Source organism: Uranotaenia lowii, chromosome 2 (assembly GCF_029784155.1).
Source record: "Uranotaenia lowii strain MFRU-FL chromosome 2, ASM2978415v1, whole genome shotgun sequence".
Lineage (NCBI taxonomy): Eukaryota > Metazoa > Arthropoda > Insecta > Diptera > Culicidae > Uranotaenia > Uranotaenia lowii.
The window spans coordinates 237288898-237360986 of NC_073692.1; the positions used below are offsets into that span (position 1 = coordinate 237288898).

The 72089-nt window shown below is 38.6% G+C and overlaps 1 protein-coding gene across 3 annotated transcripts; it reads right to left on the bottom strand.

Annotated features, from left to right (window-relative positions):
- Positions 1–8950: 8950 nt before the first annotated feature.
- LOC129746518 (cytochrome b5-related protein-like) lies at positions 8951–45667 on the bottom strand. 3 transcript variants are annotated; one of them, XM_055740193.1, is made up of 7 exons: positions 45490–45667; positions 31784–32040; positions 10474–10785; positions 10026–10417; positions 9774–9968; positions 9496–9717; positions 8951–9433 (listed from the first exon to the last, which is right to left on the bottom strand). In XM_055740193.1, the coding sequence occupies exons 3-7, from the start codon at positions 10759–10761 to the stop codon at positions 9133–9135; spliced, it is 1398 nt and encodes a 465-aa protein (XP_055596168.1). In that variant the 5' UTR covers positions 10762–10785; positions 31784–32040; positions 45490–45667; the 3' UTR covers positions 8951–9132. The 3 variants fall into 3 exon arrangements, with proteins under 3 accessions (XP_055596168.1, XP_055596169.1, XP_055596170.1); XM_055740194.1 differs by lacking the exon at positions 31784–32040; XM_055740195.1 differs by lacking the exons at positions 31784–32040; positions 45490–45667 and adding an exon at positions 38950–39250.
- Positions 45668–72089: the final 26422 nt, after the last annotated feature.

Here is a 72089-nt window from a genome sequence, read left to right on the forward strand (position 1 = left end):
TTATATCTTCTAAGTAAGCACTCAGATTGAGTACTCTCAATACTTGCTCTCGGTGGGTTCTGATTGGGCAAAATACCCCAATGGTAACAAGGTTTGAGATTTCGATTCAGTTGGGTTTTTTTATTTGTATGTGCATTGTGCACTTAGGTTTATAGTTTGATGTCGACGTCGCCGTCACCTAAGTTGATGTTGTTATTATCAATTTCGAAGTTGAGGTTTATGATTTCACATTTTCGGCTTTCATTCAGCTGTACTCGACAAAGTTCTCAGAGTCTTACTAAGGAGTGTATTCGAAAAATATGCAACATTTTGTTTTGTGAATAACTTTTTTATGCATGGATGGATATTGATAAAATTTTCAGTGGAACAGTCTAGTAACGTAATATTTACATGTGCAGATTTTTGTGATGTTTTGCCGAGTGGTTTTTGAGATAGCGTCCAATGAAGAACTCATTCGAATTTTATTTTTGGGCATCACGTGCGCCGTCTATAATGTATACTATGGACCACCCTTTTTTTCCAATTCAAGGCTATTTTCGGATATTCAAGGCCCCCCAAGCGGAAAAAACCGTTACGAAATACTCACGAATGCTGATTTTTTTTATAGAAACTAAGAACTTTTCCTAGTAGGTTAACCTTCGAATTCTCAAATTTTTCCACTCCTTGGGGGTGTTGGTTCAATGAAAGAATTAATCACTTTTTTTCATTTAAATATTTATTAAGGCCTTAAACTTCTTAAAGTATTTATGTGCCAGGAAATCCAATTAACAATAATTAAAATAAAGGAAAGGGGAAAGGAAGTGAGAAAAGGAAGGAAGAAAAAATCACTTCTTTATGTCGATGCGTGATCGACTTCGTGATGATCGAGTTCCTCCTGGAGGAATACAATTGGGCTCAGTAACTACCTCAACATTACTCGCTCCTTCACGGGTTGAAGGCGTGGGAGGTGGGGTCTGAGCGATGGGATTTCGTTTCCTGGGGGCGATTCTAGATCCACATTTTGTTTCGGCTTTGAAACTTCAGTTGATGGTCGTTGAGGTGGTCTGATGTTTTCCAATCTCGTACGTTTGCTTCTGCTGCGGTTGCTTCTGCTCCTGTTGTTTCTGATGGTGCGTTGGTAGAATTTCGTTTCGGTTTTGATCATTCAGTTGGGATGTGTTTTGCTTAGCTACGTTTGCGTAGCTCGAGCGGCTGGTGTTTGTTTGGATAATTCTTCGGGCTGTAGAAATCGGTAAATTTTGGGTCTGTGCTGATTTTTATCGCCGCTGTCTCTGCCACCCATAAAGGGCAGCATCTATCGATGGGTCCGTGCTTTCCTGAGCAATTCTTTATTGTTTATAAAAAACCATCTGACGTAAATGTCTTAATGGTTTACTCAATCTAGGTCTATCTGAACATACATTCAAAGTTTTCTAATTAGTTAGTTCTTAATTGGTCTCTTATGCTGGATTCGATCAAGCGTTTGAAGGTTGCAGTTGAGACATTAAAGTCAAAGAGAGCATGGTTGCGTAAGAAGCTTACTTGTGCAGAACGCAGGGGGTCATTGCTACCATGGCGCGTATTTCTTGATTCCAGTGATAGCCAGTCACGATTTCGCGGGGTTCTTTCTGGAGCATAAATATGACAGCGCGAGAGTATCCAAGAACAATCGATTTCGTTTTTGAGAATTTTCGCCACAAACAGTGATTGGCCAATATCATGGCGATTCGACATCGTGTGGAGGCCAAGCAAAGCGCAGCGTTGTGGATAAGGTGGCAGATTTCGAGAACTATCCCACGGTAGATCACGCAGAGCATAACGTACGAATTTTCGTTGAACCGCTTCGAAACGCGCCACCCATGTATTTAGTTTTGAATGGCCACCACACCAGATTTGCAGATTCTAATATTGAACGAACCAGGCAGCAACATAGAGCTCGTAGACAAACAGGATCTGTAAATTATTTACTCAGACGTATGACAAACCCCAGCATTCGGTTGGCCTTTTCGAGTGTAGCACAGTAGTGTTCCTTCAATGTCATATGATCATCCAAAACAACGCCAAGGTCCTTTATTTGTTTAACACGTTGTAGAAGTTCGCCCTGGATATTATAGTCGTACAAAAAGGAAGTTCTTGCGTCCAAATGTTATGTTACAGCACTTAGAAACGCTTAAGGCCAGTAGGTTGACAGCACACCAGTTCACTACTGTATCGAAAAATTGCTGTAGTTTCTGACAATCTGCCAAACTGTTAACGTGCAGAAAATTTTTCAAATCGTCCGCGTACATAAGTACTCCGCATCCAAAAAGCACCATGTTAATATAACAGGGTGAACAATAAAGGGCCCAAATTACTTCCTTGTGGTACTCCTGAAGTCGGAATGAAATCTGAAGATTCAGATGTTCCGATTTTGATTGTATCCAATTTACCCGAAAACTATTGCCCAAAATTACTTTTCCCCAGAATGACAAATACCCGAAATCAAACCCCAGAATGACCCATTTCCCAGAAAAATTTTCTCCAGAATGCACCATTTACCAGAAATTTTTTTCCCAGAATGGAACATTTCCCAGATTTTTTTTCCCCAGAATGGAACATTTCCCAGAATGACACAAATCCCAGGTTATTTCCTCTTGTATTTTTTTTTTTATTTTTGTGCTGTTTAATCTAATGAATTCTAAATTTCAAATGCTTCGAAATTAAATTTTTCAAAATGGTTTATCAAATGAAACCAATGCACAGTGGGGATTTTTGATAAAAAAAGGTACCTAATTCTGTGACGATCGCCTAAACTGTTCTATATTTTGGGAAACTATCATTTCTTATGCAAAAAAACACAAGGAATGGAATGGTCTACACCGCTTTCTGATAAAATGACTCTTAACTTGACTTTTGCCCGATTTCCCCTATTTTTTTGGGTGTAAAGTTATAATTCCGATTGTAGCCATCTACCTTGCTACCAAAAAGTCATACAAACCATACTTATTTATGTAAAAATGTCAGTTGAATCGATTGGTGTACTCCACTTTTTGTTTTTACTACGACAAGTGGCTCGTTTTTCCTCTTTTCCCCTAAATTTAAGATTTTTTCAAAGAAATGCAGTCAAACAAAGTGTAATCCAACAATTTTTCATCATAAATGATCATTTTTGGTAGATTTATTCATATTCTAACTAATCGCGTCACTTTTTTGTACTAGAATGAATATAAATGGCTAAATAACCCCAACCTCCCCTAGCTTTTTTAAATTTATGCATAAATGTCACTGTAACAATCGAGCGATTCACATACCAAATGCAAAAACCAAGTGATTTAGTGTAAAATTTGTCGCTGAATCGAGTGGTGTACACCGCTTAGTGCTCAGCTTACGAGAATGGCCGCAATCACCCCGATTTCCCCTAAAATCGAGCGATATGTGGAAAAAAATCATTATAACAAATGACAATGTATCATAAAATGCACAAAAATGATTGAAATAGGTGTAAAACTTATTGCTGAATCGAATGATGTACACCGCTTAGCGTTCAGTTGACGAGAAGAGCCACAATCACCCCGATTTCCACTAAATTCATTAAATTTCTTTGAAAAATACATTGTTACAAACGAGAGTTTAATTTAACAGATACAAAAAACATTGAATCGGTTGTGAAACTTATTGCTGAATCAAATGATGTACACCGCTGAGCGTGAAGTTGACGAGAAAAGTAACAACCACCCCAATTTCCCCTAAATTCATATAATTTCTTCGAGAAAAAATTGTAACAAACGAGTGAATTTGAGTATTACTGTCGAATCGATGAGAAGAGCCTCATCATGTTAAAACCAATAATAATTATCAATTCAACAAAATATTTTTCAAATTTAGGGGAAAAGGGGGTGATCCAGTCTTTTTTCTTCATATTAACGTTCAGCAGTGTACATCTTTCTGTTCAACAATTAATTTTTCACATAGTTCAGTTATTTCTGTGCACTTTCTTATGCATTCTCGAAAGTTACATGATTTTTTTTCTTAAATTGCAAGTATTTAGGGGAAATTGAGTCAAATAGGGCTTTATGTATCAACAGAATTTAAGCGGTGTCCATTATTTTATTCAACAGTTAGTTTCGCATTAGATTTAATGTGTGTGTACCTTTTTCGATGCTTGCTCATTTGTTACTACGATTTTTTGGTTAATATTGTATGAGTTTATGAATGAATTTAAAATAAATTGGGGAAAATGAGACTTTTCTTGTCAACTCAGTGCTAAGCGGTGTTCTTCATTCGATTCAGCGATAAGTTATCCACCTAATTCAATGTTTTTCTCATATGTTCATTTGCATTTTCGTTTGTTACTATGTTTTTTCCAAGAAACTGCATAAATTTAGGGGAAATTGGGGTGGTTGTGACTCTTCTCGTCAACTTCACGCTTAGCGGTGTACATCATTTGATTCAGCAATAAGTTTTACACCCGATTTAATGTTTTTTGTATCTGTTAAATTAAACTTTCGTTTGTAACAATGTATTTTTCAAAGAAATTTAATGAATTTAGGGGAAATCAGAGTGATTGAGGCTCTTCTCGTCAACTGAACGCTAAGCGGTGTACATCATTCGATTCAGCAATAAGTTTTACACCTGTTTCAATCATTTTTGTGCATTTTATGATACATTGTCATTTGTTATAATGATTTTTTTTCCACATATCGCTCGATTTTAGGGGAAATCGGGGTGATTGCGGCCATTCTCGTAAGCTGAGCACTAAGCGGTGTACACCACTCGATTCAGCGACAAATTTTACACTAAATCACTTGGTTTTTGCATTTGGTATGTGAATCGCTCGATTGTTACAGTGAAATTTATGCATAAATTTAAAAAAGCTAGGGGAGGTGGGGGTTATTTAGCCATTTATATTCATTCTAGTACAGAAAAGTGACGCGATTAGCTAGAATATGAATAAATCTACCAAAAATGATCATTCATGATGAAAAATTGTTGGATTACACTTTGTTTGACTGCATTTCTTTGAAAAAATTCTTAAATTTAGGGGAAAAGAGGTAAAATGAGCCACTTGTCGTAGTAAAAACAAAAATTGGAGTACACCAATCGATTCAGCTGACATTTTTACATAAATAAGTATGGTTTGTATGACTTTTTGGTAGCAAGGTAGATGGCTACAATCGGAATTATAACTTTACACCCAAAAAAATAGGGGAAATCGGGCAAAATGAGACGTTAAGAGTCATTTTATCAGAAAGCGGTGTAGACCATTCGAATTCTCGTGTTTTTTTACATAAAGAATGGTTGTTTTTTCATGCAAGGCGTTCTTGCCTGAATTGGGTACCGTTTTTGGCTCGAAAATCCCCACTGTGCAATGGTTTGAAAGTTTTCAACTAAAATCGTTTCAGAACCGATATTATGTTTTGTGGTTTGGGTACTTGAAAACCGTTTTGGTATCCGACTCCTCACGCTGCGCGTTCGAATTTTAAAGAAATATTGTCCTTCACGCTGTCGCGTGGCGGACGGGGCTAAAGGATCATCCCTAGCTTTCACGCAGACCTAGGAAGCCCCGACAGCAATAGCTAAACCAATGTAATGGGGCCGCCGCTTCCGACGGCGGGTCGGCATCGTTGACAATCCTCTCTAGGAGCTTCGAGCAGGCAGCTAGTGATGTGACACCACGATAATTGCGAACCTGTTGTTTATCACCCTTTTTGAAGACTGGGCTCATGAAAGATGTCGTTGATATTGTTGTAAGGACAGATTGAAAATATAAGTCAGGGGCTTAACAAGTATAGTGCAACACTTTTTCAAAACGCACGCAGGTATTCCATCCTGTCCGGCTGAGGTAGAGTACTTTAAGTTTTTGATAGCCTCTATAACCATATCCTCTCTAACAACAAACACGTCGAGATTCAACACATCGATGGGCAATCGTGTCACGGCTGCGCTAATTTGTTCTTCTGTTGGCGATTGAATTGAAAATATACTGGAAAAATACTTTGCAAAAAGGATACATTTGTCAGCGGATGATTTTGCAATTCTGTTATCTAAATGTAACTCCGCAGGTAGACCAGATTCTTTCTTTTGGATTTATCAAAATTCCAAAACTTTTTTGGTTTCCGACGAAGCTCACTTTGAGTCCGATTCACATAGCGGCGATAGCATAAAGGGTGATACGGTCAAAATTTGGTCAAGGGAAAACGCGTGTAAATCGATGAAATCGTTTTTTTTTTAAATCAAATTAAATTTCTTTTTCAAGTTTAATTAGAATAAAATTCAGGAAAAATATTCAGTTCAGGTTTCCGTTTTTCCAAATCCGAATTGCCGGGCCTTACGCTTAACCCCTGCCATCAGATTTTGTACAGCCACCTTGTCCACATTCTTCGCCGCAGAAAGCCAGTTTGCCTTGAACTGCTGCACGTCCTTAGCAGTTTTTTTGGTCTTCTTTAGGTTCCGCTTGACAATAGCCCAGTATTTCTCTATTGGCAGGGGCTCTGGCGTGTTGGAAGGGTTCTTGTCCTTGGGAACCACCTGCATGTTGTTCGCGGCGTACCACTCCATGGCCTTTTTACCGTAATAGCAAGATGCCAAATCCGGCCAAAATAGTACGGAACAACCGTGTTTCTTCAGGAAAGGCGTTAATTCAAACATTTTTTCTCGTAAATTTCTTGGTTAATAGTTCCGGAAGCTATGAAAATGCAGCTCTTCAAGCCACAGGTACAGATGGCTTGCCAAACCATATATTTATTCGCGAATTTTAAGAGTTTCATGTGCTTGAAAATATCTGTTACCTTTCCCCTTCCATTTGCCGTATAAAACTCCTGTCCCAGAAGCTGCTTGTAGTCGGCTTTGACGTAGGTTTCGTCGTCCATTACCACGCAGTCGAGCTTCGTCAGCATCGTCGTGTACAGCCTCCGGGATCGCGCTTTGGCCGTCGTGTTTTGTTTATCATCGCGATTTGGAGTCACCAAGGATGGAAAAATTCGTTCACCAGCATGAACGCTAATGATTCTCAATCAGCGCTCCGTTCACGATGATAGCATCGGCGATGCGAGCGTGAACAGACGACCGCTGATTGGTCGGATTGGCAATCCGAATGAATGAACTTTTAAATACGTTCGGGTGAACGAACCGATGGCCGAAACGTTCGCCGCAGTTTACTGGATCGTTTTTTATTTTCACCACGACGTTCGTTGGGTGAATTGATTCGCAAATGATTGTCGAAACACAATCGCCAAACGATTTCACGATTGCATTCGCGAATGTTTCTGTAACCGGTAAAGGATTGCACCATCAGGTGCTTGTTTTTCGGCTAATTTTGTGCGCGTTTTAGCCCCCGCGCTCGCTGACGGTTTGTTTTCTCATGATTTTATTTTAATTTATGTTCGAATAAGAAAATTCAGCACTTTTGAACATTGCGTAGATAACTAAACTGACAAAGGGGGGTTTGAAAATGTTTACTCTTGTTTACGAAGCCTAGGGATTTAGCTTTTGGCTACTGGGACATTTTTTTTAACCAAAATTGCCAAATAATCATTTAATTATGTTGAGATTGCAAGAATACAGAATACAAAATTATTACTTTTATATACGTCACATAAAAGTTAAAAAATCCCACACATAAATATTGTAAGCCGACATAGCACTCAAATATCTGCCTACATCTAGGCGATTACGTGCTTGTCTACTTGAAGGCGTTTTGTTTTGTTCGAATTGGTTTTCGGAAGGAAATAAAAAATTGTGAGGTATCGGCTCGAAATTTTTTTTAAATTTTTATTGTTAATTGAAATAACTATAAAAATGCTAAGCCTAATACGTATGTTTCGCGTTCGTATCCCATTGGGACATAAAAGCGAATTCCGCACCGGAAAATCAGCAGCTAAGACGACGTTTATTCGACTGAAACAATATCGACGGCTTTGATCGACACCAGGCCGACGTCCTTGCCTCCTATTTTCAAACCCCCCATTGTCAGTTTAGTTTTCTACGCAATGTGCAAAAGTCCACACTTTTACTAATTATATGTAGAATGTTCCTATTCGAACATAAATTCAAATAACATCATGAGAAAACAAATCATCAGCGAGCGCGGGGGCTAAAACACGCACAAAATTAGCCGAAAAACAAGCACCTGATGGCGCAATCCTTCACCGGTTACGGAAACATTCGCGAATGCAATCTTACAATCGTTTGGCGATTGTGTTTCGACAATCATTTGTGAACGTCGTGGTGAAAATAAAAAACGATCCAATTGAACGCAGCGAATGTTTTGGGCTTCGTTTCGTTTACCCGAACGTATTAAAAGTTCATTCATTCGGGATTGCAATCGTTAGTGTTCATTCTGGTGTGTGAACTTTTTCCTTTCCCGATTGCTTCGATTGGCAGTTAGAATTGAATGAGTTCACCACGGATTGCAGATTGAATGTACTTCGATCCGATTTTTTCCATGCTTGGGAGTCACTACCTTCTTGTAAGTCGATAGTCCGGCTCGTTTTTTAGCTCGATGCACGGTTGTTGACGGAACACCCAGCTTATTTGCGGCATCTCGGAGAGGGAGGTTAGGGTTTCGCTTGAAACTACCTGCAACTCTCTTTATCGTCTCAGCGGCTTCCGGTTTTCGATTTCCCCCCGATCCAGACTTCCTGGCTGTCGACAAACGTTCCCCAAACACTTTAATTACATTTGTAACGGTTGATTTGGCAACTTTTAGCGATTTTGCCAGCTTTGCGTGCGAGTAGTTCGGATTTTCGCGATGCGCGAGCAAAATTTTGATACGCTGCTCTTTTTCCTTGGGCGGCATTTTGACAACTGAAGAGTGAATTCCAAAATCAAAATAGGAACAACATTCTACACACACACCTTCAAAATGAGGGGTGTTCAGGTTTTTTAAAGGCAAAATTGAAAGAAATACGTCAAGTTGGTATTGACCAAATTTTGACCGTATCACCCTTAAAACCGTCACATTCAGCCACAGCCTACCAAGTCCAAATAATTACATGACATAAAAGTTTCCGAATGACTTGTTTTGGTAATTTTATTGACACGCCTCTTTTCTTCACAAGAAATTACGCAACAGATTTAGAGGAAAGCAAAAAAAAAACACTTCTATCCAATATAAATCATGTATTATAAATACCTAGTTTAAATGCATTGTTCCTCCCTGTAATAAAAAAATATTCAATTTGAGATCTGACTTATCGCTTCCCTTATCAGTGATTTCTGTTCTACGCGAGCCAACTGCTGATGCTGACCAATTATCATCTGCCACCAGGAAATTTCTCGATATTGCACCTCGAACTCACGACACGTTTCCAAAAATACCGGATACAATGCCGGTAGAATTCCGTGGTCCAACGTTGGAAACAGGTGATGCAGACTGTGATCCCCGAAACTGGTCAGGGCCTTGAACTGCGAGCCTTTAACGTCCGATCGATCGATAATGGCCGCCATCTGATACACGCCAAAGTCCACTTCCGGTCTAAAATATTTGGATTTTGATCAATGAATTTGCACGAATGTTAGCTTTAGAAATGAACTTACGGAATTCGATCGCCCCAATGTACGATATCCGGATGATGGTGAGCTGCATTCAGGCCGATGGCTCCGAAGCACAAACTGGCTATCATAACGATGAACAGCCACATATTTAGAACGGCAACCAAACTTTCGAAACTAAACACGTACATTGCTGATGGCAGTAGGAGAGTAATCAAATCGTCGACGTGGAAATAGTTCTTCCCAGTCGAAGCTGTCTCGGTAAATCTGAAAAAAAAATATTCATAAATTTTAACTCTACATAATGACAAATGTTGAATTACCTTTTAATGAACTCGCTTATGCTCATTGCCATATAAATAAACGGTCCATAAAACCACGATCCAAAGCGCTGGAGAACATTTTTCCGAGAGCTTCGAGGAAGCCAGCATAGAAAAGGCTCGAAAAAGGATATTTCCAAATCCAGAATAGAGTTTGGAAACATATGGTGTGACAATGCGTGAGATACTCTCCATTCACTGCAGATACAATTTTTAAATTGAACTTCGTTTTAACTTTTTCAGACAACAACTCACCGATAACTGAAGAATGTCAAATTCAACATCAGCATCCTCCAATTGTCTCTTCGATGGAGGAAATTGTGGGAACAAATCATCGTCCAAGCTATAAAAAGTCCACTCAGCGTGGCCAGCCCGTAACTACTGAAATTGATAGCCATCACAGCTAATGTAAACGAACTTGCCAGCAGTGTGTCGAAAATCAATTTCGATCGCCTAGCAGGTTTAGTATCGATTGTGCTCAACTTTTGACGGACCCGTTTTTTTAGCGTCCTGTAAAATCCATTTTCCGCGAAAGTTAACCGGATGTTCCGAGGGCTCTGCGCCGGCCGAACTTTGAACTTCGCTAGCCATTGCTCTGGACGTGCGCTGATGTGATGCGTTTCGAATGCTTCCGTTATGTCAGTTCCCTAGAATGAAGAGATCTTTAAGCCTTTTTGTATGCAATATTTTATAATTATATAACCTTTGTCAACCGAATCCATTCGGCTCCCCCGGGATGTTGCCCCGCGAAGGACTCCAAATCGTACAACGTATCGTGAACCCGCCACAAGCCCTCGGCTCCATCGTCTAGCCGTTTACTGTCCAACCATCGGTTTACCGTTTTGAGTGTCCGTCGCTGGAAGTCTGGATACTTCCGGGTTAGTGACGTGATTGTCTGTGGTTCTGAATCCGATCCCGGGTTTGAGGGTCTAAGCAACTTTCTCGTCCCTATCGAACTGCTCTCCGAGTGCCGTGATGTTAAGTTCACCATGTTCACATCTGTAAGCAGTTAAGGCTGAAAAAGATAAAGACTGCTTATCAAATAATGTTTTTCCAATGTAGGGGTTAGAAAGAATTATATAAAGAACAATTATAAACATTAATAATTTTAAACTAAATTCAAGCCATTTTCGCAGAGAATTAGAACTAGTTTAAATTAGGTGAATTCGAGACAAATAAAAATAATCAAACGCTTTTTTTGCCGGGTTCCTACCACTGCGACCAGTTGTTAGATCTTTTGTGGTTTGTTCCCTATTTACTGTAGCTTATCAAGATAGATCACTCTGATTAATTACAGTAGTGTAACTTTCTTGTTGATCAGCATTTTCCCAATTTGGAAAAACAACAACAATGAAGTTAACAACCTTATTGGAACCTAATGAAAATAAATCAGAAGGATCTAAAATTCCTTTACCGAGTAGATTAGGTTTGTCACTTTTGTTAATGTTGATGGGAACACAAAGATTCTTATATTAAACAGGCTGCATTCCAATTTATGAGCACGCTTGATTATGTATCGTCAACTTTTTCTAAACGTTAATATTATTCCGTGATGGTCAGAAAAGGTAAGGGGACATGTTTCAAATTTTGCAACGCGTTTAGAAAAATCAGAGTCAACGTAGAATCTGTCCAGCCTCGAGGCAGAAGATAATCTATAAAATGTGTAACGGTGATCATTTTGACCAACATCTTTCAATTTAAAGAGATTTACAAAATCTCGTAAGCCATTGCAAAACTGATTAGAATGACCTCTGCTATCTTTAGCATCTAAAACACAATTGAAGTCCCCTCCCACAAGAGTCCATTTAGCATTAAACTTATTCAAATGTGGAACAATTGTTTCTCTAAACAAAACTTCTCTTTCTTTTTTTCCTTGAGATCCTGAGTGGGCGTAAACATTTATTATATTTATATTATCCAAATAATCGAACAAATTCTCCCAGTGGGATCTAGTAAAGGTTCAGCAAAATCAAGAGTTTTTCTTACCAATATTGCAGTTCCTACATTGTCTTGGCTCCTATTCACATAAGCATGAAAACTCGGAAGAAACCCAAAATCATTGAAAGCGACTTCTTGTAGCAGAATAACATCCAAATCATTAAGTATTATGAACTCTTTGAGTAATTGCTTTTTAACATTTATCGTGATTGAATTTAAGTTGATGGAAGCTATCTTTCTTGTAAAGATCATGTTGCATTGAATCAATCACGAAATGGAACAACACAGAACATCAAATACCAAAAACCGTCACCAAACACAAAACATAAACACATAGTCAGCTCATTTCCCACCCAAGTCATCATACAAAAAACGTCTGCGGGAGTTTGGATCATCTCACTTGTTAGACTTCACCTTCTCATCATCTACCCGACTGCGTGATCTGGTTCTCGCAACCGATCTCTCCATATTATTACCTCTTTCTTGTGATGCTTTCGCAATAATCTGCAAAGGGTTTATCGAATCAACACCATCTGCTTTATACAACTTCTTCCTACTTCGCTCGATAGTACGGAATCCTCTCGCATCACCATCCGTATCCGAAGTCGACCTCTCTGCGCTGAGTAATGGCCGCTTACCGAGTTTCTCTCCAACCTTCTCCGTATTCGATGTTTCCATCTCTTCGTCACTCGTTTCAGATCCCATCTCTTGCTCATGTTCCGCTTCGTTCCGGGGTACTGCGATGCTAGATTCATCTCTCGATGACTTGAGCACCTCCATGTTCAACTGTAGCTTTTCCGATTTTTCTTCCACACGTTTATTCGTAAGATTCCCAATTGTTTTCACTGCATTAGCGTACGAGATCGATTCTAGTTTTTTCTGGTTTTCACTGGTTTCAACAACATTGTTAGCACTACTTGCACTTGGTCCACTACTTTTGGTCTGTTTTTTTGGACAATTGACCTTCAAATGCCCTTCTTCCTTACAAATGAAGCATTTAAACTTCAATCCTTCATAATATATGCGTCCCCTACGGTTCATGAAATACAATGTCGACGGTATATCCTTCTTGATGTCCATATATACACCCCGTACACCAGTAAACAGATTCAGCTCCAACTCTGGGGGAAACTTTTCTCGCACCGAACGTTTCACGTTTCCATATTTACCGAGACCTAAGGAAATTTCCAAATCTGAAATTTCAGGTGGCAGATCAAAAATTCTCACATAACGCAGGCATCCACCTGCTACCGACATTTGAACTTGTACGGTGATTCCATTCGAGTAACGGAATTCCTGGTTCTCAGGGTTTTGAAGGAGGGCCTCCTTCATATCTTGTTCTGTTTTGAACTTGATACAGACACAACGTTCATCCGATATTTTGTAGATAGACTCCATTTTGTTTTTATCTGCGTCGAATTCCTTGACAAAACGAGCCATCTCCACAAGCGTGGGACCAGCCGCATTCTCCGGGAACCGAAATACCAGCGTATTTTTCACAACTCCGTCAGACATTTCCAGGCCTTGAAAATTCAAGGAAATATGATCGAAGAACAAAAGGGGGGCAAATCCCCACTAGTGACCGCGTGGTTTGAGTTAGTTCACAATAACGTTTGCTCGTCTTGTAACAGTATTCTGTACACCGTTTATTCGAATCACCTCAGTGTATATGAGCGGTGTCTTGGATAAATCTTTTAGTACAACTTGATCAACTGTGGCATTCTTTCTACCTTTCCCACTTACTCTTAGGTTCGACCGAAATCCATTGTGTGAGTTTGGCGGCTTATCCAAGGGATTGGTAAAGCCACGAGGAGCTGACTCAAGCCTCTTTGTTCGTTGGGCTTCATCGAGAGCAGTTGAAGTTTTGTGCACGCAGCAGAATTTAAGTGTTTTCGTTTACGTTCGATACAAATGGTAGGCTGCGGTGAAATACCACATGGTGGAATAGTTTGTAACTTTTTATTACAGTATTTCCAGCCTTTAATTACTGTCGCTAAATGTATCATCGGTGCATGCGATGAATAGCGGGTTTGAAAGTGAGTGATAAGTAATTTTGTTAAACAAAAACGAAACACTAAATTATATCCATTTTCGTATTAGAACTGCTCTAGCAATACCAAATTAAAGCTTAAGAAACGAAGAGATCTATCCGTTATATCAAAGAAGATCATCAGGTATGACCATTGTCCGTTTTGTCCGTTTTTCGTGTGATACATAACCTAATCGTACACGTGTGTGTAGATTAAACCTTCACACGAAGGTTTTTTTCTGTAGATTCTACAGTTCCGTCGTCTCGGCCAGTCGGTTCCGAATCCAGCCTCTAGAACCGAGTCTGGCCAGTGGGAGAAAACAACGTTTGGGCCGAGTGATCGGCAATAGCGTGGTCAAGGTCATCCAGGCAGCTTGCACGTCCGTAGGAGGTACCAGCAACCACCTCCGAGCCAAGGGACCCCGGTCGGTTAGTGGTCGAAGACGCGAGCCATCCGGCTAGCGTAAAAGCTGTGCTCACCAGCCGAATCAAGCCGTAGGAACTCCCGTTAGGGTTCCGAGCCAAGGGTTTCCGACACTTCCGGGTCGGCATTGCATGCTGTCATCCGTCCGTAGGGGCACCAGTCTCTGCCCTGAGCCAGTGGACACGGCTACCGTGGATTCCCCATCGGGTTCTCCGATCGGCGATCCGAATCTAGCTCACAGATTAGGCCAGGTCAGTAGGAGCTCACATCCGAGCTCTGAGTCAACCAGACCAAGCCTCGGTAGTCGCTGAAGCCGTTCGTCTGTGGTTCGACCACAAACATTGTCACCATCGAAACGGAACCGTGGACAACAATCCGACTACGTCGGCAACAAATAAGGTCAGATCTTCTCTAGACTATAAGATATATAAACATTATTATATGAAACATTAACAGTTTAGTTCGACCAAATATTTATAATATGGTTTGCAAACCCAGGGTAAATAGCCTCAGGTTACACTTACGGATATAATATTGTGTTCATGTTATGTTTTGATTGAGAGCTACCGAATATAAAGCTAAAATGGTATTTTGTGAGCATTTTGATTAGTGAGCGAAGCTCATTCGGGCAAAGTAAGTTTTGGGTTGGTTCGTCTCGTATTGCAAATTCTTCACTTTGCGTTTTGGGTTTCGCTTAAGAGTATTTATCCTTTTCCGTCCGCTTGACCCGCCCTGAGAGAAAGTTTTACTAGCTGGGCATCCAACACGCCGTCTCACATCGGCGGATGATCTCCGTCGTTGGCGCACAAGTGAGGTGGTCATTAGCAGTGCAGGTTTGCGGGACATTTCGGGTAACAACTTACTCTATACGGGTTACATTCTCCCCCAGAGTAAATGTGATTACATTATTGGCGACCAACGTGTTTAGGCTCACTATCGATCGTTTGAAGTATCGTTCGTTTTTGTATTTAAATTTTCACAATTACTTTTATTAATTGCTCATTAAATTAACCTTATCATGGAAAAACTATACGATTATCACGCAGATGATTTAGATGGAGACGAAATTGTTTACGAACTCGTTCTCCGTGGCTACGAACCACCAACTAATGTTGCAAACCAACGTCGTTTGTTAAGAACACTTCTTAATGAAGATCGCAGAACTGGTAATGTTTACCACTCAACAGTTCCACTTGAAAATCAACAACACCGAATTCAACAAAAACTTATTGAAATTGAAAACTTTCTGAATACTAAAATTTCAAGTAGGTACAGATCAAAACTAATTTGTTTGCGAAACAGAATCAATCGAGCACCCTGTGCAAACGCGAATGTGAAAACTTTGTTAGAAAATCAAACTCTCAATCTTATCTCGAAATTTTTCAAAGAAAATCTTCAACCGGCAAATATCGAAAATATCTCGGAGCGTCTATCTACTGCGGCACCAACCGAACAGCTACCGCAAGCTCAGTCTCGTATGCGATCGCGTTTCGATTTTACAAAACCACCACCACAGATTCCGAGCAGATTATCGTTACCACCTCCCAGTCTTGCTTCTTCACCAAATCAAAACTTGCGAAATAACGCGTCGTTTGACTTTCCTTCCGCAAATAATTTCACGAACGATGTTCGAAAACAGCTACCGTCGCGCAACACGCATTCGTTCCCGAATAATTTTCCGTATGGTTCAGGTGACGTTGCATCAAATTTCCAAACGCGAGAGCCACAACAAGCCGTGTGCGATCAGCGATTCGATAAACACAAATCTTCAGTTCCGTTTGACAAGAATCCACGAAATACTATGGATAACTTTGAAGCTCCGAGAGCGGAAGGACCTTTCCAACCGTATTTCGATGAGAATCCGTTACCGTCTTTACAGAATCTATCATTGAACCAGAACTACAATGCTAACAGATATCAGCACTCAGGGAACTACAGTTTACCTCTCGACGAGCAGGTAATAGAAGAACAAGTTCGCGAGTCTGTAAGAAGTTCAATACAACAAAATCCACCTAACATTCCACCAAACGTGCCGTCAGATTGGTTGAACAACCTGCAAGATTTCATAAAGGATACGATCAAGCAGTCTGTCAGAACCTACATCGATGAATGGAGCCTGCTATCGACGCCAAGAGGACCAAATCCACATCCACCAGCAGCAATGAATGGACACGATCAAGCGGTCAACACATCAATGACGTTTCCACTCAGAAGTAATCACCAACAGATGCCTGTTCCATCCTCACCCGCACCACAACAAATTCAACACCCTCCGATGTCACATTACTACAACCATCTTAGAACCAAAATTGAGAAGTGGGGTATCCAGTTCAACGGGGATCTCCATCCACGTGCACTTTCGGCTTCCGAATTTGTCAGACAGGTTACTATTTTGGCGAAAGCCAATCGAGTCAACGAAGAGGAATTGTTGCAGCAAGCGTATTTATTTTTCGTAGGAGATGCAAGGAAATGGTACTTCACATACTGCGAAAATTTCTTTTCGTGGCAACACTTAATTCATCAGCTACTCACGGATTACGAAAACCCGAACAAGGATTCAGCGATCGAGGAAGAGATGCGAGAGCGCAAACAGCGATCGAATGAACGTTTTAGCGTATATCTTGCAGAGATGGAAAGACTTTCTAAAAGCCTGTCATATCGGATGAACGAAAAGAGGAAACTTAAATTGATTTTCGATAACACTAAAATTTCATACCGTCGTAGACTAGCACTAACCCCGATATCGTCGCTTAAACAATTAGCGGAGCATTGCTACATTTTCGATTCTCTAGAACCATCACTGTATTCCACTAACCAACAACGTCTTCATTCAAATGTACACCAAATCTCCCACGAGACCGAAGAAGATTTGGAACCCGAAGACGATGAAGAAGAAGAAGTCAACGCAATATCTGGACGCATCAACAAGTTTCGTCAATCGAAATTCAGAAACAACTTTCAACCCAACCCGTCAGAAAAGAAAACTCCAGTAGAGCAACAGGAAACACAGGAATCTCCAGAATTAAAATGCTGGAATTGTGAAACAGTAGGACACATAGCCAAATTTTGTTTAGAACCGCGTAAAATTTACTGCTACGCGTGTGGCGAACCGAATTTTACGGCGCGAAATTGTCCCAAACAACACAAGAGTAGTTCCGATTCAAAAAACGAGTGAAAGGAGAAACCGATTGGAACCAGCTTTCTCCTAATGACGAAAATGACGAAGAGGTTCCCAATTACAACTATTTCAATCAAGTGTTTGTAGTTAATTTAAACTTGAACACCTGTCCGCATGTAGAAGTTGAAATTCTTGGTACAAAAATAACAGGTTTACTTGACTCAGGGGCAAGTATTTCAGTAATTAACTCTTTAGATCTTCTCAGGCGATGGAATCTTACGATTCAGAATATCGGTATTAAAGCACAGACAGCCAGTGGCGAAAGATTAAAATGTTTAGGATTTGTTAACTTACCAGTAACTTTCGAGGGCAAGACAGTCGTTATTCCAACAGTAGTTATCCCGGATGTGGCCAAACAACTCATCTGTGGCTATGATTTCTGGCGAGCGTTCGACATTAGACCAATGATGAGCAGCGGAGCAGCCGTAACCCTCACCGAGTCATCATTTAACCAGCAGCAGCAATCGTTCCAGGATCCGAAAAGCCTCAACATGATGTGTTTCAGCCTATCCCTCGACGAAAACCACTTGGGATTAAAAACACAGCCAATCGAGGACGAAAGTTTGAACATTCCGTCACTAGAAGAACCTGAAAATAACGAAATTGGATTAGATTCACTCGAAACAGAGCACCAGTTAAGCGAAAATCAGAAGAACGATCTGTTGGAGATCATCAAAGGTTTCCCGAGGTCATACGATGGAAAAATCGGAAGGACTCATTTGATCCGTCACAAAATCGAGATCCTGCCAGACACCAAACCTAAGAAGATCCCAAACTACAAATATTCTCCTAAAGTCGAAAAGGAAGTGGACAAAGAAATCGAAAGATTGTTGACCATGGATGCGATTGAAGAATGCAGCAGTGAGTTCGTCAACCCTCTTCTTCCGGTCAAAAAGCCGAACGGCAATTGGAGGCTATGTCTGGACGCTAGACGACTCAATCAGATGACCAAACGCGACGAATACCCTTTCCCAAACATGACCAACATTTTAGAGCGCTTGGAAAAGGCAAAGTACTTCACGATCATTGATCTGAAGGACGCCTATCATCAAGTTGTTCTGGATCCTGATTCTCGAGACTTCACAGCTTTTAGGACTCCTAGAGGCCTCTGGAGGTACAAAACTATGCCTTTCGGATTGTTAAACAGCGGAGCCACTCTTTGTAGATTAATGTCCAGAGTTCTAAAGTTTGATTTACAGCCCAAAGTATTTGTTTACTTGGACGATGTAATCGTCACATCAGGAGATTTTGAGGAACAGTTGCGTTTACTTAAAGTCGTTGCACAACGATTACGTGAGGCTAATCTTACGATTAGCATCGAGAAGTCGAAATTTTGCCAAAAATCTGTTAAATACTTGGGCCATATTTTGAGCGAAGAAGGTATTGCACCGGATAGCGCCAAAATCGAACCAATTTTAAACTACCCGGCTCCTAAAAATATTAAGGAGATCCGCAGACTGTTAGGTCTTGCTGGATTCTACCAGCGATATATTCGAAATTACAGCCAAACAGTTACTCCGATATCAGATCTTTTGAGGAAAAATCAAGGCAAATTTCGGTGGACAGAAGCTGCAGATAATGCACTCCGGAATCTTAAATCCGCGCTGACATCACCACCCATCCTTTCTAACCCAGATTTTTCCCTTCCATTCGCAATCGAAACGGATAGTTCAGACTTGGCCGTAGGTGCCGTCTTGACACAAAATTTTAATGGCGAGAGGAAATGCATTGCATTTTTCTCTAAGAAACTTTCCGCCACCCAGAAACGATACAGTGCGACTGAGCGGGAATGTCTAGCGATGCTGATGGCTATCGAAAATTTCAGACACTTCGTGGAAGCAACCCGTTTCACTGTTATCACTGACGCGATGAGTTTGACCTTTCTTAAGTCGATGTCCATTGACAGCAAAAGTCCGAGAATTGCACGGTGGGCACTAAAGATTCAAGGGTACGATATTGACTTCAAGTACACCAAGGGTAAAGACAACGTAAGTGCAGATGCACTTTCAAGAGCAGTTTGCATGATCAAAACATCGTTAACAGATGCAGCTTATGATAACTTAAAAGAGCTTATTACAAAATTTCCCGAAAAATACAAAGATCACAAAGTCGTCGATGATCGAATCTATAAGTTTGTCACGAATGCAGGACGTCCAGATGATCCTACATTTCGCTGGAAATATGTTCCCAGAAGCGCTGAAAGAACTACACTCATTCACAAAGCACACGATCCTGCACACCTAGGTTTTGAAAAAACATTACAGGCACTGAAGGAGAAGTTTCATTGGCCGAGGATTAGCGCTGACGTGATGCGATTTTGCAAGGCATGCATAATTTGCAAACAGTCGAAAACAGACAACACTAATCCCAATCCTCCTTGCGGTAAACAAAAACTATGCGATCGTCCCTGGGAGATGATATCAGTTGACTTCCTTGGACCATTTACTCGGTCCAAAGCCGGAAACGCTTGGGTATTGGTAGTGACTGATATCTTCTCGAAATTCACCATGATTCAAGTCATGCGAGAAGCAAAAACTACACCTGTTATTACGTTTCTAGAAAACAATGTTTTCCTTCTTTTTGGGGTACCAGCTGTGTTGATTTCCGATAATGGTCCGCAGTTTAGAGCAAAACAGTTTGATCAGTTTCTAGCAAACTATAACGTTCAGCACTGGAAACTAGCCGCGTATCACCCAGCTCCAAATCCTACGGAAAGAGCTAACAGGGTAATTACGGCAGCAATAAGAGCATCACTCAACGGAAAAGATCAAAAAGATTGGGACAAAGGCATTCAGCATATTGCATGTGCAATACGAAATGCAGTTCATAGTTCGACGGGATACACTCCATATTTTACGAATTTCGGCAAAAACATGATCAGTTCCGGCGACGAGTACACTCGCATCAGAGAAGCGAATGCAAATCTGGATTATTTCGAGCCTCCTAATCTGGCAAAAGATTTAAAACACCTCTATGAAGCAGTTCGGATCAATCTAAAACGCGCTTACGACAAGTATTCAGCCAGCTACAATACGCGATCTACACGCACAGTATCGTTTGAAAAAGGCGAAAAAGTACTTAAGAAGAACTTTTTCCTTTCTGACAAATCCAAAAACTTTTCAGCCAAATTAGCACCGCGGTACAGCGAAGCTGTTATTCACCAAAAAGTAGGAACCAGCTGCTACGAACTTAAAGATCCTGGCACAGGAAAAACGATTGGAGTTTTCCATACATCCAAGCTGAAGAAGATCTGAAATCACTACGTACTTTCAATATCACAAATCCTTGACCTTAACACAGCGGTCAATCAACCTGCAGCAACGACGAACTGGAGAAATCAGCTGATCAGAAAGTACAATGCATCTGCATTCACACCGTAAAAAAATAACAATAACATAGTATTTTTCGTATCAAGATCCGCTTCTTTGTTTGGTTTGTACCGACAAAATCGGAAAAGGAAAGTTCACCCCTGTCATTCAAAGCAGGATGAACGTGATTCCTTGTCAGAAACAGCAAACGTCAGTTTATTCGAGCAGATTTCGTAACGTTCGGTAACGCGAAAACTGCATGAATCGAGAAGGTAGCGCAGAAGTTCAATCGAGTTTTTTAGTTCAGTGCAATTGGAATCAAAATATATTAAGAAATATCGGTCGTACGGTTTAGTTATAAATCATATAGAGCTATTAGTAATTCTTAACATTCATACGGTAAGCTAGATACACATACATTCCGTTTCAAAAATGAAACATTCGGGTATCGTCATTCTAGTACATGTCCATTCATAAAAACGAACCATTTGCAAGAACCCCTCGCAGAATTTCGGTTCAATGACGTGTGTTCATTCAGAAATAACAGTTACAGTTCAGTGGCAACTTGTCGGCATAATCGACGGTGGACACGAGTATCGTTCGGTTTAATTGAGTTTTTGCCTGGTACCGAGAACGCGCGGTTCGGCCATTGCTGTTCGCAATGATTAATTTTTGCAAAATCGTTTGTTCGTTCGACATATCGGAAGCAAGAGTTAAAAAGAAAGTTTTTCAAATAAGTTTGAAGCTATATTATGTATCGTTGGATCTGCAAAACTAAAATTAGACGTTAATCAAAAACAAAAAGTACCACAATGGAATATGTTTATAAAGTGAAATTATATAAGAAATGCAAAAATATCGAAGTAGCGAAGAATGTTAATATTTAAACTACAAAATTTAGCAGTAAGCTAAGGATAAACAGGAATTTATCCAAGTGGAAAATAGTAAATTTTCAAAAGGTACCGAAAATTTTGGCATATTAGAAAAAATATTGTTTTCTAAGTTCAATTACGTTCGTTTCAGCCATCTTGTTATACCGCATCATGTGTGAAAGTTTGTGCTCGTTAAAAACCATGATCAAATCCATTATTCATGATCGAAAAATCAGAGAAAAATGATTTCTGAAAATCGAGGAAGGTGAACGAAAAGACAACATCTATGAGAAGTGTTGTGTACTAAAACAATATTTTGTTTGTTACAGCCATCTTGGATTGCCACGGCAATCGGAAATTTATTGCGTGTTAGTTATAATCAGAAAAATAAAAATTCAAAAGTCAACGTAGAACCATGAAAAGAATGATGGTATAGCCAATCGTTGGAAAAAGTTCAACAAAAGTGTTGATAAGGTAACGAAACCCTAAAATGAAATTTATTATTTGGTGTTCAATGGTGCAAGTGCACCTTAGTGAAAATTTAGTTCGGTTCCGCCATTTTGAATTCAAAATGCAATTGAAAATTTATTTGTCGTTACTTATTATGAATAAAATACAATTTATTATGCTCTAGAACGAATAATAAGAATATAATTAGCCAATATTGAGTGAAAATTCCAAATCCTTTCACATTTTGCATTTGTTATCGTATCAAAATAAATTGAGATTTAGTTCGTTCCCACCATTTTGAACCGCTTTCACAGGCGAAAATTTTTTGAGCGTTAGTAATCGTAATTAAAAGCAAAATTTATGTTCAAAACAAAAATCTTCAAACAGCAATAGTGGCGTATCATGGTTTGGTCAATATTAGTGTTGAGAAAATTTTAATTAAGTTTTTTTAACTTAATTAAAATTTTCTTGCATTTATTTTGGGGGTAATGTAACAGTATTCTGTACACCGTTTATTCGAATCACCTCAGTGTATATGAGCGGTGTCTTGGATAAATCTTTTAGTACAACTTGATCAACTGTGGCATTCTTTCTACCTTTCCCACTTACTCTTAGGTTCGACCGAAATCCATTGTGTGAGTTTGGCGGCTTATCCAAGGGATTGGTAAAGCCACGAGGAGCTGACTCAAGCCTCTTTGTTCGTTGGGCTTCATCGAGAGCAGTTGAAGTTTTGTGCACGCAGCAGAATTTAAGTGTTTTCGTTTACGTTCGATACAAATGGTAGGCTGCGGTGAAATACCACATGGTGGAATAGTTTGTAACTTTTTATTACAGTATTTCCAGCCTTTAATTACTGTCGCTAAATGTATCATCGGTGCATGCGATGAATAGCGGGTTTGAAAGTGAGTGATAAGTAATTTTGTTAAACAAAAACGAAACACTAAATTATATCCATTTTCGTATTAGAACTGCTCTAGCAATACCAAATTAAAGCTTAAGAAACGAAGAGATCTATCCGTTATATCAAAGAAGATCATCAGGTATGACCATTGTCCGTTTTGTCCGTTTTTCGTGTGATACATAACCTAATCGTACACGTGTGTGTAGATTAAACCTTCACACGAAGGTTTTTTTCTGTAGATTCTACAGTTCCGTCGTCTCGGCCAGTCGGTTCCGAATCCAGCCTCTAGAACCGAGTCTGGCCAGTGGGAGAAAACAACGTTTGGGCCGAGTGATCGGCAATAGCGTGGTCAAGGTCATCCAGGCAGCTTGCACGTCCGTAGGAGGTACCAGCAACCACCTCCGAGCCAAGGGACCCCGGTCGGTTAGTGGTCGAAGACGCGAGCCATCCGGCTAGCGTAAAAGCTGTGCTCACCAGCCGAATCAAGCCGTAGGAACTCCCGTTAGGGTTCCGAGCCAAGGGTTTCCGACACTTCCGGGTCGGCATTGCATGCTGTCATCCGTCCGTAGGGGCACCAGTCTCTGCCCTGAGCCAGTGGACACGGCTACCGTGGATTCCCCATCGGGTTCTCCGATCGGCGATCCGAATCTAGCTCACAGATTAGGCCAGGTCAGTAGGAGCTCACATCCGAGCTCTGAGTCAACCAGACCAAGCCTCGGTAGTCGCTGAAGCCGTTCGTCTGTGGTTCGACCACAAACATTGTCACCATCGAAACGGAACCGTGGACAACAATCCGACTACGTCGGCAACAAATAAGGTCAGATCTTCTCTAGACTATAAGATATATAAACATTATTATATGAAACATTAACAGTTTAGTTCGACCAAATATTTATAATATGGTTTGCAAACCCAGGGTAAATAGCCTCAGGTTACACTTACGGATATAATATTGTGTTCATGTTATGTTTTGATTGAGAGCTACCGAATATAAAGCTAAAATGGTATTTTGTGAGCATTTTGATTAGTGAGCGAAGCTCATTCGGGCAAAGTAAGTTTTGGGTTGGTTCGTCTCGTATTGCAAATTCTTCACTTTGCGTTTTGGGTTTCGCTTAAGAGTATTTATCCTTTTCCGTCCGCTTGACCCGCCCTGAGAGAAAGTTTTACTAGCTGGGCATCCAACACGCCGTCTCACATCGGCGGATGATCTCCGTCGTTGGCGCACAAGTGAGGTGGTCATTAGCAGTGCAGGTTTGCGGGACATTTCGGGTAACAACTTACTCTATACGGGTTACATTCTCCCCCAGAGTAAATGTGATTACAGTCTCTCAAAAACACAACTGCTCACTCAAGCGTCTGATCGTAAACTGTGTAAAACTGGGGCATCATGCAACACTTTTCAACTTCTATGGCTTATGAAAACCTAATGTCCTCCGATGATCATACGTTTGAAAATTTGAATATTTTGATATATTTGTGATGTCATAACGCATAAAGCGCCAATTGCAGTAATTTTTGGTGTTGTTAGAATTTAATTTTACATTTTTTCTGCCATAAATGTTTTTAAAAAAAAAGCATAATGATGCTGCATACATTCAGGGGTAAAAAAAAATTTACTAGCTGAAATCATAGAAAATGTTGTTTGGATGGATGAAATTTTGAAATTAAAAAACGCGTGATTCAAAACAATCATAACAATTCTAGCATATGGAAACGAAATTTAAAGGTGAATCTTTGTTTTGCATTTTGATGCATTTCAGCCCAGACTGATAACTGAATTATAAAAATTATATTTAAAAATTTTGATGATGGTTAAAAATATTTTTACACGAACAGTGTTGGTTTAATATAAAAAAGGAATATGAAGTTTGTAGGTGATATCATTAGGCCAATCCGTCATACAAGGTAATGTTTTTTACGGCTACGAATAATGTAAAAGTATTTACAGTATTGCTCGATTTTTGAAATTTTCTATGAGGATCAAAACTTTTAAAAACTATCCCACGATGTGAGAAACTATATCACCATCATTTCGTTATCATTAAATGATAACTTTATTACATTACATTACATTAAAAAAATGAATAAGTATTGCGGTATACAAATGTTGCATCCAACCCTGCTGTTGCATGTGGCCTCGTTTGACGATACATTTTGGGGGTTATTCAATGTGATTAAATGCATTCAATGGGCAATTTGTATTGAACTAGTAACCAAGATACGATTGAGTCTGTTTTGTAAGCGCCCAACCAATCACTCACTGTTCACAAATTGGTACATACGAGCGTTTTTATACGAAAACATTAGTATAAGTTATACTGTATAACAGCACTAGATATCGAACTCTATCTTTCGAAATCAATTGTTGGAAACAGAAAATAACACTAGTTTACAGCATTTTTGAACTAAGTATACTGAAGATCATTTTTAAAGTAAAATCGAGAGCTGAATCCGAAAGTTGAATTCAAAAAAATCTCAGTAGAACAGTTTTTGGGTTATGCTCCAAAAACTAAATTTTGGAAAAATAAAAAAATAAAAAGTGCTTGAACTTAGATTGAAATATCTTAAACTGCTCAATATGAATTTGAAATCTCTTTTTTGCATATTACAGGCGAATAAATTTGCTATCGATCACTTGAATTTCATTTTTACGTATGATCAAAAGTATTGTTGATATTAGCAACTTTGTGATAGAAAAAATTCTAAAAAACGCATTTTTTTTAGAAAAAAATTTGTTTCAGCGAAAGTTTTAGACTCGATGGTAACATTTAAAAAATCTGATTTTCTAATGACCTTAAATGTCAATTCAAAACTAAGATTTAAAGTGGTTTTATGTCAAAATCGGTTGAAAATAGAAGAAGTTAAGGTTACTTTACCCTAACAGTATTTTTTGCATTTTTGAATAATTCAACGAACTGCAGTGTACTAATTATAGTAAGGAAGATTTAGACATGATAAATCTCACTCGCTTAAAGTCAAATCTTATTCTTAGCTTACCCATAGGTCACATGCCAAATTTCAGAAAGTTCTGACCATAGGGACCATAGGGAAGGGTTGCTGGAGTCTCGAACGTGAATTGGATTTTAAGGTATTTTGCTCGGGAGTAACAAAAAATACAGGTTTTTCATGAAACTCTTTTTTCTTCACAAGCCGATCGTTTTTTATAAACAATTTTCTTCAAGTCTAAATTGGGACAAACATTTCACTCGAAGACTGCAACCCAATTGGACTTGAAACAAAAAAGTTATTGCGGCTATTTTTTATCTCTAGCTTACATAAAACCTTTTTTTTAAGAATAACTTCAGAGTAGTGATACCTGATACCTGAAGTTGAAGACTTAATTTTATTTCATTTATTTATTTAGTGTTCCGTCTCATGACATAACCTGGTGAACAATATTCCTCCAATTCACTTGGTTCATGGCAGACCTTACCTGTCAATAGGTACTCCAGATAAAAAAAACACACAAAATAAGGATTTCTGACGCTACCTAAATTATATTTTTTATGAAAAATAGGTCCATTTCCAATTTTCTCATGTTTTAAACATACCGACACTTTGTATATACCTATTTATACAGCCGGGAGACAAATGACCCCTAACACTTTTTTCGCTAAAACACCCTTGTTTTTCAACTGATTTTTACTAAGTTTAAAGTTTTGGAAAGCGTGTAACGTGACTCAAATTCTCAGACAATATTCACAACAACTTGAAAAAGTAGATAAAAACGTTTAAAAATGCATTTTAAAATTTTTTTTTTCCGAAAGCTGAAAACCAGTCACTGTAGAGGCATAATAAGAAACCCCCTGAGGCAGTATGAGCACCATTAATGAAGGTATAATGAGCGTTTTCTGCCGGGGAATGCGACTCGATGAACTCTGTTCGCCTCTAGTGAACAAATTGAAGTAAAAAAGCGTTTAAAATTGATTAAAATGAAAAATCGAAAATTGTATGATGTTGAAAATTGAGAAACAATGTGTAGATCATATTGCAGTGCGTACATTTCAGATCAAGATGATTTAAAGATCATAAAAACTTATTTGGTGGTGCTCAAAAATTATAATATTTTCGTCACTTGAGAACCTGGCTGATTATTATTTAATATTTCTGTAAAGATCAAAAGGATATTTCTTTTTTTAATGAAAAATTGATACTATAGGTAGTACGAAACAAATCCATATGAAAATTTGTTTAAGAAAATACGTACTTGTGTAGAAAAAAGGAGTGCTTATTATGCCCTGGGTGCTCGTTATGCCCTCATCTCCCTACTCCACAAAAAAAAACACTTAGTGTTTTATAAAACTGAAGTTAGAAGCTATATATTTCACATATGAAAATATTTTTTTTTATTTCTTTAGATCATGGCTTCAAAAAATGTAATGAAATTGAATGATTCAACCGCCAAAGCTGTTCTAGTCACATTAGAATTTGTCATAAAAGAGAATTAGAAAGTTTACGTAATTTGTGACATTTCGTCGTCTTCAGATATAGAAAACACAGAATTTTTGCGGCTATTCAAAGGTAGCTGTTTTAAGAAATATATATCAATCTACATTTTATGAGACTATTCTAACACCTAAATAAATTCGGCTTTGCACTGGATTTTCAGTATGATCACATTTTTCTCGAACTAAATATACGATTCATCAAAATTAGCACAGATCAAACGAGTATGGTTTTAATATCTGTATTTCTATGTATGTGTTTTGATGACTAATTTTGGCATCATGAATCATCAATCAACTCTAGTTTTGATGCTATGGATCGTGGAATCTTCAAAATTTACCTATTTTTACTGAAATCAGTCATTATATGATGAACTACACAAAATCCGATTCAAATCCTTTTATTATCCTTTACTTAATGATCCAGATTTTGCCTAGATATTCTAGTTTCAGAGATATTCTAGTTTTATTGAAAAGAATATAAATAATTCTGACATCACTAAAATCCGTTATGAACTTATTAGTATTGAGGATATGAATTTATTTAACCATTTTGTTGAAATAAAACTTAAGTATTTTTTTTCTATAGAATTATTTTTTCTTTGGAGTCAAAATTACTCTCAGTCTTCTTCTTCTTCTTCTTCTTCTTCTTCTGACACCAACATGGCCAAAACTTGTATGCATCCTGGAAAATGAAAAACTTGCGTTTCACATTTTTCTTTTCAACATGGTATCTGATACATAGAACATGCATTGCAGATACCACTACGGCCAGGAAAACCATGAGATGAAAACGCAAAAGATACAGGAACAAGGGAGGGATGAAGCGTGGAGATCCCTGCCAAACGCTTCTTATAATTATGTAGGGTTAGGTTATAAAGTGCAATGTTTGATGTGTACAGTTAAAATAAGAAAAATAGGATAGATCTCACCCGAAACTTCCTAAGTTTGGCGCTTGTTCTCTATCAGTTTTTTGATTTCACATTCTACGGTCGTTATGTGCAGACGCTTGATGCTCTGATTACATAGTTCTTCGTCCTAGAAAGCTGATTTACAGAAATATAAACACCCCGTGAAAATATGTGAAAAGTGGAAATGTTTTCAATAAATAAAAATAACTATTTCTGGAGAAATACCTGACGATTTGAACTGCAAATTTTTTAAAATTTGGTACAAAGTTAACAAGTTATCACTGTTCATTAAAAAAATGAAAAAAAAAACATCCGAAAAGTATGGAAATAACAATTTGGATCTAGATACATCATCCACTTTCACATTAAAGTTCAATGTAATGAAATAAAGATATACCTTCTTTTGACATCAGTATTCTTTTTTTTATCTTAACATAGTTTTGAGCTTTAATCTCGTTAAAGTACCTAGTAAGATTCAATAATTATTTACCTATAGCCAAATATACTGAAATGCAAGATCGCAAGTTTTACTTTGATTTCGAATTGTGATGCGCCTAAAACAAAAACTTTAAAAATGATTCAAGATCTCAAAGTTATAACCGAATTAACGCACTCAGTTTGCATAGCAATCCATCGTAAAATATCTTTTTCCATATTATGAAAAATGAGCTATAAATTAAAAATACTTAGCTTCGGTTTTCTGCAAATAATTATTTTTTCCCTTGTAGATATTCCAGGAATAAAATCGTTGTTGAAAGCCTTACAAAATTCCTCGAAATTGTCCAGTTGACCAGGGAAAACGCCAAACAAAGCCGGAAACTATGAACCTGCTTCAAACTCACACACATACACTTCCGGTTGTTCACTTAAAGAACTTTCTCGCACTTGTTTCTTGAATAAAAACTATAAATTTATTTAAATTTCCAAATAGAAAATTTTTAGCTCTGAAAAAACGCGTTTGACAGTTTCAACCGACGCCTACTCCTCGTATGTCTTTGGAGTCAAAATTACTCTCAGTCATCGATAAAAATGATCATTGACTCAAAACCTTTATTTTAGGCATCTTCGTAATATTTTACAGTTTTTTTTTAAAAAAGTGCAAAAATTCACTAAATTTTTTATTTATTTGTGAAATGTGATTTTTTTGCCTTGTGCTATCAGTAATTGATACTTCATTTAATGATTATTTATGTTTCTTAAACAATGTTCTATAATTATGGGAATAATGTGCCCTTCAATAAATGTAAAACATTTTTTCGCATTGTTGATTACTGATCGAAAGGAAGGGATTAAATTTTATTTCATTCGTTTCAGATTAAAAAAAGTTAGGATGAAAGCTTGAAATTCAAGAGCAAATCAACGAAAGTAGGGATCCAAAATTTCCAGAGTTCAGAATCCTATTTCATTTTTTAAATCAAAATAAAATTTAGATTTCGAAATAAAATTCTATTATATTCTTTTACTATTTCATTTTTTAAATCAAAATAAAATTCAGATTTCGAAATAAATTTTTTTTACCGAAATTCATAATGAGAAATGAATTTCAGGATAAATTTATACGAACGATATTTCCGCATCATCATTCAGAAAAATATAACAGAATAATAAAAAATATCAGAGTTATAAAATCGGTTTTAAATTCAAAGCAATTTTCATCAGAATCGTTAAACGAATACATAGTTGCAAAATGAAAATCATTACAATTTCGTTGTGAAAAAGCTCAGGAAAAACAGATTATTGAAAAGTTTCTTAAAATGTTCTTCTAATTCAAATGAAGTGTAATATTTTTAAAAACATATCATACAACATACAAACATCATCCTTTAATCAACATTTTCTTGCATGGATAATAATCGATTCGCAGATTGAAGTTGTATGAAAGGATATCGAAATAAATTTTTGATAAAAAAAGGGGTTATAAAAGTTTTAATTTCTTCTCTAATCAGGAATTTTTTCAAAATATTACCTTCAAGTTAGCTCAATGAGATCAAATTGAAGTAGAAGGGGTAGTGTGCATCCCCCCTCTCTCCCCTTTTACTCTTTCAAAATGATCGTTTTCACACTGGATATTAAGGTTTCTTTTATTAGTTGATTTTGAAAATTAGTAAAATCAACCACCCTACCACCTCCCACCCCCCCCCCCCCCCCCCCCCAAAGGGATTTTTTGTAACACCTAAAATTATCAAAATAGTTACTGGGGAAGGGAGTATCAGGCATGATCATTGATTGCAGAATACTTAAACAAAATGTTTTATGTTTCACGTAACTTTAAACAGCATGTTCTTAACGTTTTCAAACATCTTCAAAATTATTGTTTTGGTGCCTAGCAAAGTAGGCTTAAAAATTAATTACTTTCATTTTTGGTAAGACCATATCGCTCTTTTAGATTTTGTTCGAAAACATTTATAATCGAAAGATGAACAATAGTGCTGCATATATACATTTAGAGGACAAATTTATAAACATTGCTAGAAAAAATTTCGCTTCAAAAACAAATGAAATTTTACCTTCACACAATTCCCTAGGCCCTCCCACTGTTCTATTTTTTTCCCTAAAACTTCACCATTTGATGGTTCAAATGGAATTTGTGGTATACAGGCTTCCTTTTTATACCGTACTCGCTCGTTAATCAGACATTTTCTACGAAAATCTGTCACTTAATTCGTGGCTCAGCTCTGTATTCGGACAACTGCGTTCATATTATACTCTAACGATTGACATATTGGAATAAATAGTTTTATTATAATCTTTTCATGTGGAAAACATTTTAAAGTGAATAAAAAATATCTTCAAATCACATTTTGATAAATTTTCTGTAAAATTTTTAGACCGCATTATTAGATCTATTTTCACATTTTTATAGAACATTCTATATTTGTAAGTCTTTCCGGTTTCGGAATATAGCAGAAGAATCTTGTATCCCCAGGGATCAAGTATCCTCATTCTCCTCTATAAATGATATTTAAAATTGATTCCGAATAGAAATAAAAAATGCTTTGAGTTTATGCAATAAACAAAGTATCACATTCCCACCCTGGAATTATAATGACGTTGACACTGAAAATCGGCTACTGAATTCAAAAATAATGTCATAAACTGTTCTTATTGTACTTAAATCCAGAGTTCTAGAATTTTTTTTTATAAGCAAAGAAATTAGACCACAAAGTTATTCACATGTAGCGAAAATATTGTAAGACACAGCTCAAGGTTTCCTAGATTTTCTCGCGAACTAACTTTTTTATCTACATTATGTTTCAAACGTTGATGTTTTGCTTACTGGTTTTTCTCCTCATTCAATTTTACAAAATATTGCCATATTTCTTCAATGAAAACTTATCCTTATTTTCGTTTTTTTTTTTTTCATATGCATATTCTGTTAAGACACAATTTTTCAAACAAAGAAATCCAACTCTTCGTTCCCGTTGCACAATCAGAGGTTGCATCCTGTTTCTTCAAACCAACATCTTGAACCATAAAATCTTCCTCCAACTCAAATAAAAAAAAAAGTTTATCACTATGCTAATTTTGGCAAAATCCAAAACACTACTTTCACTGACCTTTTTTATGCAGCTCCTCCAGTTGCTGGGATGAAACTGAACCGATTGGGGGTTTTGTGCAGATGTTTTAAAAGAACCGAACTGGAACCGAACTCTGGATTTGCGAAAAACCCCGGGTGTCACCCCGAGTTATTATCAGGTATTCTTCTTGTGGGCCAGAAACTGGTTTTTCTGTCTTTGCGTTCGATATAGTTTTAAACTGGCTAGAACCCATTCGGTGCCGGATCGAAAATTGCCAGCCAATTCGATCGATTCACCTAAATTTTGAAGATTTACAACGATCCATTAGCCTTCTTGAATTTCGTTAAGCGCGGAGATAGATTCGCGGCATATCAGAGCATTCCTGTTACAAGAATCTGGATATATTTACTCTTCAATTTAGTTTAGATACTAATTTATTGCAGAATATTGTTGAACCTTGCTGAATTCGGTATTTCAAATTCAAATTTGGAAGAAGAAATGTTGAAATCCGATTCCCCATCAAAAACAAAAAAAAACAATAATTTATTACTATGTTTTAGCACAAGCTATTAAATTAAGCTTTTAAAACTATCAAGAAATGTCTGCCTCATTATGAATAAAGCACCAAGTTTACCCTTTTTGGAGTGATCAGTGCGCTGCAAAACAAACCTGTTTCGATATACATATGCCTATTTTATTGTTGTGGTAGGTCTTATCACCTAACTGGATGCAAAGAAGATGATCGGTAAGCCAAACAGTTTTTATTTCTACCTTTGAAATTGTTGTCTTCGAAACAAAGAATAAAATTTAAAAAAAAAAATTTTCTCTGGTACCGTAATCCGGGGTAAGATTGATCACTTTTTTCGATATACTTCGATTATTTTTTCTGTTAAGGGGAATGTGGCATGTTTTATATTTTAAAACCAGTACTAGACTCCTTTGAACGTAAACATGCATGCAGAAATTTATTAGACTACTAACATTTTGATTTAAAAATCGATTTCGTCTCTGTTCAGAATTTGATGCTTTAGGGTTGACATTGATCAGCCTCTATTCTGACGGTTATAACGAGTTTTCTTGATCATAAAGAATACAAAACACCTTCATAATATTTACATGCGCTAGTTTATCAATTTAACCTTGATTTTTAACGTTTCATTTTAAAAATATTTATAATCGAAAAAATAACTATGATGCTGCCTACATTTAGGGGCAAAAATTATAATAATTGCTAAATAGTTTGAGCTTCAAAATACAAATTAAATTTTACCTTCACACATTCCTCTAGGCTCTCCCACTATATCCATTTTCATTTTTTCTTCAAAGTTAACGATTTGATAGGGTTTCTATCCATTTGTCCAATACGGGCTTATTTTTTAAATATCAAAAATTTATCATTTAATGACTATAAAAATAGCACTATAACCGTTCATATACAAAGAAAAAAAGTTCTTCTTTCACATTAAACAATCCGCTTGCTTCTAAATGCTTTTTGATATCATCAGAACAGCTGTTTGTTTGCGAGCCTTGGAAAAATAGACATTTTAAGATTTAAAAATTAGATTTTTTCTAGAAGAAAAAAATTTTAAATACAAACCAAAATTTGCCTATTTGATAATTAATTAATAGGCTTTAGAACGGAGAAAACGGTATTCCAAAATTCAACCTAAAGACTGAGTTATTGATGATAATGTGGAAAAGTTTATTGTTGGTCAAATTTACCCTGGTTATCAAAGTTACCCTGTTTTACGGCAGTAATTTTCATTTATTTCTAAAGCGTTTAAAGCAAACCTTCGTACGAAGTTCTTCAAAATGTGAAATGCTAGTTTGCTATCAAAATTTAAAAAACCCTTATTCAAGGGAATCTTTACAAGAAATATATTTCTGTACAAAACCGGACTGAAACAAAAAAAAACTTATTGGCAATTTTCCATTATCGTGAATTTTTGTCCAGTTCGTTGATCGATTCGAGGCCTTAACGATATTAAATTTTATTTGATACTAGCTGACCCGGTGTGCTTTGCTACACCTTTCAAAATCGAATGATATTTTAAGAATTTATTCAAATTTTTATTGTTTTGTTGGCATTATTTTAAACCAAATTATAACATAATTCATAAGCAACCGCTTTAAAATGAGAGCTGCAGCTGGAGTTTCGGATTGGAACACAAAAATAATATAAACTAATATTCTGAATCTTGATCTATAAATTTGTGTTAAAGATCTGATAATTTTAATCTGTTTCTTAAAGCTTCGCACTAAATTAATCGTACGCAAACAATCCAACTGATAAAATATGGTTGTATTTGCTTGATATGTTCTAGATATATGCTAAAAACTGATAAGAGAGCCCCCCTTCCTGTCCTTCCCTTCCCCCCCTGCTGAATAGAGATCGTGATCTTTAATAATCATACCCATTTTTTTCGTTCCCAAAAATCATGTTGTATCAAATATTGTTCCATTGGTTGATAAGTTTTTAAGCTTTACAACAAAACTTATATGGAACTCCCTCCTTTCTTCTCCTCTCTACACTGTAAAGCGTGAGGGTCTATAACAATCGTAGAACCATATCTCGTAACCAAGTACCTTTCCATGCCATATTTGTTTCCGTTTGTTGGCTTCGTTAGCATAAATTGAGAACTTTTGCTAACAAAATTGTATTGGGCTCACCTTCCTTCTCCTATGCATGTACCTACTCACTGAAAGGAGGATGGTGTGTCAGATAATCATAGAATCATATCAAAATGATTTTCCATGTTAAGGTTTGTCCATTCCCAGATTTTGTAAAAAAAAAGTTAAAAGTAAGCTTTCCTCTTCCCTTTCTTTATTTCAAATTCTATCATCCCACTGCAAGAAAGGAATTGTTTGACATAAAAAAATTTCTCGTATTGAAATACCATCCCATGACAAATTTGGTTTTATTTGCATTGTAAATTCTTGAGTTATGCATAAATTTGAAAGGAAGTACCATTCCCCTTCCTTTCTTCCCATTGAATTGAGGGGTGAGAACTTAATGTTCATAAAAGTATTTTTTGTACCGTAAAACGGGGTAAGATTGATCACTTTTTTCAATGTTTCTCGATTATTTTTTCTATTGTGGGGAATGTGGCATGTTTTATATTTTTAAAACCAGTACTGGACTTCTATGAACGTAAAACATGGTTGCAGAAATTTATTAGACTATTTTAAATTTGATTTAAAAATCTATGTCGTCTTTGTTTAGAATTTGATGCTTTGGGATAACATTGATCAGTTTCTATTTTGACGGTTTTAACGAGTTCTATTGATCATAAAGGATACAAAACACCTTCATAATATTTACAAATGCTAGTAATTAATAAACTAAGGCAGTTTGTGTGTTAAGGCCGAACAACAATCAAAATCGAAAGATGGACCATGATGCTGCCTAAATTAAGGGGCTAAATTATTCTAACATTACTTTAACTACACTAAAATAAAATTTTGCCTTCATTTCATTTTCTAGGCCCATGCACTATTTCCCTTTTAATTGTTTCCTTCAAACTTTACCATTTGATAGGGTTTCTAGCCTTTTGTCCTAGACTGGCTTACTCTTGGAAAACGTTCCTATTTTTTTTAATTTCAAAAATTTATCTCAAAATACAAAAAAAATAATACTACAACTATAAATTTACTAAGGAAATAAGTTGAACTATCTCATAAATCAACCTGCTGCTTCTAAAAGCTTTGATATCACCAAGAAGGGTGTTTGTTTATGAGCTTTCGAAAAAATAGATATCTCAAAATTTTAAAATAATATTTCTCCTTACATTTAAAATTTTCAAAAACAAACCGAATTTTACCTAATTTGAAACTCAACATGTAGGTTTTTAAACGTAGAACAAAGTTTTAAGATATTTCAACTTTAGACTTAGTTATTGATGACTTTGTGGCAAAATTCCATGTTGTTCAAAGCTACCCCGGTAATCAATGTTACCCCGTTTTACGGTACTCGAATAATTTTTGATACCAAATTTTATTTCATTTGCTCTATTAATTCTCGAGTTATGCAAAAAAAAAATTCTATGGGGGGGCTTCCTTTTCCCCTTTTATATCTATCCGCTGAAAAAGGTGGGGCTTCAACTTATAATAGAAACATTTCTCGTATCCAAATACCCTCACATGCCAAATATGGTTCAATTTGCTCGATCAGCCCTCCAGTTATACTGAAAATTATAAAGGAGACCTCTTCTCCCCCTTTCCACCCACCTTTTCGAAGGAGTGAGGAATACCAAATGTTCATAGAAGCATTTCTCGTACCCAAATATCGTTCCATGCCAAATTTGGTTCCATTTGCTGTTGTAGTTCTGCAGTTATGCAATAAAAATTGTATGAAACTTCCCTCCCTCTTTCCTTTCTCTCCGTTGAAAGAAGGAAGGGGTCTCAAACAATCATTAGAACATCCCTCCCCTTTTCAACTGCAAAAAGGGAGGGGTCTCAAATAATCATTGAAATATTTTTCGTATCCAAATACCTTCCCGTGCCAAATTGGGTTCCAATATCTTGATTAGTTTTCGAGTTATATGGAAAATTGTAAGGTAGCCCCCCTCCCCCCTTCCCATCACCCCACTAAGAGGAGGGAGGGGTACCTTATATCCATTGAAGTATTCCCCGTTCCCGAATACTACCCCCTGCCAAATGTGATACCATTTACTTGATTGGTTCTCGAGTTATGCAAAAAATTGTCTTTTGTTTGGGAGGCCCCTCCCTCCCTTTCTGTTAGAGGGAGGGGTCCCAAACCATAATAGGAACCTTCCCCGGCCTCCAATACCCCCACCTGCCAAGTTTCACGTAAATCGTTTCAGTAGTTTCTGAGTCTATAGGGAACAGACAGAAAGACAGACAGACAGACAGACAGAAATTCATTTTTATATATATAGATATCTAATGCTGCTCAATATTGCCGAAGTCGAGAATATTGCTTGGACCTTTGGCGTGAATACTTATGCCAGCTTCTTCAACCCACCAGAACGCCTAAAAGGCTGCAAGCTGTTAAAAAACTCAGCTGGCAGACGGGCTAGCTAATAGAAAATAAGAAAGAAAGTTACCGACAACTTGGGCATCATGAAACACTTTTCAACTTCAATGGCTTCAATTCCACAGATACAGTGAATCTCCGATTTTGTCACGCCCCGATTTTGTAACTTTATTTGATGTAATGAAAAAAATACTCAGATTTAAACCTTCTCCTTTGGGGATGATTTGATATCGCGTCAATTGACAATATTGTTTCACAACTTGATAACATCGATAGCGATAGTGAAATTGACTTATGAATAACACAATGAAAAGATGTCCATTTTATACAAGAGTTTTTTTATTTTTTTTTTTTTACAATTCGTTTATTTGAAACGGCTCAAACAAATTAGTTTAACGGAGCCGGGAGACCATTGTTTTAATTAACATAGCTTTTTTCACATGGCTTTTTTCACAATGTTGTCTATTTTTCTTTTTTAAGAGTTTTTTTATTCACATTTGAAAATATTTTTATGAAAGTTTAATGGCATTGCGGTGAACTTGATACTATGAAAATTCTTGATAGAAGAATTAAAGATTGAAATTAAATGACGGATAGACAAAGCAGATGCTTAATAGAAGAAAATTGAAAGATGTTGAAAATGAGCCAAGAGCATATTTTATGAAAAGCTTCAAAGGTGCGTTCTAGACCCTTTGTCCCACATCAATTGAATGGCTGAGAGAAGTAATAGCGAGAGGCGCAATTACGTTCACCCATACATCCAACCCGATGGATTGGTAAAGCACGTGCTTCCCAATCGGACAAAAAGTCTAGACCGCATGGCTCTGGTGAAGCTTCCCTTTTGCTGAACCAGTTCAAGCGATGTGTTATTGGTTGTTTCGGATTCCGTTTTTATCGGCAGCGCTACTTATTGTTTTCACGCAAGTACCGTAAACGTCCCTACTTTTGCCAACTATTTAATTTTTTGAACTGTATTTCGAAATATTTACCCCATGCGGTCTAGACTTTTTGTCCGATTGGGAAGCACGTGCTTTACCAATCCATCGGGTTGGATGTATGGGTGAACGTAATTGCGCCTCTCGCTATTACTTCTCTCAGCCATTCAATTGATGTGGGACAAAGGGTCTAGAACGCACCTTTGAAGCTTTTCATAAAATATGCTCTTGGCTCATTTTCAACATCTTTCAATTTTCTTCTATTAAGCATCTGCTTTGTCTATCCGTCATTTAATTTCAATCTTTAATTCTTCTATCAAGAATTTTCATAGTATCAAGTTCACCGCAATGCCATTAAACTTTCATAAAAATAATAATCAACGGTGACTATTCGTTAAAAAGAATAAAATCATTTGGCTTTGGGGGGTTTATATAAGGGGTAAATATTTCGAAATACAGTTCAAAAAATTAAATAGTTGGCAAAAGTAGGGACGTTTACGGTACTTGCGTGAAAACAATAAGTAGCGCTGCCGATAAAAACGGAATCCGAAACAACCAATAACACATCGCTTGAACTGGTTCAGCAAAAGGGAAGCTTCACCAGAGCCATGCGGTCTAGACTTTTTGTCCGATTGGGAAGCACGTGCTTTACCAATCCATCGGGTTGGATGTATGGGTGAACGTAATTGCGCCTCTCGCTATTACTTCTCTCAGCCATTCAATTGATGTGGGACAAAGGGTCTAGAACGCACCTTTGAAGCTTTTCATAAAATATGCTCTTGGCTCATTTTCAACATCTTTCAATTTTCTTCTATTAAGCATCTGCTTTGTCTATCCGTCATTTAATTTCAATCTTTAATTCTTCTATCAAGAATTTTCATAGTATCAAGTTCACCGCAATGCCATTAAACTTTCATAAAAATAATAATCAACGGTGACTATTCGTTAAAAAAAAAAACATTTGAAAATAATAAAGTTGGTAAATACCACCAAAATAATAAATATAGCGATACAACAAATCATTGATATCATCAACAAGCCTGTTTAAGGACCCTTGGAGTCAAAGGGTTATAATTGTGTAAAAGGTTATTTCGAGAAAACACGCTTCAAGTACTTTTCCAATTACCACATATTTTTAGAAAATTTATATTTTTCTTTCGAACGCGATAGTTTGTAAATGAAATTCGAAAAATCTGAAAAAAATGACCCAACAAAGTTTAAAAACTCAGTTGGCATTATAAACTTAAAATCGACCATTTTTGCTCTATACCTACCCCTTTTTTTTGAAGGCCTCAATTGAGCTTTCTTCGAAGCAATTTTCATAATACGCCGAAAGAGGATGACGTCATTTATCGAGAGATCTACAGCATCAGCCCAATAAACTACATATGTTGTTCACAACAGCTACATTCGCAATAAACATAAGTAATGTTCCTTCAGTTGTCAGTTTTGATTTTAGCTTGGAAGTTGTTTGGAACAATTCATTTTTTATGTAGTCTTGTTTTGATACCTTGTTTTATTTATTAGGTCATTGGGATTCAACCACTGGTGATCATTCATTCTTCTTCATAATACCGGTCGAAACAGAGTGTTTTACGAAACCAAATGTTATGCTCTTTAGTTCAAAAAGAGGCTTAATCATTAAGTACCAACTAACAACACAAAAATAAATCACCTTACACTTTTTTAAATGACGCAGTATTTATATTTTCTGATTGATTTCCACAGAATTATTTTAAAAGATAGTGCTTTTTTAAATTACCCGATGCTGTCACTGTCCCTAATTCGTCACCCTAAAATGTATCATTGATAAATTCGGGGATTCAATTTTATCATAACGCTTGTACATCAAAAATTTTCAGGTTGATGGACATCAAATTGATCTAATCAGAAAAATAATTAGTTTCACCAGTTATTTTTAAATGTACATAAACATCATCCTACTTAGAAACATTGATAAGTTGCAAAAAACTTATTTTTAATGGAAAATTAAGTTTAAAATTTATAGTTTCTGATATATTTGTGATGTCATAAAGTATAAAGCACCAATTGCAGTCATTCTAGGTTTTGTTCGAATTAAAATTTACATTTCCCTGTCAAAAAAGTTTTTAAAGAAAAATCATATGGGTGCTGCTTACATTTAGGGGTAAACAATTCTACAAATGATTCTACTATCTGAAATCATAAAAAATAATGTGTGGATGGATGAAATTTTGAAATTAACAAACCAAAAACGCGTGTACTGTTTCCAAGACTGATTGATAAACTTCTCGCTACCCAAGAATCAAAACAAACAACATTCGAAACAGAAAATCTGATTTAGGATAGTGGATTGGTTTCTTCGAAACGTTCGGAACAAAGTAATAATATATTTTTTTGTATTATTTATCAATTCTCTTTATTCCAGCCTTACTCTACCACAGCGTGATGCAAAACAATCAGACTCCAGCATATGGGAACGAAATTTAAAAGGTGAATTTTTGGTTTGCATTTTGATGCATTTTAGCCGAGACTGGTAACTGAATTATAAAAATATTTATTTGAAAAAAAAATGTTGATTATAAGTGAAATCATTAAGCCAATCCGTCATAATGGGTGGAATTTTTTATGGCATCGAAAACTTTAAGCGTTAGTACATGTATTGCATGATTTTTATAATTTTCTATGAGTATCAAAAACTTAAAAAAAAACTATCTCACGATCTCATTGTTAGGATTATGAATCTGGCAACCTAGTTCGTCCCTACTAAGAACGCCTCTACTGTTTTTCTTCACTGTCACTTGTTAACAAAGAGCTGAATACAAACCACGTTTTTCTTGTTAGCTCCGCGTTTTTATTTCCGTCGTAATTCCATCCGAAACCCACTTTAGGTTATGGGCCCAGGACGTTTTCGTTAGTGTTCGATTGTTACGTTGACCGGACAGTAAAAAGTGATCGGAATGGAAGAAGATAGTCGCGTTGATCGGTACTATTTGGCGCTGCAGGATGGCTCCAATTTCCCAGCTTGGAAGTTTAGGATGAGGGTGCTTTTGGAAGAGCAAGACCTCTTCCAGTGTACAGAAGAAGAAGCTACGGATGTAGAAGTACTGCAAGATAATGCAGAAGATCCGCCGGAGATGTGACAACGGAAGAAAGCTGCGCTGGCGGCGCGCTTGAAGAAGGAACGGAGATGCAAGTCGTTCATCATCAGTAGAATCCACTAATCCCAGTTGGAGTATGTCCAGGAGCTGGACACTCCGAAGATGATTTGGGATGCATTGGCGCGGGTTTTGAAAGACGAAGCCTGGCCACCCGGATGCATCTGTTGCGAAAAATGGTGTTGCTCAAGTATGAGAGCGGAACACTGCAAGAACATTTTTAGTGTTTGAAAAGCTGGTGAGAGGGTATCGTGCGACGGGTGCCTTGATGGATGAAGTCGATGCAATCTGTCATTTATTGCTTACGTTGGGATCGTCATTTTCCACAATCGTTACGGCGTTGGAAACCATGCCGGAGGACAAGTTGAGCCTTGAATTTGTGAAATGCAGATTGCTCGACGAAGAAGTGAAAAAGCGAGGGCTAGGTATCGAACAGTGTACCCCTAAAATTGGACGTGCGGCATTTTCGGGTAGTAAGCAGAGTGTGAAGAAACCCATGAAGTGTTTTGCTTGTGATGTTGTCGGCCATAAGATTGCTGAATGCCCGAAGAAGGGGAAAGAGAAGAAGTTTGAGAAAAACTGCTCGAAAGCCCATATTGCTGATCGCAGTGATGGTGTGTGTTTTGTTAGCCAACGTGCTGGAGACGCGATCGAAGAAAAAAAGTGTTGTGGTACACCGATTCCGGATGTTCGGATCACATAGTGAATCCACCTATCACTGTTCACGGATTTGGAACATTTGAAGAGTCCAGTGGAGATTGCCATCGCAAAGGACGGAGAGATCCTTGTTGAGAAGCATTCGGGAACATTTTAACCAATTTTTCCTTTTTGGATTAACCACCATATGTCTCCAAATACACGAAAGAGAACTGTGAAAATTTGATTTGTAACTTTGAAACGGCGCAATAGATGGCACTGTTTTAAGTCAAGTTTCAACGTATCTTTTGGGTGTCAGCATTTGAAATTTTACACACTTTTTTAAAGATTTTTTGTTCGAGCTTGTACGTCTGTTCTCTGTGCTAAAAGTGAATAGCGTCGGGAAAATGGACGAAACAATAGTCTGTGAAACGTGCCTCGTTGGCAAGCAGACTCGGAAGCCGTTTGCAGTGCGGAATACGAAACGGTCGTCGCGGGTGCTGCAGCTCATCCACTCGGATACTTTGTAACTTTTATCGACGCTTGGAGTCATTTTACTGTCGTGTATTTGATCCAATCGAAAAGTGAAGTCTTCGAGTGTTTCCGGGACTATGAAACGAAAGTGACCGCGAAATTCGGACGGTTCCATATACCCCCGAGCTCAACGGAGTGAGCGAAAGAATGAACCGTACTCTTATCGAGAAGGTTCGATCGATGCTCGACTATTCTGGTGTGGATCAGCGGTTTTAGGGCTTACTTGATAAACCGGAGTCCGTCGAATGCTCTCGAACAGGAAGTGACCCCATCTGAAATGTGGGAAGGCAGGATACCGGATGTAGCCAAGCTGCGTTCGTTGGACGAAAGCTTGACAACAAAGTGTGGAAAGGTGTATTTGTTGGTTACGCGCACACTGGCTACCGACCTTGGAATCCGGAAAGTGAGAAAATAGTCCATGCTCGTGATGTGGACTTCATCGAATCTCGACGGGTCAAGCCTAGCCCAAGAATCGAGAACGATTCTTTCCTGCGTGTTTGTGCGACTGATGAGGAGTCTGTGCACGAAACCGAAGAGCCGGAGAATGAGTATGGAAGTACTAACGACGAGTCGTTTGTCGATGCAGAGCCCGGTCAGTCGGAGGATGAACCGGAACAGAATCCGAGCGAGGCTGCGAGGCCGCAGCGTGAACGTAAAGCTCCGAAATGACACGAAGACTTTGAGGTGAAGTACGCTGCTTTCGCTTTGAACGCGATGAGTTTTGTGGAAGACCTGCCAACCACAATCGCGGATGCGAAAGAGCGAAGCGACTGGGACCAATGGAAAACGGCGATAGACGAAGAAATGAATAGTTAAGTCAAAAATAAAACTTGGACCTTGACTCAACTACCGAAGAATCGTTCCGCTATTACCAGCAAATGGGTGTTCAAAGTAAAGCGTGGTCTGAACGGTGAGCCCGATCGGTATAAAGCACGTCTAGTCGCTAGAGGATTTAGTCAAAAACGCGGTTTTGACTACAATGAAACCCATTCCCCCGTTGCCAAACTCGACACCTTGCGTGTGGTTCTAGCTGTGGCTAACCACGAAAAGATGGTTGTACATCAAATTGATGTTCGTACGGCCTTCTTGAACGGAACACTGAATTAAGAGATTTATATGGTACAACCCGAAGGTTTTACGAAAGGAGTTGACCTTGTCTGTCGTCTTGAAAAGTCAATATATGGACTAAAGCAGGCGTCGAGAGCTGACATTTGATAATCATATGAAGTTTATGGGTCATTCAATACTAAGTGACCATGAAAATGCATCGACCCTCTCCAATTTTGCCCGAAATCAGAAGAATGACTTATTGTATAAAATAAGAAAAATCCAAGGTTTTGGATGAATCGAACCACTCTTCTCCGAATAGGAGCACATTCTTAAAATGTTTGCCTTTTCCTCAAAAACAACAATTTGTGAAAATCGCAGAAACCGCAGAATTCACAGAATAGGAAGACCTTGTTTTAAAGATTAAGTTATTTTCAATCGAATGCCATTGTTGAATTTAGTGTCCAGTGTTGCCAGACCCAATAATTTTATATTTTAAAACTTAAAATGCGATTATCTCAGAATGCTCCAAATTTTTTTCCGATGTTTATGGCGACATTGTGTTCAGCGAAAAATTTTACATTAAATTACTCATTCACTCAAAACAATATGCTCCGTTGTGGAGATATTCAACTTTAAAGATTAAAAGTTCGAGAAATTTCACCAATTGCGTTTTGAAATCGCATCCGAAAAGAAGGCTTTGCTTCATCCTTCTAGTATCGGTTTTCCCTTGTTCTTGACATCAATTCAAAAACATTTTTTTTTATTTCATAACTTAGCCATGGATATGTGATTCTAATAGAAATTTTACGCGAAACGCATTGACGCCATAAAAATTAAAAAAAAAAACTTTAGGATAAGTTATACTCTTGGAGAAAGAATATCAAATTTAAAAATTGATAAAGATGTTGAAAAGATCGAAAGAGCATTTTTGCGAGGAAAACTTTTTAACGTACACCATACTTTACCCCATTTAATTATTTAGTAGAAGTAGGACCGGGATAGAGGTGGCAAATATATTAAATACCATTTACAATCTGAGTTAAATTATCATCTCTTTGTTGGATAATATTAAATCTCTACAATACAATCAACTCTGTTTGTACAACAAACAATCCATACGGAAAGATCAATCATTTTGCCAAATCAAATTCCCAGCTCAGAGGCAATGGGTGGAACTGGAAACGCAGTGTCACCTGGTGGATAACTTATTAAAAGATCATTTGCTAACCATGGCGAATCATTTCAGTAGTTTTTTTTTTTGTTGGTTGTTGTCGTACTAAATGTTGTGTCACCTTCCAAAGTCGTTTGCGAAAAAACGTAGCAGGTTTCATTTACGAATGATTACCTACCTACCTAGTGCTGGTCGAAGGGCAAGGAAAAAGTCGTTAAGCGTTTTTGGTGCAAAAACAAAGATCCAATTCAAACTAAGGTGAGCTAAAGAAGCCTGGTTTCTGATGCATTAGAGACAATCGAAATTTCTCAATCCCTGGGATCTTAAAAACTTTGATTTGTTTCAAAACTCATCCACGATTTTTTGCAGAATTTTAAAGTAACGTTTAATTGCGTAAATTTGAACTTTTATTTTACACATTTACTCCAAAAAAAAATTCGATGTTATACAAAACAAATTTTTATTTTTTTTTCTTTTTAAACCTTTTTGACTGCTTATTTAAACACTGATTAACCGTAGGATGAAAAACAAAATCTCAAAAAACTGCTTTGCATAGTTATTGAATTTGCTGATTAAATATTATCAATGCAAAAACATTTTATAAATTTTTTTAAAGCTCTAGCACTAGCAAAGCCAGCAATTTTTAAGTACTTTTCAATGGAATCGGATTTTATAAACCTGTTGAAAAACAATGATCAAAATTCTAAATCCGACACAGATTAACTATTCTATATTCTTTTTTAGGTTTTCATCATCCAAATTACAATTCGGTTCATTAAGTTTAATCCTTTCTGATATTTTAGTTTATTTTTGGGATATCCCAGCATATCCCCCCTTATTCGATGAATAAAAATGCAGAACATAGATAAATACACCGTTAACACTCTCATCGTCGTTTGATATTTCTGGTTTCCAGAATTTTGTTCTGGAAGATTCAGTAGAATGCATATATTAACAAACATTCAGTCGAACCACGTTCTTCGACGATCCACCTTTATAACGACACCACTGAGCAAAAATACATAATAAGCTCATGAACCAACTGATCTTGAAGCACAGGGACTATATTTCAACACTTGATAATCACAACATTTGTCAATGATGAAGCCAACTATAGGAAGTCACAGCATCTAATTTGATGTAGAACTAGCGTCATTGTTCTTAGCTTCAGGTCTTGAATGACAAAGGCCAATCAATGATCACCGAGCGATATGAACCATAAATCGAACCAGCGCGCAAGGAATGATCCACAATATAAAACAAAACTTCGATTTCAAATTTATTACCCAGTTTCTCGATCTCGATCGGTTTTACCGGAAAACTAAACAACACACTTCCACGCAAAACAAAAACACAACCCTCCGGATAACTAGCTGAGCCGATTCTTTACGTTTGTTCGAGTTAACCCAAAGCAGCTCAAAAGATATCTGCATACAATTTTTACATCAACACCGGTTGCGCGATCACTGACAACTGATGTGCGAACTGGTGCTGGCTCGGGAGTTGATCAACCGACTTCATGCGTATCTACTACACTCCAACTGAAACTTAAACTCCTTTCTGCCAGCTTCCACCCTTTCTGGTGATCCACCCCCTTTAGATCGCTCACGCTCTCTCTGGTTCTCTCTTTTCCCTAGAAGTTGCTTATTTCGGGCTTAATTATGAACACTGGTCAGTTGAAAATCCCGTTCAGGCAGAATGCAGTTTGAGTTTGGCTATATGTAGGACCGGTGAAAGGTTTGTTTGGACTACCCCGAGAGAATGTTTGCGTTTATTTGGCATGTTGCACTCTCAGTCTAACGATTGATCATGTGCATTTTTTCGTATCATTTCCTCTGATATGCACTACAATGTTAAGGCCGGCTGCATAATGCGTTCTGTTATGGAAATTCTAATGTTGTATGTATTTCAATAAAATTCCTGGTTTAATAAATACAGTGCCAAACACATTAACGATTGCTATCTTTAGTTGATCTCAACTGAAAATATTTTTCATTTTAACCCTTTAGTGCCCAACCCCGCCTTTAGACGGGGTATACTACAATCGACTTAAAACCAACGCCAATCATTATTTTTACTTAGTTTTAGTACAGAATGTTTCAAAATATGTTAACCTTACAATCCCTTCTTATGAAAACGGTTTAACAAGCCGTTGCCAAAAGCTACAGCTAAAAGATTAATAACATGAAAAAACTGAAAATGGACTAATTTTTTGAAAAACTCAGATTCTCAAAAATCCTCTGATCTTTGAGTTTTTTTATCTAAAAAACTGATATAAGAGTCTAAGAATTACATTTAAAAAACCTGAACACCCCTCATTTTGAAGGTGTGTGTGTGTGTAGAATGTTGCTCCTATTTTGATTTTGGAATTCACTCTTCAGTTGTCAAAATGCCGTCCAAGGAAGAAGGGGAGCGTATCAAAATTTTGCTCGCGCATCGCGAAAATCCGAGCTACTCGCACACAAAGCTGGCAAAATCGCTAAAAGTTGCCAAATCAACCGTTACAAATGTAATTAAAGTGTATGGGGAACGTTTGTCGACAGCCAGGAAGTCTAAATCGGGGGGAAATCGATAACCGGAAGCCGCTGAGACGACAAAGAGAGTTGCCGGTAATTTCAAGCGAAACCCTAACCTCTCTAGCCGAGATGCCGCAAATAAGCTAGGTGTATCGTCTACAACCGTGCATCGAGCCAAAAAACGAGCCGGAATATCGACTTACAAAAAGGTAGTGACTAAAAATCGCGATGATAAACAAAATATGACGGCCAAAGCGCGATCCCGGAGGCTGTACACGACGATGCTTGACTGCGTGGTAATGGACGACGAAACCTACGTCAAAGCCGACTACAAACAACTTCCGGGACGGGAGTTTTATACGGCAAAAGGAAGGGGAAAGATAGCACATATTTTCAAGCACATGAAACTGTCAAAGTTCGCGAAGAAATATCTGATTTGGCAAGCCATCTGTACCTGTGGCTTGAAAAGCAGCATTTTCATAGCTTCCAGGACTGTCAACAAAGAAATTTACGTGAAATAGTGTTTGAATAAACGTCTGCTGCCTTTCCTGAAGAAACACGGTTATTCCGTACTGTTTTGGTCGGATTTGGCATCTTACCATTACGGTAAAAAGGCCAGTGTGGTACGCCACCAACAACGTGCAGGTGGTTCCCAAGGACAAGAACCCTCCCAATACGCCAGAGCTCCGCCCAATTGAGAAATACTGGGCTATTGTCAATTTTTATTTTATTTACATAGTATTCCGTCTTACGACATAACTTGACGAACATAATTCCTAAAATTCACTCGGTCCATGGCAACCGTTCTCCAATTCCTCGGGCACCCCACGTTCGCCAGATCACGCTCCACTTGGTCTAACCACCTCGCTCGTTGCGCCCCCGCTCGTCTTGTTCCTACCGGATTCGTGGCGAACACCTGTTTTGCAGGACAGTCATCCGGCATTCTCGCAACATGTCCCGCCCAGCGTATCCGGCCAGCCTTCACCACCTTCTGGATACTGGGTTCGCCGTAGAGTCGCGCGAGCTCGTGGTTCATCCTTCGCCTCCACATTCCGTTCTCCTGTACGCCGCCAAAGATGGTTCTTAACACTCGTCACTCGAATACTCCGAGTGTACGCAGGTCCTCCTCGAGCAATATCCATGTCTCGTGCCCGTAGAGAACAACCGGTCTAATAAGCTTCGTATACAGGTTACACTTCGTGCGAGGGCTAAGTCTTCTCGACCGCAGTTGCTTGTGGAGTCCATAGTAGGCTTGACTTCCGCTGATAATTCGCCTCCGGATCTCACGGCTGGTGTCATTGTCTGCGGTCACCAGTGAGCCGAGATAGACAAAGTCTTCGACTATCTCGAGCTCGTCGCCGTCGATCGTGACCTTGTTATTACTGGACAAGCGGGTTCGGTCGGTCTCGGATCCGCAGGCCAGCATGTACTTCGTCTTGGACGTATTAATCATCAACCCAATCCTTCCTGCTTCGCGTTTCAGTTTGCGGTAGATCTCCTCCACCGCCGCAGATGATCTGCCGACTATATCAATGTCATCGGCAAAGCAAATAAGTTGACTGGATCTGTTGAAAATCGTGCCCCGCATTTCGCCCACCGCTCGTCGAATAACACCTTCTAGCGCCACGTTGAACATCATGCAGGATAGACCATCACCTTGTCGAAGCCCCCTGCGAGATTCGAATGAACTCGACAATTCACCCGAAATCCGCACACAGCACTGCGTTCCATCCATCGTCGCCTTGATCAGTCTGATCAGCTTCCCGGAAAAGCCGTTCTCGTCCATGATTTTCCATAGCTCGTTACGGTCGATCGTGTCGTATGCGGCTTTGAAGTCGATGAATAGATGGTGCGTAGGGAATTGGTGTTCGCGGCATTTTTGGAGGATTTGCCGTAATGTGAATATCTGGTCCGTCGTAGACCGTCCCTCCATAAAGCCAGCCTGATGACTTCCCACGAATCTGTTTGCTTGTGGCGTTAGGCGGCGGAGTAGGATTCGGGACAACACTTTATAGGCGGCATTGAGGACAGTGATCGCTCGGTAGTTCTCACAGTCCAATTTGTCGCCCTTCTTGTAGATGGGGCATATTACCCCCTCCTTCCACTCCTCCGGCAGCTGTTCTATGTCCCAGATCCGGATTATCAACCGGTGTAGGCAATCGGCCAACCTGTCCGGGCCCATTTTGATGAGTTCAGCTGCGATGCCATCCTTCCCAGCCGACTTGTTTCTATTCAGCTGGCGAATGGCTTCCTTAACTTCACTCATCGTTGGGAGTGGCTCGTCTTCGTCGTTGGCTACGCCGGCGATGTACCTTCCCCCACCGTCTTGATCTCCTGCATGTGCGCCGTTCAGGTGTTCATCGAAGTGCTGCTTCCATCTTTTCATCACCTCACGATTGTCCGTCAGGATACCCCCGTCCTTATCCCGGCACATTTCGGCTTGCGGCACGAAGCCTTTGCGGGATGCGTTGAGTTTCTGATAGAACTTTCGTGTTTCTTGGGAGCGATGCAGCTGCTCCAGCTCCTCGAGCTCCTCCTCCTCCAGGCGGCGCTTTTTCTCCTGGAAAAGTCGGACTCGCTGCCTCTTCCGCTGTCGGTGATTTTCCACATTTCGACGGGTGCCTCTCTGCACTACTGCCGCCCGCGCCGCATTCTCTTCGTCCATCACCCTCCTACACTCCTCGTCGAACCAGTCGTTCCGTCGAGATCGCTCCACATAACCGATGACGTTCTCCGCAGCACTGTTGATGGCTGTTTTGATGGTATCCCAACAGTCCTCGAGAGGGGCTTCGTCAAGCTCGCCCTCTGCCGGCAGCGCTGCTTCGACCGATTGCGCGTAGTCTGCCGCGACCTCAGGTTGCTTCAGTCGCGCGATATTTAACCGAGGCGGGCGCCGGTTTCGCGTGTTGTTCACTACGGAAAGTTTTGGGCGCATCTTCACCATCACCAGATAATGGTCCGACTCGATGTTGGCGCCCCGACAGGATCTGACGTCGATGATGTCCGAGAAGTGCCGGCTGTCGATCAAAACGTGGTCGATCTGTGATTGAGTTTGGTACGGTGATCTCCAGGTGTACTTGTGTGGGAGGCGGTGCTGGAAAAAGGTACTACGTACGGCCATTCGTTTGGAGGCGGCGAAATCAATAAGTCTGAGGCCGTTTTCGTTGGTCAGCTGGTGTGCACTGAACCTTCCAATTGTCGGTTTGAATTCCTCCTCCTGGCCGACCTGAGCATTGAAATCCCCGATGACGATCTTGATATCATGTTTTGGGCAACGGTCGTATTCACGCTCCAGCTGCGCGTAGAATTGGTCTTTGTCGTCACCTGTACTTCCGAGGTGAGGGCTGTGCACGTTGATGATGCTGATGTTGAAGAAACGGCCCTTGATTCTCAACCGGCACATTCGTGAGTTGATCGGCCACCACCCGATCACGCGCTTTTGCATCTTTCCCATCACTATAAAAGCTATTCCAAGCTCGTGTGTGTTGCCACAGCTCTGGTAGATGGCACGACCATCTGGGTACGTTCGTACCGTGGAGCCCTTCCAGCATATCTCCTGCAGCGCTACGATGTCGAATTTGCGGCTCTTCAATTCGTTGGAGAGCACGTGGGTACTGCCCACAAAATTTAGAGATCGGCAGTTCCAAGTTTCCAATCGCTAGTCCCTTTTCGTCGTGTGGGTCTTTGCCGATTTCCATCCGAAATTTGTTGTTCGTTGTTCGTTGCTTATGTTTTTTGTAGTCACAGGCTCGCAAGGCCCGCAGCTAACCCCACTATCTCGCAGGAGGACCGTCGTGATGTTGCTGTTTTGGGTCCCGAACACCACCAGGACGCTGTTGCACTCCGCACGCCGCCCCTGACATGGAGAACAGACGCGTACGAAGCCCCCTAACTCAGTCTGCATGCGACCAAAGCATCCACCGGGGTTGGGTTCCGCTAAGGTTGCTCGCACCCCAGCTAGCACCACTGGGAGGTAGAGAATCGGAGTTGCAGACAAGAGGTGATATGACCACTACCCGAAGGTTGGGTGTATGGGGTCTCGAGTTGCACATTGTCTACTTCGCTAGCCATTGGGCTATTGTCAAGCGGAACCTAAAGAAGACCAAAAAAACTGCTAAGGACGAGCAGCAGTTCAAGGCAAACTGGCTTTCTGCGGCGAAGAATGTGGACAAGGTGGCTGTACAAAATCTGATGGCAGGGGTTAAGCGTAAGGCCCGGCAATTCGGATTTGGAAAAGCGGAAGCCTAACTGAATATTTTTTCTGAATTTTGTACTAATTAAACTTGAAAAAGAAATTTAATTTGATTTTTTAAATAAACGATTTCACCGATTTACACGCGTTTTCCCTTGACCAAATTTTGACCGTATCACCATTTATGATACATACACAGCCAGATCTTGTCAGCAGTGATCTACTCATACTCGGCCGGGCCCACTGTGCAGTATTGGACGCAGAGATATCTGGAACCAAAGGAGGATAAACGTGGTCAACAGTTCCATACGCTACATGAATATAAAATGTTTAAAATATTCTCGTGAGGAGCACATTTGCTATATAACTATATAATAAGAATGTTAAATGAGTTGTCAACTGGTCAGGTATATGCACGGATGTCGGAATATCTGTAGGTAAACAAGCTCACCCGATTGACTCGTTGTTCCAAAATTATACCTACATAAACACAATACATTCAGCCATAACAGTTAATAAAAAGCCAAGGGGTCCTGGTATGGTGTACGCGTTGCATTGGAGATTTGTCGAATCTAAAGAACTCTTGTGAGCACATATTAAGACAGAAACTGCAGTGAATCCGTGCATTCATGGTGAATAACCAACCATCATTTTTGGTCCTGTGGTGACCTTGGGTATAGGGCCTTTGCTCGCTATTGAAAAGAAACCTTGAAGCAACAGAAAAACTAAATAAGCACAGCTACGAAATCTTTTAAAAATTACTTTTTGAGCAATACCTAAACACAGAAACACGTAAAGTCTTTATAACAACGAATGACTCTCAAAAATTACAAAGCATACAAGTTCAAAAATAGACTTTAACTTCATCAGTGTTTTAACTGTAAATCTGTTAAATGAAAAATTCTCAGGGATACTCATCTTTGCGTGGATCCAATACTCAAACCTTTGTTGTTCTCCTAAGTACACAATTTTAATTGACCGGAATAGTCACAGCTGCACAAAATCAACAACATACGACACACGACCTTCATTAAATATTCTCCCCAAATCTATTATATAAAATTCTCTTGTAACGGTGTTTGTAGTACTACTCCTCTGGAATGGCCGAAAAGATTCAAATGAAAATATTTTTAGAATATTCTGTAGCCATGCGAATCGGTTTATATCGAATAAAAATAACAAAAAGTCGCATTAATTGTCCGTAATAATTAAATTTGTAGTTTTTTGAATCATATCAAAGTCATGGCATCCATTTTTTCGAGAATTTCTTTCCTTTTGGGTGGTTTGTTTTTCGTCTCCAAGGTCCAGGCGTCGCGAGCCAACGTCGCTAGAGGATAGTAACCATAGCATAGCATACTGATCAGTGGAAATATTTTGGCGCGTATTTCTCAACCAAGCATATTTTCAATGCAAGGGGTGGCGATATGAAGCCTTGATGTGATTTTTTTCTAATTGATTCCTAGCTCATTTGTACAGCATATGGTTATGAATGACGCCTCGATGTGACTCAGATTGACATATTGCCGATCAAATAAAACAAATAAATTTAGTTTTGTCAAAATCTGAAATTGAAAAGTCAGGCATCCATTTTTAGAAATTTTCTTTTCTTCGAGGGGTTTGTTTTTCGTTTCCATGGGCGAGGCGTCGCGAGCAAACGTCGTTGCAAGATAATAGTAACCAAAGCATACTTTTCATTGATCGTTGGAAAAAATTTAAAAATTAGGCGCCTGTTTCTTAACCAAGTACCTTTATCTCTTATGCACGTGGGGCCGATATGCAACCTAGATGTGTTTTTTTCCTTGCTTATTTGTACACAGCACATGGTAATAAATGACGCCTAGATGTGACACGGACCACACGGATTGATATTTTATCGATCGAATCAAATCCATGTAAACGATTTTAAATATTAAAACCATTTTTAATTCGTGTTAATTTAAGTAGTAGATTGTTTTCCAAAAAATATGAATTCGGTAATGATGCATATGAAATAATTTTATAACACTTTGCGGACGTTTGAAAAAAAGAAATTGGGAAGCTTTACAATCAATTTCGTATAATCCAATATGCCTAGAACGCTAGACACATTAACTGAACAAGGGTCTGTCCTTTGAAATAGATTAGATAGGATTGAAGTTTTTAAAGGCCGAATAAACTTTTTGAGTTTTTGCAAACGTAAGTTGAAGTTATCAATAAAATATTCAATTTTTTATAACACAAACTGAGGATATGCATTTTCCGGAAAAATTTTCAATTAAGAAAGTAGACTAGAGCAAGTGCATACATTCAATTTTTACAAAAAATGTATGCATTATTTCTTCATCTAACAATTGTTGGGCCCAAAAATACAATCGGATTAAATGAACTCAACTCTTTTTTTAAAATCATTCACCAAAAAACTGATTACACGTTTACTGTTTGTTCAAGTACGAACTTAACATGAAAAGTGTGATTTTGTTTTACATATTTTGGCTACATAGAAGAGACTTTTGATTCACTTTTTGTTGAAAAGTTTTTATTGTGAGTGATATTCCAGTGGCAGCAGATTTTTATGATGAACTTTAAATATGACCTGAAAGTGTTAAAAATAATATTAAGTCCTGTAATTTCTTAGGTGTAACAGTGAAAAAGCGCCATTTAGCAATGAAACATCTACCATATAAGAATTTTATCTCAAAAATGGCCAGAAAGGATATCCTGAGTGTTGAATATGAAGCGGATATTCAAAATTATTATAAAGGTCTTTGTAAATCAAGGTCTTTTGGTTGAACAGCATTCAGTGAAATTGAAGTACCAAGCATTAATTTATTCCGGAGAAAAACTTAGGATATATCAAAGAAAGTTGATAAAACAAACAAGCACAAGTATTAAATTCATTTTAAAGTCTTTTCACTGACGCATCTGAAAAAGAACTATGTGTTTTCACTTGCCTCAATAAATGGGACAAATGCATACTACAATATTTCTTTTGGTCAACAAAACTAATATTTTTTTGAAAATATTATTTTTTTCCGAGAATATGAAAGTTTAACGTTAATGATATTTGTTTGCATTTGCCCCGGTGTTTCATTTTTGAAAATTAAGATTTACATTAAAAATGACTCCTGATTTTTTTAAAGGTTTTGATTATATTATAGTTCCCAGAAAACAAAATGAACACATGAAACCATCGAAGCCTGATCAGATTATTTCTTTTCGATCTATTAAATTTTAAAAAATCTATTTTTCAATTAAATGTTAGGAAATCTTAAAAATATTACATAATCCTCAATGAAATCGCAGATCAGCACCAATGCTTCAATTAGAATCTTTAAAATAATGGGGATATGCTAAACACATTTTTTCCTCTTTTCAAAACCAATCGTTATTTTTGATTCATTGAGTTAAAGTTCGAATGCGAATAATGAACATGATTTTGATGAAAATATAAATTTGAATTCAAACTGCTTGGAAGGATGGGGATGGTGAATAAAAATCTGTTTGAAAATGGTCAGTAAAAAATCTTTTCTTATGTTTTTATTTCTTCAGCTCTAAAAAATACACCATCCAAAGCTAATTGGGAGCTGAAAGCACTGCGTTAGGCAAAATATTCGTCAAATACTCCGAAAATTGTCCTGATATTCAAATTCTATTCCAATAAATGAGAAACTTTTTATTTCGGTTTAAACCTTAATGTGAACTCGAACAAAACGGGATAAATTTACTAAATGGAATACAGCAAATGAAACATACATATTATCAACATACAGTTATTTATGGAACAAGTTACAAAAAGTGGATTTTAAAACACCCGTAGAATTGAGTTGAAATTTTTAGGTTTTAATTTGATACAATTAAGCGGGACGATTCGAGTAAAGGGAAAGGAGGAAAAAGTAATAAAAAAACTAGGAAAAATGGAAAATGGACGCCACGTTGAACATGGTAAGACGAAGTTTACCGGGTCTGCTAGTTAAGGCTATAAATAATAAGCGCAAGAAGTTGCATATTACATTTTCTATCCTTTTACGGCAATCAAAGCATGCTGCCGAGCTCTTCGCGTCAAGAATTCATAACAAACTCATGAACAAAAAACAAAATTTCCCTAGAATATCACATGGTTACGATCTAAATGTAAACAATTTTTCTTAACATTATTCACTTGTTCTTTCTTGAATTCCAAGTTAAATTCAATTTCGTTAAAATTGTTGATGAAGGGAAAGAACACGCGTGCGTCGCTAAAAAGTCCTGGTTTACTTCGCCAGGAAAAATATCCAAATTTAGATAGAAGAGATGGTACACAAACCCTGTCTAAAAGCGGTTTGGGAAACAATGACAACAATTCGGAATATATGTACAGTATTCACTTTTCATATAATAGTATGGGAGAGTGGGGAATCATGGGCCACTTTTTTTCGTTGTTCCATATCTTATAAAAGCTAGCTTAGCTTAGCTTAGCTTAGCTTAGCTTAGCTGGATTCGTTGTTCCATATCTTATAAAAGATAAAATGAAAATAAAAAATGGTTTGGTTTTCTACATTTTTAAGGTATTATAAGGTATTTTTTTGAAATTTATAATAAGTTATTTTTCCCGAATTCTGACAGTTTTAAAAAAAGCAATATTTTTTGGATTTTGAAAAATGATGGGGAATCGTGGGCCACCAAATCCAAATTGACCAAATAACATGCAAAGTTTATGAGTTGACCCAAAACTGTGATTTCCTAATTCATTTCGTTATTTGAAAGCAATTTCAGATGATGAAATAAAAAAGAGGGCTGTGTATGATCGCATAGATTCCAAAACTTGGCTCGCGAACGTTTTGGCAAAATTTCTTATATAGGATGGACAAAATATTTTTCATAACTCTTCATTTGGCATAAGAAAACTTTGCAGATAGGTAAAACGTATTTTAAGTTCTGAATGTGTATAAAAAACATAAAAATATAGGTGATTCAAGATGTGTGGCCCACGATTCCCCACAAGCAATGATTTGCAAATTGGTTGCGTTTGTGTGACTTATTGATGTTTCATCAAAAATTCCTTTTCCACGTGAAAGATCATGGCAAAACTAAGATCATAAGCGTAAAAGCATATTTTTGTTATGCACTTTAGGTTCCCCATCGATGAAAGTAGCGGGTAGTTTTTTAATTATGTAAGTAAATTTTTCTTACTTTTTTTAGCTTGATAAATAAAAGAAGCATATGATGCGTATTTCAGTCAACAACATATAGGAATATATAGTTACATACATCCCTCTCCCAGAACCCGAGACAGGATGTATAAACGTGGCGCTCCCAAGCCACGCGCAACCACGCGGTGATCATAATTGCATCGTAAGCAAATATGATCACTTAAATACCGATAGCGAAGGCATGCTCGCTCTCTTTGGTTCCCGACCCGGCAGCAGTAAGTGGTTCAGCAGCAGGAAGTGCAGTTAGCAGTTAGTTTAGTGATAGTGATTAGTGAATAAGCAAGAGGAATGTGAAAATAAAACTTTTTTAAAAACATCCTCGGAGACTCGGTCTCATAATTGGCGCAGCCGACGGAAGCAGCTTTAGTGAATTCTGATGATAAAAAAGCGGATAAAAGTCGATTAATAACCGACTTAAAAAAGTGATCTCGCGAAGAAAGCATCGGAACAACGCGGATGACCTGTCATCGTTTCGAGTTGAGGATCCCCCCGTCAGGACCACTACAGCAACCTACCGTCACGACAGCAAACCGAGGTAAGTGATTTTTTTATTACTTTTCACCTCAAATCAAAAAGATTAGTGTTTATCTTAGTGAAATTAGGCACTACCAGATAGGCCTCTTTTCACTCGAGTACTACCAGATAGGCTCGAAAACTAAGCTAATTGCTTATCTTTTTGCGTCCGGAAACTGCACTACCAGATAGACAGTTTTCGCGACAGGGAGTGAGGCGACACATTGTAGCAGTATGGATAAAATTAAATAATTTAATTTTGTTTTACTTGAACATCCCTTAGTTCATATTGTTTTACTTGAACATCCCTTAGTAGACCGAATGAACACCTAGCTGAAAATAGCCATCCCTGTAAAAGCCGATAAAATATCTATTTATAGACCAAGTAAACCAAGAGCATAGCCGAGTAGGAGAGAAATATTTTGGAGAGTAAACAAAACTTTCGACGCACCCCATCGAGAGCGTGACGTCACGGAAAAACTCTTTTTCTTCGTAAAGCGGATCTGGGTGTTTTAAAGGGGATTTGGCGAAACTTTGCTAGAGATATCGCCACCAGCTGATGCATGTCCGGGCGTTGACCCCACCAGATGATAGGTCTTATGGTTGTATTGGTAAGAATCGGGAATTAGAATCTACACCCGAGATCGGATGTCAATATCTCGGGTTGATTACCAGAAAAACATGTGAAAAAGAAGAGGGTTTTTCGTGAACATTCGTAATCGTTCGCTAACGATTACGAAGTTCCGGTCAGGAAATTAGATGACTGTTCTGATCTGAGGGCTGATGCAAGTACTCGATCACTTTTCCTTGGGCTGTGGAGTAGGCTGGACTGCAAGTTTTTTTATTTCGGGTTCGCATTGGTACCACAAGGTACTTGTTAAAAAAAACGTGGGTTTTAATTTTTTTTTTTATAAAAATGTCTTTTTTAAAACCTTCCCAAAATAGAGTGCGATTAAGAGTGTCCTAAGTGCGAGCAATACCGTAGGGTGATAGCTCAAAGAGCAGAACACGGTAATTTTTACTGGTTTTTTGAGTGCGTTTTTCCCTGTAACTAATATTTGAAACGGATCAGGTACGAAGCCCACGCGAGCCTACAACGACGTCATCATCACCTGGTCCAAGGAAATCCGCTGCGGGTCGACGCATATAGCCACCGGCGAAGCCACACATCGCGGGAGCGACGCAGTTTTCCAGCAACCCCCGGCGACAACCACACCAGCATCGACAGCAGCAGAAACGACGGTCTGGGAATCAACCGAAAAGCTAATTGAGGTTTGATTGCCCAGCAACGTGAGTACTCCAAAATTATATTATATCATGCGCATGATTGGAATCCGATCTTGATTCCCATTTTTTAAGCCGATCACACATATGAGCAAATAGCTCACTCGGCTACGTCCCCAGCTGAGGACCTAGAGGGCCCGGGTTCAATTCCCCTTACGATATATTTTTTTTTATATATATATATATATATATATCAAATCCATGGTCCACCGATGAGGTTGGAATAACCTCCGGTGGTGTAAGAAAAACGCACCGCACCGTTTCCTTGTCAAGTTAAGGAAATTCAAGAAAAGCACTCTCAACGTTACCGACAAATACCCCCATCCGGGGAAACTTTGGGAAGGTTAGTATGCCTAGGCAGCGCTAGAGGCGCTAGTGTAGAGTAGAAGAAATCTCTGAGGAGAATTAGTATGTAGAGGAATGTAGAAGCCAAAACCACCCACCAAAATGTAAATACACTTTCTACTAATCCAACAAACAACAAACCACCACCAAGCAAATTAGGAAAATGTGAATAAATAATTAGTTGTTGCAACGAACGTTTTTGAGACCAAATAAACGATGTTTTTATGAAAGGTTAAGGTTCACGTTTTTTTTCGGTTGTTCGGTAGAGTAAAGGTTTTTTTTTTTCGAGTCGGGTTGACTCTAGCTTGTTCCTTTTCCCTTTCAACCCCTTTCCAGTTTCCGAAGCAATCCTGGGGAATTTGTTCGGGGAAAGTGGGTCCGCTGAAGTTAATTCTGGAAATATAGTTTTCCAGTTAGTTGATATTTTTTGGCCAACCGAACAACCCGTCTTAGTTCTCGTTTATTTTTCAACCAATTAGTCTGGGATATTGATGGATGGTCGACGGTTGAGGTCGGTAGGTTGAGTCTGATCTGGGCCAATACAATATACACCCACCCTATGTTGGGTCTCAAAAGCCGGGCAAGCTTTCAAAAGGCGGCTGGTCTCCTCGGAGTGGCGCTTAAATCATCCGCTAACAACCCAGATCCCAATTCGCCCACTGCCTCCCGTTGCAGTGGCGCCCAACGTTTTAAAGGCACGAATAATCATAAGAGTTGGTAAATTTCTCATTAAGTTATTTTTTCGGCTAATAAAAATAAAATTTATTTTTATTTACTTTTATTTTTACATATATTTTTTTTTTCTTATCGTTGCCTTATTTATAGTAGTTCTTATTATTTTAAAAATACAATTATTAGATTGTACTAACGGCTTGGGAAAATAATCAATTTTTTTTTTCTTCAAATATTTTTTCCCATATTTACATTCATTTTCATATTTCTTGGCTATTTTTTTATTTTTACATACTTTTAGTTCATTCATTTCTTTAAATATACGTTTTTTTTAAATACATATCATTAAGTTTATTTTTTCCATTTGCTACGTTTTTGTTAATCACAAGTTCTATTGGTTTAATTAAAAAAATGGATCGTTTTCCGTGTGCGGAACACTTAAACAACGAAGAGGTAAACTACGAGTTACAAATACGCGGTAGATTTGGGGACGTAACAAAGAGTCTCGATTTAGCAGGAAAGCAAAGGCTTTTACGAATGATTTTTCGCGATGACTTGTCTAAAAAACAAAACTATCAGTCAAGTGAATCAGTGTCTGATTATTTTTGCCTCCTGGGGGAACAGTTGTCCAGCATCGAGAAATCTATTCATCGGAAGAAGATGGATGCAAAAAATGAGTCCAGGTTGCTGCATTATTGGTATCGAGCTAAACGACTGCAGGCAGCTTCTGAAGACCAGAAGAAGATGCGTAGGGATTTAGTTCGGCGGATCGAAAATGTGATGAGCGCAAATAAAGTGGTCCTTCCAACAACGCCCATGAAAGAGCAGATCCGGGAGCTTCTCACTCAAAATATTACAGCGCCGGGAACCAGTAACCACGAACAAACTGGAAACCCAAGGAATAGTCTAGGGACGATTCCAAAACCGACTGGAACTCCTGCGAGGACCGAGGTAAAGGATCCTGTGGACCAACGTCTCAGTCATATGGAGGAAATGATAACCGCCATGTGGACATTGATGTCAGACTCACAAGGAAACCGTACCAACTCCCACGAAACTCCAAGTTCTAGCAAATGGACACAACACCAATTGAACGCTAGCCCAACGGTTCGGAAAGGACATCTTGAGGACGACGAAGACGAAAGTGAAGAAGACGATTCATTTTACGATGCCAAGAGGGATAACAGACCTAGGGACAAAGACAGAGGATATGGCCAGAGCGATTCGGAATCGGAAAGCCATAGAGACTACAGGCCACGAACTCGGCATGGAGGTAGGGGGGATGATTCGCATCGCGTAGAAAAATGGAAGATCAAATTTTCGGGGGATTCTCGCTCACTTAGTGTGGAGGACTTTCTTTACAAAGTTGACAAACTATCCGAAATTGAAGGGGTTCCCAAAACTAGGTTGTTACGAGACATCCATTTGCTTCTAGAGGGATCGGCCTCCGACTGGTTTTTTACGTACATAGACAATTTCCACTCATGGGACAATTTCGAGAAGCTGATGAGAACCAGGTTTGGTAACCCTAACAAGGACCAAGGGATTCGTCTAAAGATTCACAATCGAAAACAGCAAAGGGGCGAATCTTTTATCGCGTACGTTACCGAGATCGAAAAGCTGAATCGTATGTTGTCGAGGAGAATGTCTAAAAGAAGAAAATTCGAAGTCATTTGGGACAACATGCGACATCATTATCATGACAGAATTTCTGTGGTAGATGTTGAAAATTTGGACCATTTGATAAAGCTGAACCATAAGATCGATGCAACAGACCTATCCCTACAAGCTTCTTGGGACCTTCAACATCGGCGCGGAATCAATAACATTGATGTGGGTTCAGATCCAGAGGAAAACGAGAAGTCAGCAGACGTGAATGTGATGAACAGCCGTTCATACCACCAAATTTCGAAGCGGACGAATCTGTATCATCAGCAGACACCACCGCCGAAGACTTATGGACCACAACAACAAGCTAACCACGCACCCGTTTTCCAGCAGCAACAACAAGCTAACCAACCACCCGTTTTCCAACAGCAACAGCAATTTTCCAACAATCACCTTCCAACAAAAACCGCTTGTTGGAACTGTCAACAGGAAGGACACGGATGGAGAGATTGTTCGAGGCCAAGAGTAATATTCTGTTTTGGTTGCGGTAAACTTGGTCGCACCATTCGAACATGTGAGAGTTGTTCTGCGAAAAATTACGCAAGAACAGGTCGCCAACAACAGGGAAACTAAAACAGGGGTTTGAAGTTGGGAGTTCAAACATCCCTGAGCAACATTGTGTTCCCAAAACTCCGGAATTCGACCCATTATTAAAAATTCATCACATTAGAATAAATACGAATAAATGTCCACATATCCGAGTCCAAGTTTTCGACACTGAGATCAACGCTCTTCTTGATTCAGGGGCAGGGATAAGCGTAACAAATTCAGCGGAATTTGCCGAGAAATACGGGTTGGAAATCCAACCTGCAGCTGTTAGAGTGAGCACAGCTGACGGAACGGAATACCGGTGTTTAGGGTACTTAAATTTACCTTTTCAGTACAAAGGCATAACTCGAGTTATACCAACAATCATCGTCCCCCAAATCTCAAGAAAGCTGATTCTAGGAGCTGATTTTTGGGAAAGTTTTGGAATCCATCCGATGATCGATGTCGGAAATGGACTTGAGAAGCTTGAAACCTTAGACACGGTACCAAACTCTCAAATTTGTTTCAACATCGAGCCATCAGATGAATTCCCTAACCTCACCAAAAATGACTCCGACAGCACACTCGATATTCCAACTTTCGATATACCGGAAGAACCTATTCCGGAAAATATAGAAACTGAACACGAATTACTCGAGCAGGAAAGAGCACGACTTGATGCAGCACACTTGATTGAGCACGAAATCGTGCTCAAAGATGACGCCAAACCACGAAATCAACCTGTCTACAAATGTTCACCGTACATACAAAAAGAGATCGACGCTGAAATCGAAAGGTTTAAGGAGCTGGGAGCTATAGAGGAATGTTATAGTGAATGGACGAATCCACTCGTGCCTGTCCGGAAGTCGAATGGCAAGATCCGAGTTTGTCTCGACTCCAGACGAATAAACGCGATGACGGTGAAGGATTCCTATCCGATGCAGAACATGCAAAACATATTCCATCGTCTTGAGTCAGCCAAATACTTCTCGATCATCGACCTCAAGGACGCGTACTTCCAAATTCCACTAAAGAAAGAAAGCAGGAACTACACAGCCTTCAGGACCTCTAAAGGACTTTTCCGGTTTAAAGTTTGTCCCTTTGGGGTCACCAACGCGCCTTTTACGATGTGTCGTCTCATGGGAACAGCTCTAGGGTTTGATTTGCAGCCCCAGGTCTTCGTCTACTTAGACGACATAGTCGTAGCCACGAAGGATCTGAGTGAACATCTGAGACTATTAAGGGAAGTCGCGAAAAGATTGAGAAGCGCAGGATTGACAATATCTCTCGAAAAATCACGGTTCTGTCGGAAACAAGTGATGTATCTAGGGTACTTGTTGACAGACCGCGGCGTGAGTATCGATCAATCAAGGATTCAACCAATATTGAATTACGCTCGACCGAAAACCTTGAAGGATATTCGCCGCTTGATGGGACTCGCCGGGTTCTATCAACGGTTTATTCCGAACTACAGTCGAATAACCGCGCCGATAACCGATCTGTTAAAAAAGGAGAAGAAAATCAAGTGGACCGCAGAGGCAGAAACAGCGTTCCAAGAGCTGAAGTCTGTGCTGACTTCCGCCCCAATTCTAGCGAACCCAGACTTCACGAAACAGTTCATCATCGAATCGGATGCCTCCGAGAACGCTGTAGGTGCTGCGTTAGTCCAGGTCCAAGATGGCGAGACCCGGATAATAGGTTACTTCAGCAAAAAGCTAAGCGCGACTCAAAAGAAATATGCAGCTGTAGAAAAGGAATGTTTAGGTGTCCTGCTAGCGATCGACAATTTCCGCCATTATGTAGAGGGCACTCGATTCAAGGTCGTGACTGATGCGCGAAGTCTTCTCTGGCTGTTCAAAATCGGAGCCGAATCAGGGAATTCCAAACTCCTCAGGTGGGCTTTGCGTATCCAGTCTTACGACATTGAATTGGAATATCGCAAAGGTAAAAACAACATAACAGCTGACTGCTTGTCACGATCTATCGAAGCCATATCCGTAACAACACTCGACCCAGAGTATGAGGAACTAATCAAGGACATCTCGTCAAACCCGGAAAAGTTCAAGGACTTTCGCGTAATTGATGGGGAAGTATGGAAATACATCAAGTCTGCAAACCACCAGGACGATCCACGCTTCACCTGGAAACGATATCCACCACAAGCCGAAAGAAATTCCATTATCCAACAGGAACACAACAAAGCCCATTTCGGTTACGAAAAGACTTTGTTGGCCATCAAAGAGCGATTCCATTGGCCAAAGATGAACGCGGAAATAAGGAAATTTTGTAGACAATGCCTCCCTTGCCAAACCAGCAAAGCTGTGAATATCAATACAACACCTCCTATGGGTTCCCAAAAACCTGTTGAATACCCTTGGCAATTCGTCACTCTGAACTTCGTCGGACCTCTTCCAGCTTCCGGTAAAAACCGTGCCACCTGTCTGCTAGTAGCAACTGATGTGTTCTCCAAATTCGTGTTGGTGCAACCTTTCAGGGAAGCCAAAGCAGAACCACTAACAGAATTTGTCGAAAACATGATTTTTCGTTTATTCGGAGTACCGGAGACTGTATTGACAGACAATGGTACTCAATTCACATCAACCAAGTTCACCAACCTTCTGAAGACGTACCATGTTAACCACTGGTTAACACCAGCTTATCATCCGCAAGTTAACAACACGGAACGTGTTAACCGGGTCATAACGACTGCGATTCGAGCAACGCTAAAAAGGGAACACAAACACTGGGCGGACGATATACAGTCAATTGCCAACGCAATCCGCACAGCCATTCATAACTCCACCAAACATAGTCCGTATTTTGTTGTTTTTGGCCGTAATCAGATATCTGACGGAAGAGAGTACGCAAAAATACGAGACAAACACCAGCCAGTCGAAAAAGATCAGGGGACTATAGTAGAGGAAAGACAAAAGCTTTTTGAAGAGGTCAGGTCGAACTTGGCAGCTGCCTACAAACGACACGAAAAGACGTATAATTTACGTTCCAATCAAAGTTGCCCTCGTTACATTCCCGGAGAAAAAGTTCTAAAAAAGGCTTTCGACCTTTCAGACAAGGGTAAGGGGTTTTGCAAAAAACTTGGGCCAAAGTATGAACCATGCGTAGTTAGGAAGGTCTTAGGGTCTCACACGTATGAGCTTGAAGATCAGCAAGGGAAACGAATTGGTGTCTACTTTGCTGATCAAATTAAAAAACTGCACACAGACTCCTAACCAAAATTTAGGACAGCTATGTAGTTTAGTTTTGAACAAATGACAACAAATCTTCAAGATGACAAAAACACCTACGGGTCAAAAATAACACACCAGTTCAAGTGAGCTTCGATGTCGACCAGATTGTCTTCGTTGATTCCGATTGAAGTACGAACTTAGCGAATATAGAAGTGGTAAAGCGATGACCTATCAGACATAGTACGGCGACAAGCACGAAGGTAGAATTACCTCTCCCAGGATCGACGATTCCAGGGTGAAAGAGCTCCTCTGCTTGCAAGAAAAATCACGCCGCGAAATCCGACGATTGTGGAGAAATAGGGATATGCCAAGTCTGAGTGAGAGCTTTCCAAAATCGGTCGACTTAGTATTAGAACAGTCTTCTACTAAATTGATGTATTTTGGAAAGTGGTCTTCTTATTATAAAGAGCGAGTTGAGCCATGGATAGATGTCGCAAAGAAATGAAGCCAGGATGAGAAGCTATTTGATAACGGCTCAAGCAAAACCTTGACTGGGGTATTTCATGAAAAAAGAAACAGCAGTTTCTCCTAGCTAAAACCGGAAAACGACCCTTTCACAACAACCTTAAGATGCAAAGCAAACTGAAGTCCATCAGTCAGTCATCGTTGATTCCGAAAAAGTAATAAATTTTCATGAAATCTGATGAGGTCAAGTTATGACCTGTAAAAAGTAGTGATTTTACTCACGAATTATAAAGCGAGCTAACCTCAGAAGAAATCCGACAAATCAATCGAAGCGAGGAGGAGATGCTGACTGAAATATGACCGAAGCGAGCGAGCATCAAACAACCACCATAAACGACGATTGTCACGTCATGTAAATTTTTTGTAAAATATTTTTTTTTCTTAAATTTTATCCACGTTTTGTAGATATTTTTGTAAATAGTAGATTAGTTTAGATTATTAGTTTTTGATTCCTACGATCAGTCCTATTTTTCTTATTTTAGTTTTAGTTTTCTTATTTTAGGGTTAGTACTTAATAAGTTTTAAACACTCACATGTAACTTCGGATATAATTTGCTTTTTTCGATTTTTCATTTTCCGTCCATTTTCCAGAATTTTTCCTCCACTTTTCAGTTATTTCCTTTCAATTTTCCGTAGATCAATCCATTTTCCGGTTTTCCTTTTGGCAATTGTGCAGTCAAGCTAAAAGATTAGGTTTAGAATTAGTCGATAAAGTAGAGCATGGTTATACTTTTTTGTTAATTGAATTTTAAGTTACCTGGTTTGGATGTTGTTCGGCTAACCACAGTAGGATACTTCTCCACAGCGGGGGTAAAACACAGAGTATGGCATCCAGTTGACTTCCGGTTCCGTATGGTTCTTGGATTGCGGTGCAAACTCGGCAGATGGATCGACACAGTAAGGTTCCTTCATCTTATTCTTCGCACCACCACGACACGAGGGGTAGCTGGAGGATGTCTTTTAGGCTGAAACGAGAGAAAAAGAACCTATCAACTTACGGTTTCATTACGGAACGATGTAGGAAACTCTCCTGCGGCAGCTAATCACCATCACACCGGATCTTCCTCGGTTTTTCATTCGATTTTCGCGTTTTTCCTCGGAACAACTTTTGGGTAGCAAAAATAATCACTCGCGAAACACTTATGACGGTTTGTTTACATTTGGTTGGATTTGTGTTAGTGACAGATGAGTAGTTCATCAATCGTTCTGCTGGAGTGGAGAACTCGGTACTAGGGATGCTCATGTTTTTCATGAACACGGAGTATTTTGGAAAATTTAATTGGACAATATCTCTTGAAAGTTTTTCAAGGCAGATGTCCAAGCAAGTTTTTGTTGTAAGATTGTAGATTGGGATGATTTGTTTTGCTCAATACATCTTGAGGTTAAAATCAACAATTACATTCGAGTTTAGATTTGTCATTGGGTTTTTCTTATCGAGAGCATTAGATTCGTTTTTCTTGAAAGCTGAATTTTAAGGTTGAGTCTAGTTTGTCGGAAAGGAGTTTACAGTGATAATCTTTTTTAGGGTTTCCATTGAGGATTTTTTTCTCATTGTTTTCTGTTTTAGCTGATTTGCTGAGTAAAGAAAACAGTGAATGAAGTTTTTATATGATTGGTGCAGCAGTTTAGGAGGAAGAAAATTGTCATCAGTCATTACACAAAGAAAGACCAAATGTAAATATTCAAGTTTTGTTCAGGAATAAGTTAATAGATCTTGTGTTGATGAAAGTGTTTCTTCAAGGTTACGTTAAGAATTTAAGTTCATGATTTTTTTTTGTTTCTGCTGGAGACCGGAGTTCGACGAACATTGATGGTCAGTTACAGGAGTAATAATTCTTTTACTACCTGGAAATAGAGGAAGAGCCATTAGGTTGGTGATGAAAACATATGACCCTAGAAACATCAATCTTTTATGAAATTATTTTCGATTTAACCTGCGAAAATTTGATTGGAACAAACTACGTTAGTTCCAATCAAATTTTCGAAAATCTAGTGAGGAATGATGTAGCAGTATGGATAAAATTAAATAATTTAATTTTGTTTTACTTGAACATCCCTTAGATCATATTGTTTTACTTGAACATCCCTTAGTAGACCGAATGAACACCTAGCTGAAAATAGCCATCCCTGTAAAAGCCGATAAAATATCTATTTATAGACCAAGTAAACCAAGAGCATAGCCGAGTAGGAGAGAAATATTTTGGAGAGTAAACAAAACTTTCGACGCACCCCATCGAGAGCGTGACGTCACGGAAAAACTCTTTTTCTTCGTAAAGCGGATCTGGGTGTTTTAAAGGGGATTTGGCGAAACTTTGCTAGAGATATCGCCACCAGCTGATGCATGTCCGGGCGTTGACCCCACCAGATGATAGGTCTTATGGTTGTATTGGTAAGAATCGGGAATTAGAATCTACACCCGAGATCGGATGTCAATATCTCGGGTTGATTACCAGAAAAACATGTGAAAAAGAAGAGGGTTTTTCGTGAACATTCGTAATCGTTCGCTAACGATTACGAAGTTCCGGTCAGGAAATTAGATGACTGTTCTGATCTGAGGGCTGATGCAAGTACTCGATCACTTTTCCTTGGGCTGTGGAGTAGGCTGGACTGCAAGTTTTTTTATTTCGGGTTCGCATTGGTACCACAAGGTACTTGTTAAAAAAAACGTGGGTTTTAATTTTTTTTTTATAAAAATGTCTTTTTTAAAACCTTCCCAAAATAGAGTGCGATTAAGAGTGTCCTAAGTGCGAGCAATACCGTAGGGTGATAGCTCAAAGAGCAGAACACGGTAATTTTTACTGGTTTTTTGAGTGCGTTTTTCCCTGTAACTAATATTTGAAACGGATCAGGTACGAAGCCCACGCGAGCCTACAACGACGTCATCATCACCTGGTCCAAGGAAATCCGCTGCGGGTCGACGCATATAGCATCCGGCGAAGCCACACATCACGGGAGCGACGCAGTTTTCCAGCAACCCCCGGCGACAACCACACCAGCATCGACAGCAGCAGAAACGACGGTCTGGGAATCAACCGAAAAGCTAATTGAGGTTTGATTGCCCAGCAACGTGAGTACTCCAAAATTATATTATATCATGCGCATGATTGGAATCCGATCTTGATTCCCATTTTTTAAGCCGATCACACATATGAGCAAATAGCTCACTCGGCTACGTCCCCAGCTGAGGACCTAGGGGGCCCGGGTTCAATTCCCCTTACGATATATTTTTTTTATATATATATATATATCAAATCCATGGTCCACCGATGAGGTTGGAATAACCTCCGGTGGTGTAAGAAAAACGCACCGCACCGTTTCCTTGTCAAGTTAAGGAAATTCAAGAAAAGCACTCTCAACGTTACCGACAAATACCCCCATCCGGGGAAACTTTGGGAAGGTTAGTATGCCTAGGCAGCGCTAGAGGCGCTAGTGTAGAGTAGAAGAAATCTCTGAGGAGAATTAGTATGTAGAGGAATGTAGAAGCCAAAACCACCCACCAAAATGTAAATACACTTTCTACTAATCCAACAAACAACAAACCACCACCAAGCAAATTAGGAAAATGTGAATAAATAATTAGTTGTTGCAACGAACGTTTTTGAGACCAAATAAACGATGTTTTTATGAAAGGTTAAGGTTCACGTTTTTTTTCGGTTGTTCGGTAGAGTAAAGGTTTTTTTTTTCGAGTCGGGTTGACTCTAGCTTGTTCCTTTTCCCTTTCAACCCCTTTCCAGTTTCCGAAGCAATCCTGGGGAATTTGTTCGGGGAAAGTGGGTCCGCTGAAGTTAATTCTGGAAATATAGTTTTCCAGTTAGTTGATATTTTTTGGCCAACCGAACAACCCGTCTTAGTTCTCGTTTATTTTTCAACCAATTAGTCTGGGATATTGATGGATGGTCGACGGTTGAGGTCGGTAGGTTGAGTCTGATCTGGGCCAATACAATATACACCCACCCTATGTTGGGTCTCAAAAGCCGGGCAAGCTTTCAAAAGGCGGCTGGTCTCCTCGGAGTGGCGCTTAAATCATCCGCTAACAACCCAGATCCCAATTCGCCCACTGCCTCCCGTTGCAACATTCTGTGTGCTCCCAGTTAAAACAAAGTGCTAGCGTTTTATTTTTTTTCCCAGAGTACTACCAGATAGGCTCTGAAATTAAGAAAATTGCTAAAATTTTGTTGGTATTGATCTGTACTACCAGATAGGCAGATCTCTACAAAAAGTTAAAATAAACCACATAGTCACCATTTGAAACGCGCATAAGGCGGACTAAGCAAAAAGCTCGCGCTGCTAGTTCACGCCAAGTGTTTATAAAAGGAGACTGAAATAAGATTCCCTCTGCTCGTTCATACTGACTGAGCAAACTAAAGGGGTTACATCAAATAAATTAATGCCAAAAGAAAAAAAGCTAAGCGCTTTGAAAAAGGCAAGACAATTATTCAGTTCGTAAATTATCTTTAGTGATATTTCGGATTCAGAAATTTCGGAAGAATCTGCTGAATTTTCACACGTTCCTATTGAAAATCCCCCCGATTTAGGAGCACTGAAATTAGAACAAACAAAAATGGAAGACCTCGTGGCGCAAATCACGCACCTAACCACTATGGTCAGCCAAATACATTCAACCCAAGACCAACAACAGTTGGCAATAAACGCACTAACAAACAATAATCCAAATTCAGTTAATGAACCAACAGGGAGATTAGAAAATTTATTTGCTATACCAGACCCTATCAAATCAATTCCTAAATACGACGGAAACAGGAAGCAACTTCCAGCTTGGCTGGATAACGCTGAGAGAACACTTAACGTTTTCAAACCGCTGGTCACAACATGCCAGTACGAAATTTATGTTACAGCCGTCATAAATAAAATCGAAGGGAAAGCACGGGACATCATTTGTCTGGCGGGCAACCCGCGAACCTTCGAAGAAACAAGCGAAGTCCTCAGGAACGCATTAGGCGACAAGCAGGAGCTGACCTTTTACAAAAGCCAACTATGGCAAACGAAAATGAAGGGTAACATGTCCCTTCATAAATATTACCAAATAATAACTGAAATTGGGCAAAACATAAAAAGTTTGGCCAAACAAAAAACTAAATACAAACTTAATTGGGATGCAATAAGCTCATTTATTGACGAGGACATCCTTGCTGCATTTATTTCCGGGTTAAAAGAACCCTACTTTGGGTATGTGCAGGCCGCAAAACCGGAGAACATCGAGGAAGCTTACGCTTTCGTCTGCAAATTTAAAAGCAGAGAAAGTATTGCACAACAACCCCCATTCCAAAAGAAAAATTTCAAATATCCAGTGAATGACACCAATGATAAGAAAAAATCTAATGAACAGAAAAATACCTACAATAATCCCCAACCAATGGAGATAGGCTCAGTTAAAAGTAGGTTGACGCTCAACCGAACCATAAATAACAACGAAATTAAAAACGAAGAAATAGATGATGAAATAGACGATTTAGACCTAAATTTTTGCTTCGTCCAGACATCAAACATGATAACTTGAATTACCTCCCATATCTCGAAACAAAAGCAAATTTAAAGTTACTCATAGACACTGGGGCTAATAAAAACGTATTACGTCCTGGTTTCATTTCAGATATAGCACAAACAGACAATGTGCAAATAAAGAACATAACAGGCACCCATAATATCAACAAAAAAGGCAGAATAAATCTACTCGGAAAGAATATTCCACCACAAACATATTACGAACTAAAATTTCATAATTTTTTTGATGGAATTATCGGATCCGAATTTTTAGCCAAAAACAAAGCAATAATTAATTATCAAAATGAATGTGTTATAATTAATGACACAAAACTTCCTTACAAAAAATATTACCCAGCAAAAAAATTATATAGTCACACTATTGAACTAGAGACTAACGTAGATGGAGACTGGTTTGTCCCATGTTTTCAGAAATTTTACCAAAGTTATGCAGTTCAGCCCGGCGTGTACAACTCTAACGGGAATAAAACTACAGTAAAGGTTCTTTCAACAAAACCTGAAAAACCAGTTATCAATGACCGAATTAACCTCAAGGTTAATAACTTTGAAACTATTACACCAATCCCATTAAAACAAGGATCTGTAATTAATAAAACAATTCTAGAGAGCATAATTAGAACAGATCACCTCTCACATCTAGAAAAAGAAAAATTATTTGACACAATATTAAAAAATCAAGGTGTCTTACTCAGACCTAATGAGAAATTGACAGCTACATCTTCAGTTAAACACAAAATTGTGACAACCAATGAAGAACCCGTGTACACAAAATCGTATAGATATCCACACGCATTTAAAAAAGACGTTGAAGAACAAATAAAAGAGTTATTAGATAACGGAATTATTGAACATTCTCAGAGTCCATATTCAGCTCCGATCTGGGTTGTTCCTAAAAAACCAGACGCTTCTGGTAAAAGAAAAATAAGAGTCGTAATAGATTATCGTAAACTAAACGATAAAACTATTAGTGACAAGTTTCCAATTCCGCAAATTGAAGACATACTTGATAGTCTCGGAAAATCAGTTTACTTTACAACTCTGGATCTAAAATCCGGATTTCATCAAATCAAAATGGATCCGGAAGATAAAGCAAAAACCGCTTTTTCAACAAGCTTAGGACACTTTATGTTCGCACGTATGCCCTTTGGATTGCGGAATGCACCAGCAACCTTTCAGAGAACTATGAATAACATTTTAAGCAATCTGATCGGAACCGCATGTTTTGTATACATGGATGACATAATTATAACCGGCAAAGATCTACAAGATCATGTCAAAAATATGTCCAAAGTGTTGAAAAGACTGGCTGAATTTAATCTTAAAATCCAACTTGATAAATGTGAATTCATGAAGAGAGAAACTGAATTTTTAGGGCACATAATTTCAAGTAATGGAATTAAACCTAACCCAGACAAAATAAATAAAATTCTTAACAGGCCATTGCCTAAAAATACAAAAGAAATTAAACAATTTCTAGGTCTCACCGGATATTATAGGCGTTTTATCAAAGACTATTCCAAAATAACTAAGGCAATGACAAAGTATTTGAAAAAAGACCAAAAGGTTAACTTGGAAGACAGTGAATATAAAGCAGCATTTTCTAAATTGAAAATGAAAATTTCATCAGATCAAATAATAGCATATCCAGATTTTGAACTTCCCTTTATTCTTACCACAGACGCAAGTAATTATGCGTTAGGAGCGGTCCTATCCCAAATACAAAATAAAGTGGAAAGACCCATAGCATTTGCTAGCAGAACCCTC

What these genes read in the sequence shown, in the direction of transcription:
- LOC129746518 (XM_055740194.1), bottom strand. Translation starts at nt 10,761, where the DNA reads ATGGTGAACTTAACATCACGGCACTCGGAGAGCAGTTCGATAGGGACG. An exon ending in ATAAGCGAGTTCATTAAAAG is followed by an intron (nt 9,718 to 9,773) that starts GTAATTCAACAT and finishes TTTTTTTTTCAG; the next exon opens with ATTTACCGAGACAGCTTCGA. An exon ending in CATTGGGGCGATCGAATTCC is followed by an intron (nt 9,434 to 9,495) that starts GTAAGTTCATTT and finishes CAAATATTTTAG; the next exon opens with ACCGGAAGTGGACTTTGGCG.